The sequence below is a fragment of the Triticum urartu genome, chromosome 5A, assembly GCF_056163025.1.
Source record: "Triticum urartu cultivar PI428250 chromosome 5A, HENAU_Tu73, whole genome shotgun sequence".
Taxonomy (NCBI): Eukaryota; Viridiplantae; Streptophyta; class Magnoliopsida; order Poales; family Poaceae; genus Triticum; species Triticum urartu.
The window spans coordinates 673,107,139-673,179,227 of record NC_141877.1 but is presented as its reverse complement, the minus strand read 5'-3'; the positions used below and the strand labels follow the sequence as shown (position 1 = coordinate 673,179,227).

Genomic DNA, 72,089 nt, shown 5'->3' with positions numbered 1-72,089 from the left:
CGACTCGAGCCAAACCCATGGAACGCGGCCAGGCTCCGAAGATTCTACGCCTAGCACCGGACTCTATGTTAGTCCCCTCCCTTTGTCCATTTTTTCACAAATACATTATCTGTCTTGTTTTCCTTTCTTTCTTTTCTTATTTCTCTAGGCCTTCAAGGGTCACCTTGTGCCCTGTTTGCACATTACAGATGCGCTAGCCGCACTCTTCATACCTGGGGGCTTCTTTCACAGAAGCTTAAATTATTTATCCGGGCTTCATGCCCAACACATGTGTTCTACTTCCGCATGTACCTTTTTTCACCATTATATGCATCTATATGACTTAAGTTTTGGCCAAGCTGGGTTGCCTGGCTCTTGTATTTATGCCCTACGTTCCCGTTAATTCGGCTAGGGCACAAGGGGAGCACCTCTGCGATTGTTATTGTCGGGTCAGCCAGATGTGTACCTCATACTGGGTGAAGCCAAAAACTAGCGTTCTTAAGGGAATATTCGGTCGGTGAACAAAAGATGGTTTTTATTTATTGTCCATATCTGCCCCCAGATGCTTTTTCTGCGTTTCTTATCGCAGTCCGGACATGCACTTTAGGGCATGCTTACACAGGGAAAGGAACCCTTAACAGAACTATTCTCCCTAGAAGATGTTTCTTACTACCCATGTAATATAACATAACTAGTTGGGCACTTGTCTGATAAAGCACTAATGACCCCTACGCCTGGTCTCCACGCATACCCCGGTTTTATATAACTGAGCGGGTATTCGGATTCACTCCGGACTATCGGGCCAGGAGGTTGAAGCGAAAAGGTCCGCAACGACAAATGATCTATAATCCGACTAGAAGGCATTATACATGTCACTTTAATTACATAGTCATGCGGACTGACTAAATTCCTCCTCTATACCATCCAACAGGCGGTCCAGCTTATAGTCCTGTTGAGAATATTTTGCGGCTAATTCTACTTGCCCATAAACTAAGCTAACGGGGATCTCTCTTCCGTCGGGCCCCAGAGGTCTGACCTCGGCCATGTGATTCGGGTCTGCCTTGGTATACCGTGTCTTCACCATGGCCCAGGCTTCTCTGGCACCCTGTCGGTAGGCTGATATCTTCCATAAACGGAAGCGCCGCCGTGCTCCCTTCAGCTTCTCCGCAAGCTCTGCAACGCCTTCTGGCAGGGATACGGACGGCCACAAGGCCTGGGCAACGCCCTGCATCACCTGCCGAACTTGTTCGTGCAGATGTGACAGCTCGGACAGAAGATCACCCGCAGAACCGGGCATTTCCTCTGCGGGACGACCCGTCAGCATACCTACAGACATAACGCTGTTAGTCGACTTCTTCGTCGAACTCCTTTAGCAGGATTCGTTCAAGAACTTACTAAAAATGCCATGCTGAAGCCGCTTATTCTCCTTCTCGGGGTCCGCAAGCTGGCCCCGAACGTCTTTTAGTTCAACGCTCAGCTTAGCATTGGCATCTTGGAGACTGTTTTTCTCCAGCATAACCTTACTCAGCACGCGTTTGTCAGCTTCTAGCTGTCGCATAACATGCTGGTCCCCCGGACTTTCTCCGGACTCCTCTGCAAAATCAATTGTTAGATCTGCAGACACGCCACACACTATATGGTAACCACCATTCTTTAAAGTAAATGTTACCAGCGGGAGGCTTTTTCTGTTCCTGCAATACGGCAAGAGCGGCCCCCAGTTGGGTCTTGCATTCCTCCAACACCTGGGACAGCCTAGTATTCTTCTCTGTAAGAACCTGCACATTATAGATGATCCTTAAATCAGTTCTGCTAACTGTTTCAAGTCTCAGGGGCTACTGATAGATATAAATCGTCAGATTTACTCACCCATACATCCTTTACATACTGATCTATGGCTCTGGCTAGACCATCTTGAGCAGCACGGGGGTACGCCTCTCCAGAATTGAAGGCGTCGAATGCCTCTGGTGAGAAACAAGCGTCGCGGAGTACGGCCCGGCGGCGCCTATGATTCATGGCGCTTTCCACTTCTGAGTTTGTAGCGGACAATATATCTGCATCCCTGTCGGGGGATTATCCGGCGCCTGCCCCATATCGCCTTCCGCCTCTATGTCCGGTCCTGGCGCCCGACTGGTGGAAGCTTGATTGGCAGCATCGCCGGACATATTTCGGCGAGCGTTCTTTCTGTTAAAGAAACGCGGGCGTCATTACATTTTGAGAAAGACGACAACCACGGAGCGGGGTTTTTCCTATACCTTTGCGCCGGCGTCTCCGTCCTGACCGCCTTCCTTTTTGGCCTACCCGGCCTTGGCACCTCTTGTTAGCGAGTTGCCGCGGGTTCGGCAGGGCGTCCCCAATGCCTTCCCTGTAAAAGATGCCATGTGTATATGGTGGGTGAAGCGCCTAAAAGGGGATCCTAGTTTTGGAGTTGGGACTTTTTGATTTTTCTTACCTGCGATGCAGGGAGCAGTCCGGGATAGTTGGCCGTAATGGCCACCGGGGCATTGTCACAGCTTAACTGATAGATGCCGGTCTATCAGTTCCACGGAGATAACCGGATCTTCTTCGAGTCCGGAATCGATGGTCCGGTCAGGGTCCTCTGGTTGGGGAGACGGGCTGCTGACCTACTTTATGGCTTTTCGCAGTTCCTGTCGCAAGGTTGCAAGGTGAATACTTACGGCTAAGAATGCGGGAAAAATGGGAGCAGGGAGATATGACTTACCCATCTTGGAGGATTGTACATGGAGAATCCATCCCGTGGTTTGATGCGGGTGAACTCCTCCTCCTCCCCTTGAACAGTTCGGACAGAATCTTCGCTAGAGCGGCAGCATTGTCCGGACCCTTACGCCTGCAGTGGGTGGCGCCATCTTCCCCGTTGTAACACCACAAGGGGTGCCCACGATATTGAAGTGGCTGCACTCCCCGCATTATGCAAATCGACATAACTTCAATTATTGTCAATCCTGATTGAGCCAGTGCTTTGATCCGGTTCATCAGATAGAGGACTTCTCCGTTGTCTTCCGCCTGGGGGCTCCGTGGGTGCCAACTTCAGCGCTTCTTCAGAGGAGCATTGTTGAACTCGGGTAGACCCCACCGAACAGGGTCCGAAAGGGGGACGTCCTCCATATAAAACCATTCCGAAGGCCAGTCTTCGGACGGCTTCTTCGTGGTACCGGACAGGTATCCGGTGTCGGTGATGCGCCATATATCGGCTCCACCCACTTGATAAAGTGATTCCCTCTTTGTGCGAGGGACCAGGCAAAATAGCCTTTTCCACAGCTCGAAATGAGCCTCGTAGCCCAGGAACAACTCGCAGAGAGCAACATAGCCGGCGATGTGTAGGATGGAGGCAGGGGTGAGATTGTGTAGTTGGAGGCCGTAGAACTCCAGGAGCCCGCGGAGGAATGGATGAATTGGAAATCCGAGTCCCCTTAGTAAGTAAGGAACAAGGCAAACCCATTCCCCCATGGAGGGACAGGGAAAGTTATCCGCTTGCTCCCCGCCATTGTAGGTGGCGAGCCCGGCTCGAACGGGCACCATGTACGCCGGAGGGAGAAATCCCTTAGTCTGCAGCTCGACTAATCGACTGTGCGGGACTGAACACCTCTCCCAATCACCGGGCTTAGGGCTACGGGGGCGGGAGGAGGATCTGCGGAGGTCAGCCATGCTGGAATGGATCTTTCCGAAGCACGCTCTGATGAATTCTCGTTGGGGAGGATGATATGGATTTGATCTAAGAATCCCCATCCCTTTAATAGATATTTTATTTATCTGGCTAGGGGGAGGATGTAAAAATGCCCTGGCGCCTCGCATTCATTCGACGCGTGGGAGATAGCCCTTATTGGGCACAGAAGCCAAGAGGTTCAACATTTATGGAGCCGGACACTGCTTACGAACACTTGAAAGTTGGAGAGGAACCCGCCTTGCAATGTCGAAGACAATACTGCGCGCCGGACTCATCGTCATTGAAGCCTGGTTCGGGGGCTACTGAGGGAGTCCTAGATTAGGGGGTCTCCGAACAGCCGGACTATATCCTTTGGTCGGACTGTTGGACTATGAAGATACAAGATTGAAGACTTCATCTCGTGTCCGGATGGGACTCTACTTGGCGTGGAAGGCAAGCTAGACAATACGGATATGTATATCTCCTCCTTTGTAACCGACCTTGTGTAACCCTAGCCCTCTCTGGTGTCTATATAAACTGGAGGGTTTTAGTCCGTAGGACAATAGACAACCATACCATAGGCTAGCTTCTAGGGTTTAGCCTCTCCGATCTCGTGGTAGATCTACTCTTGTACTACCCATATCATCAATATTAATCAAGCAGGACGTAGGGTTTTACCTCCATCAAGAGGGCCCGAACCTGGATAAAACATTGTGTCCCCTGCCTCCTGTTACCATCCGCCTAAGACGCACAGTTCGGGACCCCCTACCCGAGATCCTAGGATCACAACCAAAATGCAAATAAAATATGATATGTATATGATGACCTATGTATAACATCCAAATTGAAAATTGGGATGTTACATGTGATATGGTCAAGACATGATGTGATATACTTTATTGTATGAGATGATCATGTTTTGTAAAAGTTACTAGCAACCAGCAGGAGCCTTATGGTTGTATATTTATTGTATGAAATACAAATGCCATGTAATTGCTTTACTTTATCACTATGCCTTAGCGATAGTTGTAGAAGAAATAGTTGGCGAGACGACCACGACGCTACGATGGAGATCAAGGTGTCGAGCCGGTGACGGTGGAGATCATGACGATGCTTTGGAGATGGAGATCAAAAGCACAAGATTATGATGGCCATATCATGTCACATATTTTGATTGCATGTGATGTTTTTCTTTTATGCATCTTATTTTTCTTAGTACGGTTGTAGCATTATAAGATAATCCCTTAACTAAAATTTCAAGGTATAAGTGTTCTCCCCGAGTATGCACCGTTGCGATAGTTCGTCATGTTGAGACACCACGTGATGATCGGGTGTGATAGACTCTACGTTCTCATACAACGGGTGCAAGACAGTTTTGCACATGCGGAATGCTCGGGTTAAACTTGACGAGCCTGGCATGTACAGACATGGCCTCGGAACACTGGAGACCGAAAGGACGAATGTGAATCATATAGTAGATATGATCAACATAGAGATGTTCACCATTGATGACTACTCCATCTCACGTGATGATCGGACATGGTTTAGTTGATTTGGATCACGCATCATTTAGATGACTTGAGGGATGTCTATATAAGTGGGAGTTCTTAAGTAATATGATTAATTGAACTTAATTTATCATGAACTTAGTCCTGATAGTTTTTATATATTTATGTTGTAGATCAATGGCCCGTGCTACAGTTCCCTTGAATTTTAATGCGTTCCTAGAGAAAGCTAAGTTGAAAGATGATGGTAGCAACTACACAGACTGGGTCCGTAACTTGAGGAATATCCTCATTGCTACAGAGAAGAATTATATCCTTGATGCACCGCTAGGTGAAAGGCCTACTGCAGGAGCATATGCTAATGTTATGAACGTTTGGCAAGCTTGATCTGATGACTACTCAATAGTTCAGTGTACCATGCTTTATGGCTTAGAATCGGGACTTCAAAGAAGTTTTGAACGTCATGGACCATATGAGATGTTCTAGGAGTGGAAGTTAACATTTCAAGCAAATGCCCGAGTTGAGAGATATGAAGTCTCCAACAAGTTCTATAGCTGCAAGATGGAGGAGAACAATTATGTTAGTGAACACATACTCAAAATGTCTGGGTATCATAATCACTTGACTCAGCTGGGAGTTAATCTTCTAGATGATAGTGTTATTGATAGAGTTCTTCAATCACTACCACCAAGCTATAAAGGCTTCATGATGAACTATAATATGCAAGGGATGGATAAGACAATTCCCGAGCTCTTCACAATGCTCAAAGCTGCGGAGGTCGAAATCAAGAAGGAGCATCAAGTGTTGATGGTTAACATGACCACTAGTTTCAAGAAAAAGGGCAAGGGAAAGAAAGGGAACTTCAAGAAGAATGGCAAGCAAGTTGCCACTCCCGTGAAGAAGCCCAAAGCTGGACCCAAGCCTCAAACTGAGTGCTTCTACTGCAAAAGAAATGGTCACTAGAAGTGGAACTGTCCCAAACATTTGGCGGGTAAGAAGGATGGCAAAGTGAACAAAGGTATATTTGATATACAGATTATTGATGTGTACCTTACTAGTGTTTGTAGTAGCCTCTGGATATTTGATACTAGTTCAGTTGCTAAGATTAATAACTCAAAACAGGAGTTGCAGAATGAACAGAGACTAGTTAAGGGTGAGGTGACGATGTGTGTTGGAACTGATTCCAAGGTTGATAAGATCACCATCGCACACTCCCTCTACCTTCGGGATTAATGCTGAACCTAAATAAATGTTATTTGATGTTTGCGTTTGCTACCTCTTGAGCACTGTGTTGGTTTTCCCCGAAGAGGAAGGGATGATGCAGCAAAGTAACGTAAGAATTTCCCTCAGTTTTTGAGAACCAAGGTATCAATCCAATAGGAGGCTACGCGCCAGTCCCTCGTACCTGCACAAAACAAATAAATCCTCGCAACCAACGCGATAAGGGGTTGTCAATCCCTACATGACCACTTACGAGAGTGAGATCTGATAGATATGATAAGATAATATTTTTGGTATTTTTGTGATAAAGATGCAAAGTAAAATAAAAGCAAAGGAAATAACTAAGTAGTAGGAGATTAATATGATGAAGATAGACCCAGGGGCCATAGGTTTCACTAGTGGCTTCTCTCGAGAGCATAAGTATTCTACGGTGGGTGAACAAATTACTGTTGAGCAATTGACAGAATTGAGCATAGTTATGAGAATATCTAGGTATGATCATGTATATAGGCATCACGTCTGAGACAAGTAGACCGACTCCTGCCTGCATCTACTACTATTAATCCACTCATCGACCGCTATCCAGCATGCATCTAGAGTATTAAGTTAATGAAAATAGAGTAACGCCTTAAGCAAGATGACATGATATAGAGGGATAAACTCATGAAATATGATGAAAACCCCATCTTGTTATCCTTGATGGCAACAATACAATACGTGCCTTGCTGCCCCTACTGTCACTGGGAAAGGACACCGCAAGATTGAACCCAAAGCTAAGCACTTCTCCCGTTGCAAGAAAGATCAATCTAGTAGGCCAAACCAAACTGATAATTCGAAGAGACTTGCAAAGATAACCAATCATACATAAAAGAATTCAGAGAAGATTCAAATATTGTTCATAGATAGACTTGATCATAAACCCACAATTCATCGGTCTCAACAAACAAACTGCAAAAAGAAGAATACATCGAATAGTTCTCCACAAGAGAGGGGGAGAACATTGTATTGAGATCCAAAAAGAGAGAAGCAGCCATCTAGCTACTAACTATGGACTCGTAGGTCTGAGGTGAACTACTCACACTTCATTGGAGGGGCTATGGTGTTGATGTAGAAGCCCTCCGTGATCGATGCCCCCTCCGAGGGAGCTCCGGAACAGGACCCAAGATGGGATCTCGTGGATACAGAAAGTTGCGGTGGTGAAATTAGGGTTTTGGCTCCGTTTCTGATCGTTTGGGGGTACGTAGGTATATATAGGAGGAAGGAGTACGTCGGTGGAGCAACAGGGGGCCCACGAGGGTGGAGGGCGCGCCTGGGGGGTAGGCGCGCCCCCCTACCTCATGGCCTCCTCTCTTGTGTCTTGACGTAGGGTCCAAGTCTCCTGGGTCTTGTTCGTTGAGAAAATCACGTTCCCGAAGGTTTCATTCTGTTTGTACTCCATTTGATATTCCTTTTCTTCGAAACCCTAAAATAGGCAAAAAAATAGCAATTCTGCGTTGGGCCTCCAGTTAATAGGTTAGTCCCGAAAATAATATAAAAGTGGATAATAAAGCCCAATAATGTCCATGTCAGGACCCCAATTCTAAGTCACACCAATCTAGCCTGTAACACCTCATATCACTTTGCTAACCATTAGCCATAGTAGTAGAAGTAATAGTTGGCGAGGCAACTTCATGAAGACACGATGATGGAGATCATGATGATGGAGATCATGGTGTCATGCCGGTGACGAAGGTGATCATGCCGTGCCTCGAAGATGGAGATCAAAAGGCGCAAGATGATATTGGCCATATCATGGCACTTTATGATTTGCATGTGATGTTTGTCATGTTTACATCTTATTTGCTAAGAACGACGGTAGCATAAATAAGATGATCCCTCGCTGAAATTTCAATAAAGTGTTCCCCCTAACTGTGCACCGTTGCTAAGGTCCGTTGTTCTGAAGCACCACGTGATGATCGGGTGTGATAGGTTCTAACGTTCGCATACAACGGGTGTAAGCCAGATTTACACATGCAATACACTTAGGTTAACTTGACGAGCCTAGCATGTATAGACATGGCCTCGGAACACGGAAGACCGAAAGGTCGAACATGAGTCGTATAGTGGATACGATCAACATGAAGATGTTCACCGATGATGACTAGTCCGTCTCACGTGATGATCGGACACGGCCTAGTTGACTCGGATCATGTATCACTTAGATGACTAGAGGGATGTCTATCTAAGTGGGAGTTCATTGAATAATTTGATTAGATGAACTTAATTATCATGAACATAGTCAAAAGTTCTTTGCAAATTATGTCGTAGCTCACGCTTTGGTTCTACTGTTTTAGATATGTTCCTAGAGAAAATTTAGTTGAGAGTTGACAGTAGCAATTATGCGGACTGGGTCCGTTAACTAAGGATTGTCCTCATTGCTGCACAGAAGGGCTATGTCCTTTGCACCGCTCAGTGCGTTGAACCTCGAGCGTCGTTTGTAGACGTTGGGAAACATCTGACATACACGTTTTGATGACTACGTGATAGTTCAGTGCGTAATACTAACGGTTTAGAATTGTGGCACCAAAGACATTTTTTTGAAACGTCGCAGAACATATGAGATGTTCCAAAGACTGAAATTGGGATTTCAGACTAGTGCCCGCGTCAAGAGGTATGAGACCTCTGACAAGTTTCTTAAGCCTACAAACTAAGGGAGAAAAGCTCAATCGTTGAGCATATGCTCAGATTGTCTGAGTACTACAATCGCTTGAATCAAGTGGGAGTTAATCTTCCAGATGAGATAGTGATAGTTCTCCGTAGTCACTGCAACCAAGCTATTAGAGCTTAGTGATGAACTATAACATATCAGGGATAGACATGATGATCCTTGAGCAATTCGCGATGTTTGACGCCGTGAAAGTAGAAATCAAGTAGGAGCATCAATTGTTGATGGTTAGTAAAACCACTAGTTTCAAGAAGGGCAAGGGAAAGAAGGGATACTTCATGAGATGGCAAATCAGTTGCTGCTCTAGTGAAGAAACCCAAGGTTGAACCAAACCCGAGACTAAGTGCTTCTATAATGAGGGGAACGGTCACTGAAGAAGAACTACCCTAGATACTTGGTAGATGAGAAGGCTGGCAAGGTCGACGAAAGTATTTTGAATATACATTATATTATTGTGTACTTTACTAGTACTCCTAGTAGCACCAGCGTAATAAATACCGGTTCGGTTGCTAAGTGTTAGTAACTCGAAATAAAAGGCTATAGATACTAGCTAAAGGTAAGATGACGATATGTTGGAAGTGTTTCCAAGGTTGATGTGATCAAACATCGCACGCTCCCTCTACCATCGGGATTGGTGTTAAACCGAAATAATTGTTATTTGGTGTTTGCGTGGAGCATAGACATGATTGGATTATATTTATCGCCACACGGTTATTCATTAAGGAGAATAATGGTTACATTGTTTATTTGAATAATACCTTCAATGGTCTTGCACCTAAAATGAATGGTTTATTGAATCTCGATCGTAGTGATACACATGTTCATGCCAAAAGATATAAGATAGTAATGATAGTACCACGTACTTGTGGCACTGCCATTTGAGTCATGTTGGTGTAAAACGCATGAAGAAGCTCCACGTTGATGGATCTTTGGACTCACTCATTTTCTAAAAGATTGAGACATGCGAACCATGTCTATTGGTAGATATGCATGAAGAAACTCCATACAAATGGATCGTTTGGACTCACTTGATTTTGAATCACTTGAGACATGCAAATCATACCACACGGGCAATATGACTGAAAGACCTCATTTTCAGTAAGATGGAACAAGAAAGAAACTTGTTGGAAGTAATACATTTTGATGTGTGCAGTCCAATGAGTGCTGAGGCATGCAGTGGATATCTTTATGTTCTTACTTCATAGATGATTTGAGTAGATGCTGAGTATATTTACTTGATGAAACACAAGTCTGAATTATTGAAAGGTTCAAGTAATTTCAGAGTGAACTTGAAGATCGTCGTGACAAGATGATAAAATGTCTATGATATGATCATAGAGATGAATATCTGAGTTACGAGTTTGGCACACAATTAAGACATTGTGGAAATTGTTTCAAAACTAATACCGCCTGGAACACCATAGTGTGATGGTGTGTCCGAACATCATAACTGCACCCTATTGGATATGGTGCATACCATGATGTCTCTTATCGAATTACCACTATCGTTTATGGGTTAGGCATTAGAGACAACGGCATTCACTTTAAATAGGGCACCACACAATTCCGTTGAGACGACACCATATGAACTATGGTTTAGAGAAACCTGAGCTGTCGTTTCTTAAAAGTTTGGGGTTGCGATGCTTATGTGAAAAGGTTTCAGGCTGATAAGCTCGAATCCAAAGCAGATGAATACATCTTCATAGAATAACCAAAACAGTTGGGTATACCTCCTATTTCAGATCCAGAAGCAAAATTGATTGTTTCTAGAAACGGGTCCTTTCTCGAGGAAAAGTTTCTCTCGAAAGAATTGAGTGGGAGGATGGTGGAGACTTTATGAGGTTATTGAACCGTCACTTCAACTAGTGTGTAGCAGGGTACAGAAAGTTGTTCCTGTGGCACCTACACCAATTGAAGTGGAAGCTTATGATAGTGATCATGAAACTTTGGATCAAGTCACTACCAAACCTCATAGGTCGACAAGGATGTGTACTACATCAGAGTGGTACGTAATCATGTCTTGGAAGTCATGTTGCTAGACAACAATGAACCTACGAGCTATGAAGAAGCGATGGTGGGCCCGGATACCGACGAATGGCTCGAGGCCATAAAATCCGAGAGAGGATCCATGTATAAAACAAAGTATAGACTTTGAAAAGAACTACTTGATGGTCGTAAGGCTGTTGGGTGCAGATGGATTTTAAAAGGAAGACGGACAATGATGATAAGTGTCACCATTAAGAAAGCTCGACTTGTCGTTAAGATGTTTCCCGACAAGTTCAAGGAGTTGACTACGATGAGACTTTCTCACTCGTAGCGATGCTAAGAGTCTGTTGGATTTATGTTAGCAGTTACTGCATTATTTATGAAATCTTGCAGATAGGATGTCAAAACACTGTTTCCTCGATGTTTTTTCTTGAGGAAAGGTTGTATGTGATACAACCAGAAGGTTTTGTCAATCCTGAAAGATGCTAACAAGTATGCAAAGCTCCAGCAATCCTTCTAAGGACTAGAGTAAGCATCTCAGAATTGGAATGTACGCTTTGATGAGATGATCAAAGATTTTGGGTTTATACAAAGTTTAGGAGAAACTTGTATTTCCAAAGAAGTGAGTGGGAGCAGTATAGAATTTTTGATGAGTATATGTTGTTAACATATTGTTGATCAGAAATGATGTAGAATTTCTGGAAAGCATACAGGGTTATTTTGAAAAGTGTTCTTTAATAGAAAACCTGGATTAAGCTACTTGAACATTGAGCATCAAGATCTATAAGGCTAGATCAAAATCGCTTAATAGTACTTTCAAACGAACACATACCATGACAAAATTTTGAAGGAGTTCAAAACTAGATCGGCAAAGAAAGAGTTCTTGGCTATGTTATAAGGTATGAGTATTGAGTAAAACTCAAGACCTGACCACGACAGAATAGAGAGAAAGGACGAAGGTCGTCCCCTATGCTTTAGACGTAGGCTCTAAAGTATGCTATGTTGTGTACCGCACTTGAAGTGTGCCAAGCCATGAGTCAGTCAAGGGGTACAAGTGTGATCTAGGAATGGATCACAGGACAACGGTCAAGGTTATCCTTAGTAACTAGTGGACTAAGGAATTTTCTCGATTATGGAGGTGGTAAAAGAGTTCGTCGTAAAAGGTTACGTCGATGCAAACTTTGACACTAATCCGGATGACTCTGAGGAGTAAATCGGATTCATATAGTAGAGTAGTTATTTGGAATAACCCTAAGTAGCGCGTGGTAGCTGCATATACAAGATGACATAGAGATTTGTAAAGCACACATGGATCTGAAAGGTTCAGACCCATTGACTGATAAACCTCTCTCACAAGCATGATATGAACACACCCCATGGGTGTTGGATTCTCTACAATCACATAGTGATGTGAACTAGATTATTAACTCTAGTGCAAGTGGGAGACTGTTGGAAATATGCCGTAGATGCAATAATAAATTAGTTATTATTATATTTCCTTGTTCATGATAATTGTTTATTATCCATGCTAGAATTGTATTGATAGGAAACTCAGATACATGTGTGGATACATAGACAACACCATGTCCCTAGTAAGCCTCTAGTTGACTAGCTCGTTGATCAATAGATGGTTACGGTTTCCTGACCATGGACATTGGATGTCGTTGATGACGGGATCACATCATTAGGAGAATGATGTGATGGACAAGACCCAATCCTAAGCCTAGCACAAGATCGTGCAGTTCGTATGCTAAAGCTTTTCTAATGTCAGGTATCATTTCCTTAGACCATGAGATTGTGCAACTCCCGGATATCGTAGGAATGCTTTGGGTGCACCAAACGTCACAACGTAACTGGGTGGCTATAAAGGTGCACTGCGGGTATCTCCAAAAGTGTCTGTTGGGTTGGCACGAATCGAGACTGGGATTTTTCACTCCGTGTAACGGAGAGGTATCTCTGGGCCCACTCGGTAGGACATCATCATAATGTGCACAATGTGACCAAGGAGTTGATCACGGGATGATGTGTTACGGAACGAGTAAAGAGACTTGCCGGTAACGAGATCGAACGAGGTATCGGGATACCGACGATCGAATCTCGGGCAAGTATCGTACCGATAGACAAAGGGAATTGTATACGGGATTGATTGAATCCTTGACATCGTGATTCATCTGATGAGATCATCGTGGAACATGTGGGAGCCAACATGGGTATCCAGATCCCGTTGTTGGTTATTGGCCGGAGAGTAGTCTCGGTCATGTCTACATGGTTCTCGAACCCATAGGGTCTACACACTTTAGGTTCGATGACGCTACGGTTATAGGGAAAGTATGTACGTGGTTACTAAATGTTGTTCGGAGTCCCAGATGAGATCCCGGACGTCACGAGGAATTCCGGAATGGTCCGGAGGTAAAGATTTATATATGGGAAGTCCCGTTTGGGTCACCGGAAAAGTTTCGGGTGCTATAGGTAACGTACCGGGACCACTGGGAGGGTCCCGGGGGTCCACCAGGTGGGGCCACCAGCCCCAGAAGGCTGCGTGGGCCAAGTGTGGGAGGGGACCAGTCCCAGGTAGGCTTGTGCACCCCCCCCCCCACCAAGTCCCAAGGCGCAGGGAGAGTGGGAGGGGGCAAACCCTAGGTCCAAATGGGCCTTAAGGCCCACCCTAGGGCGCCCCCCTCTCTCCCTCTCCCCTCTAGCCGCCACCCTAGATGGGATCTAGGGCTGCCGCACCCCTTGGGGAGGGAACCCTAGAGGGGGCGCAGCCCCTCCCCTCCCCTATATATACTTGAGGTATGGGGTTGCCCAACATATGTGATTTGATCTCTCTCTTGGCGCAGCCCTACCTCTCTCCCTCCTCGTCTCTCGTAGTGCTTGGTGAAGCCCTGCTGGAGTCCTGCGCTCCTCCACCATCACCATGCCGCTGTGCTGCTGCTGGACGGAGTCTTCCCCAACCTCTCCCTCTCTCCTTGCTGGATCAAGGCGTGGGAGACGTCACCGGGCTGTACGTGTGTTGAACGCGGAGGTGCCGTTGTTCGGCGCTTAGATCGGAATCGACCGCGATCTGAATCGCTGCGTGTATGACTCCACCAACTGTGTTCTTGTAACGCTTCCGCATTGCAATCTTCAAGGGTATGAAGATGCACTCCTATCTTCGTTTCTAGTCTCTCCATAGATTGATCTTGGTGACACGTAGGAAAATTTTGAATTTCTGCTACGATCCCCAACATGTACATGACGTAGTAGAGGCGCACACGTAGCATGTACACGTATGTACAGCGGCCAGGGTGCAAGAAAGAAAATACGGCCACGTATGTGTACATACGGGCGGGGTCTCGAACGCCTACTCGCGCATACGTACGGCCAGGGCTCGTGTGCATGGCTGGGTCGGAACGGAGAAACAGCGTCGTCGTCGTGTTCATGGGGAGGCAATGGAATGCGTCGTCTTCATGGGGAGGCAACGTAATGCGTCATGTTCATCGGGAGGCAACGGAACGCCTGGGAGCCAACCGGCTGGGTCAGAACGGAATGCGTGGTCGTGTTCATCGGGAGGTCTTGGACGGAATAGGCGATGGAAACGAGGCCTGGCGTACCGCAAAACGGAAGAAACGGACCTCCTACGTTCGGAACGGGGTCCTGTTGATCGGGAGGGGTGTGGCATACCGCAAAACAGAGGAAACGGACCTCCTATGATCGAAACGGGGTTCCTGTTGATCAGGAGGGGTGTGGCGTACCGCAAAACGGATGAAATGGACCTCCTACGGTCGAAACGGGGGTCATGTTGATCGGGAGGGGTGTGGCGTACCGCAAAACGGACGAAACGGACCTCCTACAGTCGAAACAGGGGTCCTGTTGATCGGGAGGGGTGTGGCGTACTACAAAAGGAGACTCCACAAGATACTGTTCATCTCCACCGTCGACCTCCTCCAGCCTCCACGGGCTACCGTCGACCTCCTCCAGCCTCCACGGGCTCCTGTTCATCCAGCCTCCACCGCGCGCTACTCCACCGGCTACTGTTCAACCACCCATCCACGGGCACCCCTCCACCGTCTACTGTTCATCCAGCCCTCCACACCATGGGGTCCTGTTCAACCACCCCTCCACGGGCACCCCTCCACCGTCTACTGTTCATCCAGCCCTCCACCACACCACGGGGTCCTATTCATCCAGAGGCAACGCCACCGCTCACTGTTCATCCAACCCCCCCCCCCAACGCTCACTGTTCATCCAATCAATCGGCTTCAGTTAGCAGAAGTAGTGAAGGAATCGCTCGATCGGGTTCAGTTAACAACCATCGATTGATCGCTCGGGTTCAGTAACGTGTAGCCTGCAGTGCAATCGCTCGGGTTCAGTTAGAGCCCAACGCCTCGCTCGGGTTCAGTTAGAGCCAATGCCTCGCACTCACGCGCATACGTGTATGAGAGAAACGTGCATCGCTCGGCCCCCGACCTCCCACCATAACCGGGAACTCCCCGAAATTTTCCTCCCCCTCGCTTCTACCATGGTTTTTTCCGTCATGGACGGCCCAAAGAATGTCATGCAGCTGCGTCTCTGGCCCGCCCAGGACGAAAAGCCCATTTTCTGTCATGATTTTTTGTCATAAAAGTAGGAGCCCACCACATCTATGATGATACCGGGTTTTGTCACAATTATCGTCATAGAAGTGTCATATGTACGACAGAAAAAAATTGTTCGGCCCAAAATGTCATGGATGTGTCTTTTTTTGTAGTGGAAGCTGGGTATTCTGATGTTCAGGTATCTAGTGACTTCCTTCAAGTGTCGTCCAAAAGGGGTGTCTTCATCCGGTTGAGCAAACTTGTTCCTTGAGTCCGCCTTCTATAGAGTGGAAAGTGGAGGAGTCAAAATGAGGCGTGTGCTCTGATACCATCTTGTAGCGATCCGACCTCAAATGGTCAAATCTCTGTGCATAAGTGTCATCCCTGGATCGGTAATGCTGACACACACAGTACTTGAAGGATTTATAACAGAGTTTCAATCACACACTTATTACATCGAATGTCTCAAAAGAGAGTACTTATTACAAAAATATGGCTGAAGGCCATCTAATGAAGATAACAGCGGAAGGCTTGGAAGATAAGCTAAGTCCATCAACTCCAACGGCATTGCTGAGTGCAAGACAACGACCTAGCGCACCTTACTCTTCGTCTGAAAAGGCTGCAACATAATACATTGCAGCCCAAAACAGGTTAGCACATGGAATATGCTGGCAAAATAACAATGTAGAGCAATGAACATGTAGCAGCTATATCTATATGCATATTTGGCTGGTGGAGGCTCTATGGTTATTTTTGCAGAAAGCTAATTTTTCCCCTACAACAAAGGAATAAATTTTATTTAACTACAAAGTTTGTTGAAAACATTGAGAAGGTTCCTCTAACTCAATCCCAAATTAATTAATAGAGTGATGAGATCAAATCAATAATTCAAATACCAGATACTCAAGATGTCCATAACCGGGGACACAGCTAACCATGATTAGTTTGTACACTCTGCAGAGGTTTGCACACTTTTCCCCATAAGACTCGATCTCCTCTGTTGGATTTCTCGCACTACATGGTGTTTGAGAAACGGATGACCGAGACACAGTCTTTCAGAAGCATTAACTCTTTACTCTGGGTAGACAGTACCACCTACATCCCCTACATGTGCTAGCCTACCACTGAAAGAGGTCACACAACTTAGTCAACTATGCCAGATCCCATAATGGCTTGTGGCTGCACACAGAAGTTTCCAGCATGAATAATCTTATGATCCCTTTGAGCCTGGGTGGCAAACCGTAGGATGATCGCACGGGTACTCCAGGATATCCCAGGACAACACTGGATTGCTCCAAGTGCCCAGACAACCACTGGGTGCTCCAGGGTGCCTCAACCAATCCACCCATATGTGTACTAACGGAGCCACCTTAAGTTTAACCATTAATTTAAAACTCTCACATCTGTCATGGATCAGTCAAACCAAACCATGTCTACGAGCATAGCATAGCGGTAGAAGCATAACATAGAAGTAACTCCCAGGGTTTGAACAATAAAGGCAATATGTACTACCTCATCACTACTTCCGAGTACCCACATGTTATCAAATCCTACTCATGCAATGTTTGAGGGTTGAAACTAATGCATAAAACTGGGTATGAAAAGTATGATCAAAGTGTTACTTGCCTTGCTGACGATCTGCAAATCCTAGAGACTCGTAGTAGCACGCTTCGCACTCCGGAAATTCTATCGCAAACAAACAATAGCATACATAAGCACTCAAGCATATATGCAAGGGTAAAACTCAGATGAGAAAGCCATACTGAAAGTTCAACTGAAGAGCTTCGATTTGCAAAAATAATCAATCAAATCAGAACTACGAAACTCAAACTACGATCAAAAGAAGTTCGAATTCAAATCTGCTTGAAACCAAATTTTAATTTGTCAAAATCATGTTCAAGTTGATTAACTGGAAAGAGGGGTTCGAGACAAAGAATTCGGCGTTGGTTTCACTGGATTTGGATGAACGGTTAAAAAGTTGCGAGCGTTTGAAGATCAGGGGCTAATCTGTGATAAAAATAATCACGGATAGGTCCCTGGACGAAAATAAAATAAAAAGAAAAAGACTAACGAACGAACATTCGTTAACAGAGACAAACGAACGAACGTGTTCGCGAACAGAAACGTTCGGGTGAACGTCCGCTAAATAGATTTGATCGGAGAAAACCAAGAAAAACAGAGAAAACCCTAATCCTAAAAAACCAATCTAGAACTAAACCAAAAAAACTGGCGGTGGTTTTTACCGGTTCGCGGGCGGCGGGTCAATGGCGGCGGCAGGCGACTCCGGCGGGATCCGGCGCGGGCGGCGGGGCTGGTGCGGGGGCGGCGGCTCGCGGCAGCGTGAGGCAGCATTGCGGTGACTCGCGGCGGCAGCGAAGCAGCGGCGGCGGCACGGCTCGGCGGCGGCTGCAGGCGGTGGTGCGACGACAGCGGGGCGGTGGGGCTGGGTGGAGGAGGAGGCGTAGTTGGCGGCGCTTATAAAGGCCTCGGGGGGCTCTCCGACTTGGAGGCGAAGCCGGGCGGCGGCGGCGGCGCACCAGACTCCTGGGAGTCCGTGCCGGCTACGGCGACGGGAGGCGGCTGGCGGCGCAGCCTGCTGGGCCGGCTAGGCTTCGGCACAGTCGGTCCAAACTTTTTTTAAAAATAAATTCCGCCAAAAAACAAAAATCCTAATAAAATATAAAAACTTCTAAAAAATGCCAAAAACAATTTTCACCGCCTAAATAAAATATTTAGAACAAAGTGAACATTTTTCTGGCCTAAAAATGCAATTTTGAAAAATGCATATTTTTCTAATTCAAATAAAATAGCAATAAAATCCCAAAAAAATACTTATTTGATTTTAAAAAATTTCCTCCAATATTCCTCTCTTTTTGAAGAATTCATATTATCCTCTCTCTTTTATTTTTAATATTGAAAATATTTGGAGAGACAAATATTAAAACCAAATTGATCCTCTTTTCAAATTTGCGAAATTTCAAATATGAAAATATACAAAATCCCCAACTCTCTCCTTGGGTCCTTGAGTTGCTTAAGATTTCTAGGATCACAACCAAAATGCAAATAAAATATTATATGCATATGATGACCTATATATAACATCCAAATTGAAAATTGGGATGTTACATGTGATATGGTCAAGACATGATGTGATATACTTTATTGTATGAGATGATCATTGAGGGAGTATTGGATTAGGGGGTCTCTGGACAGCCGGACTATTTCCTTTGGCCGGATTGTTGGACTATGAAGATACAAGATTGAAGACTTCGTCTCGTGTCCGGATGGGACTCTACTCGGCGTGGAAGGCAAGCTAGGCAATACGGATATGTATATCTCCTCCTTTGTAACCGACCTTGTGTAACCCTAGCCCTCTCCGGTGTCTATATAAACCGGAGGGTTTTAGTCCGTAGGACAACAGACAACCATACCATAGGCTAGCTTCTAGGGTTTAGCCTCTCCGATCTCGTGGTAGATCTACTCTTGTACTACCCATATCATCAATATTAATCAAGCAGGACGTAGGGTTTTACCTCCATCAAGAGGGCCCAAACCTGGGTAAAACATTGTGTCCCCTGCCTCCTGCTACCATCCGCCTTAGACGCACATTTCGGGACCCCCTACCCGAGATCCGCCGGTTTTAACACCGACATTGGTGCTTTCATTGAGAGTTCCTCTATGTCGTCGCCAGAAGGAAGGATGTCTCATCTCGTCTTTAAAGACGGTACTACTGTTTGGGGAGCTTTGGCTGTCGGCCAAACTCTCCGGCTAGGCGGGTTCATCATGACCGCCTGTTCGGCCGCCGCGCCGACGATGAATTCTCGGGTCATTGAAAACAGCCTCCACGTCAAATCGGCACTCGCCGAACAGATGGATCCAATGGAGCTCTTCTCCTTAAATGAGCTCTTGGATCGCATCGCCGCCTTGGGAGTCGCTACGGACTATGATCGGATTGGGCTTAAACCCGATCAAAGGGAGATTAACTCTCCACCGGTCACCCATCATATTGCAGTGGTGCAGGAACAATGCGGCGACCTTTCCTCTATCCTGAGGACCAAATATGTCTGGATTCCCGAGCTCTCTGAGCTGGATGCCCGTTTGCGGGAGGATAACATCCAATCCCTGAACTTAGAGTCAGGCAGCGGACAAGGATTAGCGGGTAACATCCCGGAACCGGAACTTCCAAAATTGTAAACTCCACGGCCCCTGGATCCCAAATCGGGTAGGGGTTTGGATTCAATTCCACCCACCCACCCAAACACAAGCGACCTTTCCCATATCAGGCAAGAGCCCCAGGAAACAGTACATCACAACTGGGCCAGATTCCTCCTTGCGATGAACAAGGTTAAGGACTGTCGTGAAGAAGACGCAATCTTATTTTTCCGCAATAATTGCACGGACAAGGGAATCCTTAACGCCATAAATCGCCGTGAGATAACACGCTTCGCTGACTTGGCGTCCATAGTACAAAAGTATTGTGCGATGGAAAGTGCCTGGAAAACCGAAACAAACTTTTGGGATAATCCGGCCCTGAACACAAACCTAGTCCGAAATAAAAGGGTGCATTATCACAATACACTCGGGTTAACTACCAAAAAGCAAAAACCCTCTACGGGGCAAGGAACCGTACTGGAAGGATGGCTCAACGGACCCTGCAAAATTCATAGTACAGCGGATACAATACCAACGCACAGCCTTAGAGCATGTTGGATACTCCGGTAGGTGGCCAAAAGTGGTGAGGATCTACTTCTCCCAAATACCACAGAGCACCATCCCATGGACTACAATACGGTGTTAACAGTCTTTGAGACCTTCGCGTCGAATAATAGACGCATGCGAACACTCCGCCGCATGGCCGAAATCTGCCACGTAGCAGCAATAAATCCATGGAGTGACACGGCTATTACCTTCAATGCCAGTGACGAACCTAAATTCCGAACAGCCTGAGCACCAGCCGCACTGGTCCTCAGTCCAATCGTGGACGGCTTTCGACTCACCAAGGTACTCATGGACGGCGGCAGCGGATTAAACCTCATCTATGAGGAAACTCTTCAAAAGATGGAAATAGATTGGAGCCGCATTGAGCAAAGTAGCACAACCTTTAGAGGAATCATCCCCAGTCGGGAAGCAGGCTGTGCTGGGAAAATCACACTAGATGTGGTATTCGGCATGCCGGATAATTACAGGTCCGAAGAAATTACATTCCAAGTGGCCCCGTTTAGCAGTGGTTATCACGCTCTTTTAGGACGGGAGGCATTCACAATCTTCCAAGCCGTACCCCATTACGGGTACATGAAGCTCAAAATGCCCGGGCCCACCAGAATCATCACTCTCACCAGCGATCCGGACACAGCACTCCGCACCGAAAACAAAACAGCCGCATTGGCCCTCGAAGCATTATACGAAGCCCTACCGGCCGAGGAATTAACTACGCTACACTCCACAGTGGACAGGGACGACGTGATACTCGACAAGAGATCCAAGTCCACCTCTTTTAAACCAGTGGATGAAATAGTCAAATTCCATGTCCACCCAACAGCCCTACAAAAACAGCTTCCATCAGGGCACAGCTAAGCCCCGCTGTGGACGCCGCACTACGAGAGTTCTTGTGCGAGAACTGGGACATATTCGCCTGGCATCCCTCAGACATGCCAGGAATCCCACGCAGGTTGGCCGAGCATAGCCTCAATATCCTAAAGGGATTCAAGCCGGTCAAGCAAGCTCTTCAGTGATTCTCTGAACCTAAGAGACAGGCCATGGGAGAGGAACTAGCCAAGTTATTGGAGGTCAGATTCATCAAAGAAATAAAACACCCGGACTGGCTAGCAAACCTGGTGATGGTACCAAAGAAGGACAAATCCTGGCGCCTTTGTGTCGACTTCAAAGACCTCAATAAAGCTTGCCCAAAGGATCCCTTCCCCCTCCCACGCATCGATCAAATCATTGATGCTACTGCAGGACACGAGTCATTGTGTTTCCTCGATGCATACTCCGATTACCACCAAATCAAGATGGCGGAGTCCGACCAAGCCCCAACGGCATTCATCACACCATACGGTCCCTTCTGTTTTAACACAATGCCTTTTGGGATCAAAAATGCCGGCGCAACATATCAGCGCATGATTCAGACATGTCTGGAGAAACAAATCGGCAAAACAGTAGAGGCATACATAGACGATGTGGTCGTCAAAACCAAACACGTCGACTCTTTGATAGACGACTTGAGGCTCACATTCGACAACCTCCGAACATATGACATCAAGCTCAATCCAGAAAAATGCGTTTTCGGCATACCAGCCAGAAAGCTCCTGGGATTCATTGTCTCCAGTAGAGGTATTGAAGCTAATCCGGCCAAAATCCGAGCGTTGTCACAGTTGGCTACCCCAACAGACCTCAAACAAAATAGTAGAAGCATAACCATGTAATGAGGCACGCTGCATAGTGCGGCGATCCAAGGCCTACAGGGTCCATGAGGGAGAATTGTATAAGAAAAGCACTACCGGAGTCCTTCAAAGGTGCATCTCCGAAGAGGAAGGGCGGAATCTTTTGGAAGAAATTCACGCTGGACTCGGTGGTCATCACGCCGCAGCCCGGGCTCTTGTAAGCAAGGCCTTCCGTACAGGATTCTATTGGCCAACGGCCCAGGCAGATGCACAGGACTTGGTCCAATGTTGCGCCGGTTGCCAGCTCTTCGCAAACCAAAGCCACATGCCACCCACCGCCCGCCAAAAAATCACCATTACATGGCCCTTTGCGGTCTGGGGGCTTGACATGGTTGGGCCCCTTAAAGGGGGAACCCACAAGAAAAAATACTTATTGGTCATGGTGGATAAATTCACCAAATGGATAGAGGCCAAACCGGTTAAAACAGCCGAATCCGGACCGGTGATAGATTTCATATCCGGGGTTGTACACCATTACGGCGTCCCCCACAGCATCATCACTGATAATGGCACGAACTTCATGGCCGACGAGGCAAAACTCTGGTGCAGCAAAATGGGCATCAAGCTCGATTATTCTTCAGTCTATCACCCACAAACCAACGGTCAAGTCGAATGAGCAAACGGTCTTATAATGAGCGGCATTAAACCCAGATTAGTGCGTTCCTTAACGGAGTCTGACACGCACTGGGTAGAGGAGCTCGACTCCGTACTCTGGGGGCTGCGGACCACGCCGAATCGTAGTGCCGGATATACACCGTTTTTATGGTGTATGGCGCAGAGGCCATTTTGCCCTGTGACATAATTCATGACTCACCTCGAGTGCGCATGTACGAAGAAAGAGAAGCCGAGCTCGATCGGCAGGACAGTCTGGACACCTTGTAGGAGGAGCGCGACGCAGCCAAAGCCCGTTCCGCATTTTATCAGCAACATGCTCACAGATACCAAAGCAGAGAAGTACAGGCCAAAACTTATAACGTTGGCGAACTAGTTCTACGCCTGCCGGATAAGAAAAGAACAAGCTCGAGCCCAAATGGGAAGGTCCCTTCATTATTGACCAAGTTCTGACCGGTGGAGTGTACCGACTGTGGGATGCATCGACTAGTCGACTCGAGCCAAACCCATGGAACGCGGCCAGGCTCCGAAGATTCTACGCCTAGCACCGGACTCTATGTTAGTCCCCTCCCTTTGTCCATTTTTTCACAAATACATTATCTGTCTTGTTTTCCTTTCTTTCTTTTCTTATTTCTCTAGGCCTTCAAGGGTCACCTTGTGCCCTGTTTGCACATTACAGATGCGCTAGCCGCACTCTTCATACCTGGGGGCTTCTTTCACAGAAGCTTAAATTATTTATCCGGGCTTCATGCCCAACACATGTGTTCTACTTCCGCATGTACCTTTTTTCACCATTATATGCATCTATATGACTTAAGTTTTGGCCAAGCTGGGTTGCCTGGCTCTTGTATTTATGCCCTACGTTCCCGTTAATTCGGCTAGGGCACAAGGGGAGCACCTCTGCGATTGTTATTGTCGGGTCAGCCAGATGTGTACCTCAGACTGGGTGAAGCCAAAAACTAGCGTTCTTAAGGGAATATTCGGTCGGTGAACAAAAGATGGTTTTTATTTATTGTCCATATCTGCCCCCAGATGCTTTTTCTGCGTTTCTTATCGCAGTCCGGACATGCACTTTAGGGCATGCTTACACAGGGAAAGGAACCCTTAACAGAACTATTCTCCCTAGAAGATGTTTCTTACTACCCATGTAATATAACATAACTAGTTGGGCACTTGTCTGATAAAGCACTAATGACCCCTACGCCTGGTCTCCACGCATACCCCGGTTTTATATAACTGAGCGGGTATTCGGATTCACTCCGGACTATCGGGCCAGGAGGTTGAAGCGAAAAGGTCCGCAACGACAAATGATCTATAATCCGACTAGAAGGCATTATACATGTCACTTTAATTACATAGTCATGCGGACTGACTAAATTCCTCCTCTATACCATCCAACAGGCGGTCCAGCTTATAGTCCTGTTGAGAATATTTTGCGGCTAATTCTACTTGCCCATAAACTAAGCTAACGGGGATCTCTCTTCCGTCGGGCCCCAGAGGTCTGACCTCGGCCATGTGATTCGGGTCTGCCTTGGTATACCGTGTCTTCACCATGGCCCAGGCTTCTCTGGCACCCTGTCGGTAGGCTGATATCTTCCATAAACGGAAGCGCCGCCGTGCTCCCTTCAGCTTCTCCGCAAGCTCTGCAACGCCTTCTGGCAGGGATACGGACGGCCACAAGGCCTGGGCAACGCCCTGCATCACCTGCCGAACTTGTTCGTGCAGATGTGACAGCTCGGACAGAAGATCACCCGCAGAACCGGGCATTTCCTCTGCGGGACGACCCGTCAGCATACCTACAGACATAACGCTGTTAGTCGACTTCTTCGTCGAACTCCTTTAGCAGGATTCGTTCAAGAACTTACTAAAAATGCCATGCTGAAGCCGCTTATTCTCCTTCTCGGGGTCCGCAAGCTGGCCCCGAACGTCTTTTAGTTCAACGCTCAGCTTAGCATTGGCATCTTGGAGACTGTTTTTCTCCAGCATAACCTTACTTAGCACGCGTTTGCCAGCTTCTAGCTGTCGCATAACATGCTGGTCCCCCGGACTTTCTCCGGACTCCTCTGCAAAATCAATTGTTAGATCTGCAGACACGCCACACACTATATGGTAACCACCATTCTTTAAAGTAAATGTTACCAGCGGGAGGCTTTTTCTGTTCCTGCAATACGGCAAGAGCGGCCCCCAGTTGGGTCTTGCATTCCTCCAACACCTGGGACAGCCTAGTATTCTTCTCTGTAAGAACCTGCACATTATAGATGATCCTTAAATCAGTTCTGCTAACTGTTTCAAGTCTCAGGGGCTACTGATAGATATAAATCGTCAGATTTACTCACCCATACATCCTTTACATACTGATCTATGGCTCTGGCTAGACCATCTTGAGCAGCACGGGGGTACGCCTCTCCAGAATTGAAGGCGTCGAATGCCTCTGGTGAGAAACAAGCGTCGCGGAGTACGGCCCGGCGGCGCCTATGATTCATGGCGCTTTCCACTTCTGAGTTTGTAGCGGACAATATATCTGCATCCCTGTCGGGGGATTATCCGGCGCCTGCCCCATATCGCCTTCCGCCTCTATGTCCGGTCCTGGCGCCCGACTGGTGGAAGCTTGATTGGCAGCATCGCCGGACATATTTCGGCGAGCGTTCTTTCTGTTAAAGAAACGCGGGCGTCATTACATTTTGAGAAAGACGACAACCACGGAGCGGGGTTTTTCCTATACCTTTGCGCCGGCGTCTCCTTCCTGACCGCCTTCCTTTTTGGCCTACCCGGCCTTGGCACCTCTTGTTAGCGAGTTGCCGCGGGTTCGGCAGGGCGTCCCCAATGCCTTCCCTGTAAAAGATGCCATGTGTATATGGTGGGTGAAGCGCCTAAAAGGGGATCCTAGTTTTGGAGTTGGGACTTTTTGATTTTTCTTACCTGCGATGCAGGGAGCAGTCCGGGATAGTTGGCCGTAATGGCCACCGGGGCATTGTCACAGCTTAACTGATAGATGCCGGTCTATCAGTTCCACGGAGATAACCGGATCTTCTTCGAGTCCGGAATCGATGGTCCGGTCAGGGTCCTCTGGTTGGGGAGACGGGCTGCTGACCTACTTTATGGCTTTTCGCAGTTCCTGTCGCAAGGTTGCAAGGTGAATACTTACGGCTAAGAATGCGGGAAAAATGGGAGCAGGGAGATATGACTTACCCATCTTGGAGGATTGTACATGGAGAATCCATCCCGTGGTTTGATGCGGGTGAACTCCTCCTCCTCCCCTTGAACAGTTCGGACAGAATCTTCGCTAGAGCGGCAGCATTGTCCGGACCCTTACGCCCGCAGTGGGTGGCGCCATCTTCCCCGTTATAACACCACAAGGGGTGCCCACGATATTGAAGTGGCTGCACTCCCCGCATTATGCAAATCGACATAACTTCAATTATTGTCAATCCTGATTGAGCCAGTGCTTTGATCCGGTTCATCAGATAGAGGACTTCTCCGTTGTCTTCCGCCTGGGGGCTCCGTGGGTGCCAACTTCAGCGCTTCTTCAGAGGAGCATTGTTGAACTCGGGTAGACCCCACCGAACAGGGTCCGAAAGGGGGACGTCCTCCATATAAAACCATTCCGAAGGCCAGTCTTCGGACGGCTTCTTCGTGGTACCGGACAGGTATCCGGTGTCGGTGATGCGCCATATATCGGCTCCACCCACTTGATAAAGTGATTCCCTCTTTGTGCGAGGGACCAGGCAAAATAGCCTTTTCCACAGCTCGAAATGAGCCTCGTAGCCCAGGAACAACTCGCAGAGAGCAACATAGCCGGCGATGTGTAGGATGGAGGCAGGGGTGAGATTGTGTAGTTGGAGGCCGTAGAACTCCAGGAGCCCGCGGAGGAATGGATGAATTGGAAATCCGAGTCCCCTTAGTAAGTAAGGAACAAGGCAAACCCATTCCCCCATGGAGGGACAGGGAAAGTTATCCGCTTGCTCCCCGCCATTGTAGGTGGCGAGCCCGGCTCGAACGGGCACCATGTACGCCGGAGGGAGAAATCCCTTAGTCTGCAGCTCGACTAATCGACTGTGCGGGACTGAACACCTCTCCCAATCACCGGGCTTAGGGCTACGGGGGCGGGAGGAGGATCTGCGGAGGTCAGCCATGCTGGAATGGATCTTTCCGAAGCACGCTCTGATGAATTCTCGTTGGGGAGGATGATATGGATTTGATCTAAGAATCCCCATCCCTTTAATAGATATTTTATTTATCTGGCTAGGGGGAGGATGTAAAAATGCCCTGGCGCCTCGCATTCATTCGACGCGTGGGAGATAGCCCTTATTGGGCACAGAAGCCAAGAGGTTCAACATTTATGGAGCCGGACACTGCTTACGAACACTTGAAAGTTGGAGAGGAACCCGCCTTGCAATGTCGAAGACAATACTGCGCGCCGGACTCATCGTCATTGAAGCCTGGTTCGGGGGCTACTGAGGGAGTCCTAGATTAGGGGGTCTCCGAACAGCCGGACTATATCCTTTGGTCGGACTGTTGGACTATGAAGATACAAGATTGAAGACTTCATCTCGTGTCCGGATGGGACTCTACTTGGCGTGGAAGGCAAGCTAGACAATACGGATATGTATATCTCCTCCTTTGTAACCGACCTTGTGTAACCCTAGCCCTCTCTGGTGTCTATATAAACTGGAGGGTTTTAGTCCGTAGGACAATAGACAACCATACCATAGGCTAGCTTCTAGGGTTTAGCCTCTCCGATCTCGTGGTAGATCTACTCTTGTACTACCCATATCATCAATATTAATCAAGCAGGACGTAGGGTTTTACCTCCATCAAGAGGGCCCGAACCTGGATAAAACATTGTGTCCCCTGCCTCCTGTTACCATCCGCCTAAGACGCACAGTTCGGGACCCCCTACCCGAGATCCTAGGATCACAACCAAAATGCAAATAAAATATGATATGTATATGATGACCTATGTATAACATCCAAATTGAAAATTGGGATGTTACATGTGATATGGTCAAGACATGATGTGATATACTTTATTGTATGAGATGATCATGTTTTGTAAAAGTTACTAGCAACCAGCAGGAGCCTTATGGTTGTATATTTATTGTATGAAATACAAATGCCATGTAATTGCTTTACTTTATCACTATGCCTTAGCGATAGTTGTAGAAGAAATAGTTGGCGAGACGACCACGACGCTACGATGGAGATCAAGGTGTCGAGCCGGTGACGGTGGAGATCATGACGATGCTTTGGAGATGGAGATCAAAAGCACAAGATTATGATGGCCATATCATGTCACATATTTTGATTGCATGTGATGTTTTTCTTTTATGCATCTTATTTTTCTTAGTACGGTTGTAGCATTATAAGATAATCCCTTAACTAAAATTTCAAGGTATAAGTGTTCTCCCCGAGTATGCACCGTTGCGATAGTTCGTCATGTTGAGACACCACGTGATGATCGGGTGTGATAGACTCTACGTTCTCATACAACGGGTGCAAGACAGTTTTGCACATGCGGAATGCTCGGGTTAAACTTGACGAGCCTGGCATGTACAGACATGGCCTCGGAACACTGGAGACCGAAAGGACGAATGTGAATCATATAGTAGATATGATCAACATAGAGATGTTCACCATTGATGACTACTCCATCTCACGTGATGATCGGACATGGTTTAGTTGATTTGGATCACGTATCATTTAGATGACTTGAGGGATGTCTATATAAGTGGGAGTTCTTAAGTAATATGATTAATTGAACTTAATTTATCATGAACTTAGTCCTGATAGTTTTTATATATTTATGTTGTAGATCAATGGCCCGTGCTACAGTTCCCTTGAATTTTAATGCGTTCCTAGAGAAAGCTAAGTTGAAAGATGATGGTAGCAACTACACAGACTGGGTCCGTAACTTGAGGAATATCCTCATTGCTACAGAGAAGAATTATATCCTTGATGCACCGCTAGGTGAAAGGCCTACTGCAGGAGCATATGCTAATGTTATGAACGTTTGGCAAGCTTGATCTGATGACTACTCAATAGTTCAGTGTACCATGCTTTATGGCTTAGAATCGGGACTTCAAAGAAGTTTTGAACGTCATGGACCATATGAGATGTTCTAGGAGTGGAAGTTAACATTTCAAGCAAATGCCCGAGTTGAGAGATATGAAGTCTCCAACAAGTTCTATAGCTGCAAGATGGAGGAGAACAATTATGTTAGTGAACACATACTCAAAATGTCTGGGTATCATAATCACTTGACTCAGCTGGGAGTTAATCTTCTAGATGATAGTGTTATTGATAGAGTTCTTCAATCACTACCACCAAGCTATAAAGGCTTCATGATGAACTATAATATGCAAGGGATGGATAAGACAATTCCCGAGCTCTTCACAATGCTCAAAGCTGCGGAGGTCGAAATCAAGAAGGAGCATCAAGTGTTGATGGTTAACATGACCACTAGTTTCAAGAAAAAGGGCAAGGGAAAGAAAGGGAACTTCAAGAAGAATGGCAAGCAAGTTGCCACTCCCGTGAAGAAGCCCAAAGCTGGACCCAAGCCTCAAACTGAGTGCTTCTACTGCAAAAGAAATGGTCACTAGAAGTGGAACTGTCCCAAACATTTGGCGGGTAAGAAGGATGGCAAAGTGAACAAAGGTATATTTGATATACAGATTATTGATGTGTACCTTACTAGTGTTTGTAGTAGCCTCTGGATATTTGATACTAGTTCAGTTGCTAAGATTAATAACTCAAAACAGGAGTTGCAGAATGAACAGAGACTAGTTAAGGGTGAGGTGACGATGTGTGTTGGAACTGATTCCAAGGTTGATAAGATCACCATCGCACACTCCCTCTACCTTCGGGATTAATGCTGAACCTAAATAAATGTTATTTGATGTTTGCGTTTGCTACCTCTTGAGCACTGTGTTGGTTTTCCTCGAAGAGGAAGGGATGATGCAGCAAAGTAACGTAAGAATTTCCCTCAGTTTTTGAGAACCAAGGTATCAATCCAATAGGAGGCTACGCGCCAGTCCCTCGTACCTGCACAAAACAAATAAATCCTCGCAACCAACGCGATAAGGGGTTGTTAATCCCTACATGACCACTTACGAGAGTGAGATCTGATAGATATGATAAGATAATATTTTTGGTATTTTTGTGATAAAGATGCAAAGTAAAATAAAAGCAAAGGAAATAACTAAGTAGTAGGAGATTAATATGATGAAGATAGACCCAGGGGCCATAGGTTTCACTAGTGGCTTCTCTCGAGAGCATAAGTATTCTACGGTGGGTGAACAAATTACTGTTGAGCAATTGACAGAATTGAGCATAGTTATGAGAATATCTAGGTATGATCATGTATATAGGCATCACGTCTGAGACAAGTAGACCGACTCCTTCCTACATCTACTACTATTAATCCACTCATCGACCACTATCCAGCATGCATCTAGAGTGTTAAGTTAATGAAAATATAGTAACGCCTTAAGCAAGATGACATGATATAGAGGGATAAACTCATGAAATATGATGAAAACCCCATCTTGTTATCCTTGATGGCAACAATACAATACGTGCCTTGCTGCCCCTACTGTCACTGGGAAAGGACACCGCAAGATTGAACCCAAAGCTAAGCACTTCTCCCATTGCAAGAAAGATCAATCTAGTAGGCCAAACCAAACTGATAATTCGAAGAGACTTGCAAAGATAACCAATCATACATAAAAGAATTCAGAGAAGATTCAAATATTGTTCATAGATAGACTTGATCATAAACCCACAATTCATCGGTCTCAACAAACAAACTGCAAAAAGAAGAATACATCGAATAGTTCTCCACAAGAGAGGGGGAGAACATTGTATTGAGATCCAAAAAGAGAGAAGCAGCCATCTAGCTACTAACTATGGACCCGTAGGTCTGAGGTGAACTACTCACACTTCATTGGAGGGGCTATGGTGTTGATGTAGAAGCCCTCCGTGATCGATGCCCCCTCCGACGGAGCTCCGGAACAGGACCCAAGATGGGATCTCGTGGATACAGAAAGTTGCGGTGGTGAAATTAGGGTTTTGGCTCCGTTTCTGATCGTTTGGGGGTACGTAGGTATATATAGGAGGAAGGAGTACGTCGGTGGAGCAACAGGGGGCCCACGAGGGTGGAGGGTGCGCCTGGGGGGTAGGCGCGCCCCCCTACCTCATGGCCTCCTCTCTTGTGTCTTGACGTAGGGTCCAAGTCTCCTGGGTCTTGTTCGTTGAGAAAATCACGTTCCCGAAGGTTTCATTCCGTTTTTACTCCATTTGATATTCCTTTTCTTTGAAACCCTAAAATAGGCAAAAAAAAAAGCAATTCTGCGCTGGGCCTCCAGTTAATAGGTTAGTCCCGAAAATAATATAAAAGTGGATAATAAAGCCCAATAATGTCCATGTCAGGACCCCAATTCTAAGTCACACCGATCTAGCCTGTAACACCTCATATCAATTTGCGGCCTCACGCACGGTATTCCCACGGGTGTCGCCTTACCATGGCCCGGGACCGTTTGCGCCTTTTGGCTCACGTATATGATAGTGTCGCTAGCCTCCATATGACAGAGAACCCGGGCCGACATGACTAGTCGTGAACCCAAAGTGGCACCAACTTACGGGGACAGGCATACATGAATCAACTTCGAGCATGTCGGTCAGCAGCATGCGAATCTGGGCTGTAGCACTGGGCTAACAGGACTCCGGTGAACCGGGCTGTAGCAGGCTAGGCAGGACTCCGGATGTCACCGCGTGACATTTCCCCGAAGGGACAGACACAGGAATGAAGTGAATCACATGCCGGCCAGTCAAGTGTTCCGGAGCAGTAGTGCTGGGCTAGCAGGACTCCGGTGAACCAGGCTATAGCGGACTACTATGGCTCATGGAAGCACAAGGCTACATTTCCCCATAAGAGAGGCTACCAAAGATAAACAACTAGGTTGTCGGATCCCACACATACCAAGCATTTCAATCATACACACAATATGCTCAATATGTGCAATACAACATGGCATCACAACAAGACTCTACGACTCAAAGTATTTATTCATTAGGCTCCGAGGAGCGAGATATTACAAACATGGGTCTCATGACCCAACATACAGAGCATACAAGCAACAAGCACATGCGGAAGGAAAACCTGTCTGAGTACAGACAACTACAAATGAAAAAGGCTGAGAAGCCTGACTATCTACAAGACCCTCCCAAGGTACAAGATCGTAGCTGAGGTAACAAGCTAAATGTCGAAGTCCACGCGGAACTACTAGCGAGACTGGCGTCTCTCTGCAAAAACATAAAATAGGCAAACGTGAGTACAAATGTACCCAGCAAGACTTACATCAGAACTATCTACATATGTGTCGATATCAACAAAGGGGGTGCTGGAGTTTAACTGCAGCAAGCCAGCTTTGAATCAGTGGCTAACCTGAACTACGACTGCAAGTAACTCTTTTGAGGTGGCGCACACGAGTCCACAAATTCACCATACCAATACACCACTATGGATCCGCTCCCGTTCCCCTACGAGAACGCCATCCCTAGCACTCACGCTTATCTTGCGCGTTTTAGAGTATCCACTTTCACTTATCTATGAACCATGCAAGGGGTCCAAGTTTCCATATCCGAGGAATTCGGCTATTCGAATAGATAATGATAACCCTGCAGGGGTGTAATTCTTCACACACGCTCTCGCCACTTATCGCCATGTACACGTCATGTACCTCGGCAACCTTCAAGAGGAAGCCGGGCGAGGGAGTCGGCCACGACCTGACTAACCAACAAGTCTCTAGTCCTGGTTTATCGCCTATTCGGGTTCCATCCGCAAGGAGATCCAGTCGGGGTGTCGCTCACGGCCCCAAACGATGTGAGCAGGGTTCCCAAGCCCACCATCCGGGTGCCACTTGGTACACCATGCCACTGTGCCTAGTCTGTCCCAAGCCCACCTGTACCGGGTACCACTTTGTAGACTACTAACACTACCTACAAACACTAGAAACTAATTGCAACTCCTGGACAGAGATCAGGTTGATTAATAAGTCGAGAGGGGCACTTAAGCATTCCAATGTGTGGTAGTAACTGTTCATGGATCACAAACACAGAACTCGGTTCCTGAGGACGGCTACAATGAGACAACCCACCATGTACTCCTACATGGCCTCTCATCGCTACCTTTACCAAATCATGTTCACACACTTAGCTCACACACAGTAGGACATGTTCAACACCATTCCAATTCATCCCCGATGAATCAGACCTGACTCAACTCTAAGCAGTAGCAGGCATGACAAACAAGCATGAATGAGTAGGCACATCAGGGCTCAAACAACTCCTACTCATGCTAGTGGATTTCATCTATTTACTGTGGCAATGACAGGTCATGCAGAGGAAAAGGGGTTCAGCTACCGTAGCATGTAACAGTTGAAACGTTATTGTCCTAATGCAGTAAAAGAGAGCAGGAGCGAGAGAGTGGGATTGTATCGGAATGAACAAGGGGGTTTTGCTTGTCTGGCTCTTTTGAAGATAGTATAGCTCTTCATCGGTGTCATCGAACTCATCATCGGAACATACATCTACCGAAGGGGAACAACCATCGGCAAAGAGAGAAAGGACACAATCAATGCAATGCACAATATGATGCGTGATCATGACATGACAATATGCTATGATTTGAGCTAATGCAGCTACCAACAAAAGGGTTTGAGTTGATTTGAACCAAAGGTTCAAATTCAAACTCAAATTATGAATTCATAAAGTGCATTATCATGTTTTGATCTAAACAGCAAGGTTAAGTTGTTTAGTCATGCATGAAACCAGTACAGATGGATAGATTGGATTTTTCTGATCATTTTTCATTTGGAGTTATAGATAATTTTCTATGATTTTTAGAAGTTTTGGGCATTTTCTGGAATTTCCTGAATAAACTTAAATCCAGAAAATGATTTATAGCGTCAGCTGTTGGGGAACGTAGCATAAATTCAAAATTTTCCTATGTGTCACCAAGATCTATCTATGGAGTCATCTAGCAACGAGGGAGGAGTGGATCTACATACCCTTGTAGATCGCGCGCGGAAGCGTTCAAGAGAACGGGGTTGATGGAGTCGTACTCGTCGTGATCCAAATCACCGATGATCCTAGCGCCGAACGGACGGCACCTCCGCGTTCAACACACGTATGGAGCAGCGACGTCTCCTCCTTCTTGATCCAGCAAGGGGGAAGGAGAGGTTGATGGAGATCCAGCAGCACGACGGCGTGGTGGTGGAAGTAGCGGGATTCCAACAGGGCTTCGCCAAGCGCTGCGGGAGGAGGGAGATGTGTCATGGGAGGGAGAGGGAGGCGCCAGGGCTTAGGTTTGGTTGCCCTCCCTTCCCCCCACTATATATAGGGCCAAGGGAGAGGGGGGCGCAGCCTTTGGCCCTTCCTCCAAGGAAGGGTGCGGCCAGGGAGGAGTCCCTCCTCCCCAAGGCACCTCGGAGGTGCCTTCCCCTTTTAGGACTCTTCCTTTCCCCCTTCTCTTGGCGCATGGGCTTCTTGGGGCTGGTTCCCTTGGCCCATATAGGCCAAGGCGCACCCCCTACAGCCCATGTGGCCCCCGGGGCAGGTGGCCCCACCCGGTGGACCCCCGGGACCCTTCCGGTGGTCCCGGTACAATACCGGTGACCCCGAAACTTGTCCCGATGGCCGAAATAGCACTTCCTATATATAATTCTTTACCTCCGGACCATTCCGGAACTCCTCGTGACGTCCGGGATCTCATCCGGGACTCCGAACAACATTCGGGTTACCGCATACTAATATCTCTATAACCCTAGCGTCACCGAACCTTAAGTGTGTAGACCCTACGGGTTCGGGAACCATGTAGACATGACCGAGACGTTCTCCGATCAATAACCAACAGCGGGATCTGGATACCCATGTTGGCTCCCACATGTTCCACGATGATGTCATCAGATGAACCACGATGTCAAGGACTTAATCAATCCCGTATACAATTCCCTTTGTCTAGCGGTACGATACTTGCCCGAGATTCGATCGTCGGTATCCCGATACCTTGTTCAATCTCGTTACCGGCAAGTCTCTTTACTCGTTCCATAACACATCATCCCGTGATCAACTCCTTGATCACATTGTGCACATTATGATGATGTCCTACCGAGTGGGCCCAGAGATACCTCTCCGTTTACACGGAGTGACAAATCCCAGTCTCGATTCGTGCCAACCCAAAAGACACTTTCGGAGATACCTGTAGTGTACCTTTATAGCCACCCAGTTACGTTGTGACGTTTGGCACACCCAAAGCACACCTACGGTATCCGGGAGTTGCACAATCTCATGGTCTAAGGAAATGATACTTGACATTAGAAAAGCTTCAGCATACGAACTACATGATCTTGTGCTAGGCTTAGGATTGGGTCTTGTCCATCACATCATTCTCCTAATGATGTGATCCCGTTATCAACGACATCCAATGTCCATGGTCAGGAAACCGTGACCATCTATTGATCAACGAGCTAGTCAACTAGAGGCTTACTAGGGACATGGTGTTGTCTATGTATCCACACATGTATTTGAGTTTCCTATCAATACAATTCTAGCATGGATAATAAACGATTATCATGAACAAGGAAATATAATAATAATAATAATAACTAATTTATTATTGCCTCTAGGGCATATTTCCAACAGTCTCCCACTTGCACTAGAGTCAATAATCTAGTTCACATCGTCATGTGATTAACACTCACAGGTCACATCGCCATGTGACCAACATCCAAAGAGTTTACTAGAGTCAATAATCTAGTTCACATTACCATGTGATTAACACTCGATGACTTCTGGGTTTGATCATGTTATGCTTCTGAGAGATGTTATAGTCAACGGGTCTGAATCTTTCAGATCCGTATGTACTTCGCAAATCTCTATGTCATCTTGTAGATGCAGCTACTACGCTATATTTGGAGCCATTTCAAATAACTGTTCTACTTGGAGCTATTCTAAATTGTTGCTCCATTATACGTATCTGGTATCTCTACTCAGAGCTATCCGGATAGGTGTTAAGCTTGCATCGACGTAACTCTTTACGTCGAACTCTTTATCACCTCCATAATCGAGAAAATTCCTTAGTCCACTAGTTACTAAGGATAACTTTGACCGCTGTCCTGTGATCCATTCTTAGATCACTCTTGTACCCCTTGACTGACTCATGGCAAGGCACATTTCAGGTGCGGTACACAGCATAGCATACTGTAGAGCCTATGTCTTAAGCATAGGGGACGACCTTCGTCCTTTCTCTCTATTCTGCCGTGGTCGAGCTTTAAGTCTTAACTTCATACCTTACAACTCAAGCAAGAACTCCTTCTTTGACTGATCCATCTTGAACACCTTCAAGATCATGTCAAGGTATGTGCTCATTTGAAAGTACCATTTAGCGTTTTTGATCTATCTTCATAGATCTTGATGCTCAATGTTCAAGTAGCCTAATCCAGGCTTTCCATTGAAAAACACTTTCCAAATAACCCTATATGCTTTCCAGAAATTCTACATCATTTCTGATCAACAATATGTTAACAACATATATATCAGAAATTCTATAGTGCTCCCACTCACTTCTTTGGAAATACAAGTTTCTCATAAACTTTGTATAAACCCAAAATTCTTTGATCATCATCAAAGCATACATTCCAACTCTGAGATGCTTACTCCAGTCCCTAGAAGGATTGCTGGAGCTTTGCATGCTTACTAGCATCTTTTAGGATTGACAAAACCTTCCAGTTGTATCACATACAACCTTTCCTCAATCGAGGAAACAATGTTTTGACATCCTATCTGCAAGATTTCATAAATAATGCAGTAATTGCTAATATAATTCCAACAGACTCTTAGCATCGCTACGAGTGAGAAAGTCTCATCGCAGTCAACTCCTTGAACTTGTCGGAAAACATCTTAACGACAAGTCGAGCTTTCTTAATGGTGATACTTACCATCATTGTCCGTCTTCCTTTTAAAATCCATATGTACCTAATAGCCTTACGACCATCAAGTAGTTCTTCCAAAGTCTACACTTTGTTTTCATACATGGATCCTATCTCGGATTTTATGGCCTCAAGCCATTTATCGGAATCTGGGCCCACCATCGCTTCTCCATAGCTTGTAGGTTCATTGTTGTCTAGCAACATGACTTCCAAGACAGGATTACGTACCACTCTGAAGTAGTATGCATCCTTGTCATCCCATGAGGTTTGGTAGTGACTTGATCTGAAGTTTCATGATCACTATCATAAGCTTCCACTTCAATTGGTTTAGGTGCCACAGGAACAACTCCCTGTGCTCTGCCACACACTAGTTGAAGAGACGGTTCAATAACCTCATCAAGTCTCCACCATCCTCCCACTCAATTCTTTCAAGAGAAACTTTTCCTCGAGAAAGGACCCGATTCTAGAAACAATCCCTTATTGCTTTCGGATCTGAGACAGGAGGTATACCCAACTGTTTTGGGTGTCCTATGAAGATGCATTTAAACGCTTTGGGTTCGAGCTTATCAGCCTGAAACTTTTTCACATAAGCGTCGCAGCCCCAAACTTCTAAGAAATGACAGCTTAGGTTTCTCTAAACCATAGTTCATACGGTGTCATCTCATCGGAATTACGTGGTGCCCTATTTAAAGTGAATGCGGTTGTCTCTAATGCCTAACCCATAAACTATCGTGGTAATTCGATAAGAGACGTCATGGTATGCATCATATCCAATAGGGTGCAGTTATGATGTTCGGACACACCATCACACTATGGTGTTCCAGGCTGTATTAGTTGTGAAACAATTTCCACAATGTCTTAATTCTGTGCCAAACTCGTAATTCAGATATTCATCTCTATGATCATATCATAGATATTTTATCCTCTTGTCACGACGATCTTTCAACTTCACCCTGAAATTACTTGAACCTTTCAATAATTCAGACTCGTGATTCATCAAGTAAATATACTCAACATCTACTCAAATCATCTGTGAAGTAAGAATATAACGATATCCACTACACGCCTCAGCACTCATTGGACTGCACACATCAAAATGTATTTCTTCCAACAAGTTCCTTTCTAGTTCCATTTTACTGAAAACGAGGCTTTCAGTCATCTTGCCCATGTGGTATGATTTGCATGTCCCAAGTGATTCAAAGTCAAGTGAGTCAAAACGGTCCATTTTCATGGAGTTTCTTCATGCATATACACCAATAGACATGGTTCGCATGTCTCAAACTTTTCAAAAACGAGTGAGCCCAAAGATCCATCAACATAGAGCTTCTTCATGCGTTTTACACCGATATGACTTAAGTGGCAGTGCCACAAGTAGGTGGTACTATCATTACTATCTTATATCTTTTGGCATGAACATGTGTATCACTACGATCGAGATTCAATAAACCATTCATTTCAGGTGTAAGACCATTTGAAGGTATTATTCAAATAAACAGAGTAACCATTATTCTCTTTAAATGAATAACCGTATTGCGATAGACATAATCCAATCATGTCTATGCTCAACGCAAACACCAAATAACAATTATTTAGGTTTTAATACCAATCTCGATGGTAGAGGGAGCGTGCGATGCTTGATCATATCAACCTTGGAAACACTTCCAACACATATCGTCAGCTCACCTTTAGCTAGTCTCCGTTTATTCCGTAGCCTTTTGTTTCGATTTACTAACACTTAGCAACCGAACCGGTACCTAATACCCTGGTGCTACTAGGAGTACTAGTAAAGTACACATCAACACAATGTATATCCAATATACTTCTATCGACCTTGCCAGCCTTCTCATCTACCAAGTATCTAGGGTAATTCTGCTCCAGTGGCTGTTCCCCTTATTACAGAATCACTCAGTCTCGGGTTTGGGTTCAACCTTGGGTTTCTTCACTAGAGCAGCAGCTGAATTGCCGTTTCATGAAGTATCCCTTCTTGCCCTTGCCCTTCTTGAAACTAGTGGTTTTACCAACCATCAACAATTGATGCTCCTTCTTGATTTCTACTTTTGTGGTGTCAAACATCGCGAATATCGCAAGGATCATCATATATGTCCCTGATATATTATAGTTCATCACGAAGCTCAAGCAGCTTAGTGGTAATGACTTCGGAGAACCATCACTATTTCATCTGGAAGATCAACTCCCACTCGATTCAAGCGATTGTTGTACTCAGACAATCTGAGCACAAGTTCAACAATTGAGCTTTTCTCCCTTAGTTTGCAGGCTAAGAAAATCGTCGGAGGTCTTATACCTCTTGACGTGGGCACGAGCCTGAAATCCCAATTTCAGCCCTCGAAACATCTCATATGTTTCGCGACGTTTCAAAAACCGTCTTCGGTGCCTCAATTCTAAACCGTTTAACTGAACTATCACGTAGTTATCAAAATGTGTATGTCAGATGTTCGCAACATCCACAGACGACGTTCGAGGTTCAGCACACTGAGCGGTGCATTAAGGACATAAGCCTTCTATGAAGCAATGAGGACAATCCTCAGTTTACGGACCTAGTCCGCATAATTGCTACTATCAACTTTCAACTAAATTTTTCTCTAGGAACATATCTAAATAGTAGAACTGAAGCGCAAGCTACGACATAATTTGCGAAGACCTTCTGACTATGTTCAAGATAATTAAGTTCATCTTATGAACTCCCACTCAGATAGACATCCCTCTAGTCATCTAAGTGATTACATGATCCGAGTCAACTAGGCCGTGTCCGATCATCACGTGAGATGGACTAGTCAACATCGGTGAACATCTTCATGTTGATCATATCTACCATACGACTCATGCTCAACCTTTCGGTCTTCTGTGTTCCGAGGCCATGTCTGTACACATGCTAGGCTCGTCAAGTCAACCTAAGTGTTTTGCGTGTGTAAATCTGTCTTACACCCGTTGTATGTGAACGTTAGAATCTATCACACCCGATCATCACGTGGTGCTTCGAAACAACGAACTGTCGCAACGGTGCACAGTTAGGGGGAACACTTTCTTGAAATTATTATGAGGGATCATCTTATTTACTACCGTCGTTCTAAGTAAACAAGATGCAAAAACATGATAAACATCACATGCAATCAAATAGTGACATGATATGGCCAATATCATATTGCTCCTTTTGATCTCCATCTTCGGGGCTCCATGATCATCATCGTCACCGGCATGACACCATGATCTCCATCATCATGATCTCTATCATCGTGTCTTCATGAAGTTGTCTCGTCAACTATTACTTCTACTACTATAGCTAACGGTTAGCAATAAAGTGAAGTAATTACATGACGTTTATGTTGACACGCAGGTCATAAATAAATTAAGACAACTCCTATGGCTCCTGCCGGTTGTCATACTCATCGACATGCAAGTCGTGATTCCTATTACAAGAACATGATCAATCTCATACATCACATATATCATTCATCACATCCTTTTGGCCATATCACATCACATAGCATACCCTGCAAAAACAAGTTAGACGTCCTCTAATTGTTGTTTGCATGTTTTACGTGGCTGCTATGGGTTTCTAGCAAGAACATTTCTTACCTACGCAAAAACCACAACATGATATGCCAATTGCTATTTACCCTTCATAAGGACCCTTTTCATCGAATCCGATCCGACTAAAGTGGGAGAGACAGACACCCGCTAGCCACCTTATGCAACTAGTGCATGTCAGTCGGTGGAACCAGTCTCACGTAAGAGTACGTGTAAGGTCAGTCCGGGCCGCTTCATCCCACAATGCCACCGAATCAAGATTGGACTAGTAACGGTAAGAATATTGAACAAAATCAACGCCCACAACTACTTTGTGTTCTACTCGTGCATAGAAACTACGCATAGACCTAGCTCATGATGCCACTGCTGGGGAACGTAGCATAAATTCAAAATTTTCCTATGTGTCACCAAGATCTATCTATGGAGTCATCTAGCAACGAGGGAGGAGTGGATCTACATACCCTTGTAGATCGTGCGCGGAAGCGTTCAAGAGAACGGGGTTGATGGAGTGGTACTCGTCGTGATCCAAATCACCGATGATCCTAGCGCCGAACGGACGGCACCTCCGCGTTCAACACATGTACGGAGCAGCGACGTCTCCTCCTTCTTGATCCAGCAAGGGGGAAGGAGAGGTTGATGGAGATCCAGCAGCACGACGGCGTGGTGGTGGAAGTAGCGGGATTCTAACAGGGCTTCGCCAAGCGCTGCGGGAGGAGGGAGATGTGTCATGGGAGGGAGAGGGAGGCGCCAGGGCTTAGGTTTGGTTGCCCTCCCTTCCCCCCACTATATATAGGGCCAAGGGAGAGGGGGGGCGCAGCCTTTGGCCCTTCCTCCAAGGAAGGGTGCGGCCAGGGAGGAGTCCCTCCTCCCCAAGGCACCTCGGAGGTGCCTTCCCCTTTTAGGACTCTTCCTTTCCCCCTTCTCTTGGCGCATGGGCCTCTTGGGGCTGGTGCCCTTGGCCCATATAGGCCAAGGCGCACCCCCTACAGCCCATGTGGCCCCCGGGGCAGGTGGACCCACCCGGTGGACCCCCGGGACCCTTCCGGTGGTCCCGGTACAATACCGGTGACCCCGAAACTTGTCCCGATGGCCGAAATAGCACTTCCTATATATAATTCTTTACCTCCGGACCATTCCGGAACTCCTCGTGACGTCCGGGATCTCATCCGGGACTCCGAACAACATTCGGGTTACCGCATACTAATATCTCTATAACCCTAGCGTCACCGAACCTTAAGTGTGTAGACCCTACGGGTTCGGGAACCATGTAGACATGACCGAGACGTTCTCCGGTCAATAACCAACAGCAGGATCTGGATACCCATGTTGGCTCCCACATGTTCCACGATGATGTCATCGGATGAACCACGATGTCAAGGACTTAATCAATCCCGTATACAATTCCCTTTGTCTAGCGGTACGATACTTGCCCGAGATTCGATCATCGGTATCCCGATACCTTGTTCAATCTCGTTACCGGCAAGTCTCTTTACTCGTTCCGTAACACATCATCCCGTGATCAACTCCTTGATCACATTGTGCACATTATGATGATGTCCTACCGAGTGGGCCCAGAGATACCTCTCCGTTTACACGGAGTGACAAATCCCAGTCTCGATTCGTGCCAACCCAACAGACACTTTCGGAGATACCTGTAGTGTACCTTTATAGCCACCCAGTTACGTTGTGACGTTTGGCACACCCAAAGCACTCCTACGGTATCCGGGAGTTGCACAATCTCATGGTCTAAGGAAATGATACTTGACATTAGAAAAGCTTCAGCATACAAACTACATGATCTTGTGCTAGGCTTAGGATTGGGTCTTGTCCATCACATCATTCTCCTAATGATGTGATCCTGTTATCAACGACATCCAATGTCCATGGTCAGGAAACCGTGACCATCTATTGATCAACGAGCTAGTCAACTAGAGGCTTACTAGGGACATGGTGTTGTCTATGTATCCACACATGTATTTGAGTTTCCTATCAATACAATTCTAGCATGGATAATAAACGATTATCATGAACAAGGAAATATAATAATAATAATAACTAATTTATTATTGCCTCTAGGGCATATTTCCAACATCAGCATTGTGCAAGCATGACGTCGGCGAGTCAACTGACGCTGACCAGGTCAAACCTGACGACCGGGTCCCACATGTCATTGGTTCACTGTTAACTGGGAGTTAATCCCGTGTTGACTGGGATTTGACCCGCTGCGGGGCCCGCCTGTCAGTGTCTGTTAGAGAGGGATTAGTGGTGATTAGCGCCTAACTAAGCGACCACGTCAGCCCGCCGGAGTTCGGCCGGCGGCGACCTCAACTGCGGCGGAAACTCGCCGGAAAACAGCTACGGGGCTCGGTTTTGCGCGTGGTTTGCGTCTACAGGTAGCTGAAGGTGCGCCACATCCAACTGGGCAAGCGACAGTGGCTGGGGTGGCCTATACTCACCGGAGACGAGCTCGCGGCGGCGGCCGGAGTACGGGCTCGACGGCTAAGACGCTACGGTGCATGCGAGGTCGAACGGACGGCAGCTCTGGGCTCCTGGGAGTGTGCTGAGGATGATAGCGTCCTCGGATGCGACGTGCGTGGGCTCTCGCCACGGCAGCGACATGGATGGCGGCGAGCAAGCTTTCGGTCATGGCGGGGCTACGGCCTAGAGGGCGAGCGCGACCAGGGGAGAAGGGGGAGACGACGCGGGTGCTCACAGCGCGTCCGATGGCGTCGTCGGCGAGGTCGGGCGCGGTCGGTTTGCTGCGAATCGAAGACGGCGACTGCTGGTGCAGAGGACGAAGATGAGCTCGATGGCGACGATGGGCTGCTCCCGCGCTCGGGGTCTTCGACTTGGAGAAGCTCTGGTCCAGGGCGGTGCTGCTGGACGTGGCGGTGGAGCTAGGGGTGGCCGAAGAGGGCGGTGGCAGCAAGCGGCGGCGGCGGGCGCGCTCGGGCAAACGAGAGAGGGAGCACCAGGGGAGAGGAGAGAGCTCGAGGGAGAGTGAGAGTGAGAGGGGTCGAGCGGTTCGGGACGACGCCGGGGTGTTCACCCATGCGTCCAGGGGCTCGGTGACAAGCAGGAGGAGGCGTGGCGCCTCGCGCGCGCGTGCGCTGTCCTGCCTCTGCCTACTGGCAGAGGTTAGGGATGACTGGCAGGGGCCAGCTGGGCTGGGTCGGCTTGCTGGGCCGCAGGTAAGGCTAGGTAAGTGCTCTGCCTTTTCTATTTTTTGTTTGTTTTGTTTTCTATTTTTTGAAGTTTGTTTTGAGTTTGGTTTTCAAACAAACCAATTTTTATGCTTCTGAAAATTATTATGTGGACTTAGGAAACTAGTTCAGAGCCACATGCGAATTTCCAAAATTATTGGGCTTATATCTATTTTATAGTAAATATAAACCTAAATCAAATAGCTAGTGATTTAATTCAAATGCCCAAGAATAATTATTTCTGTGATTCCAAAAATATTGGTTTGAGTTATAGCTCTTGCCAGTATTTTTAGAGGTTAGCAGGAACATTTTGTTGGGCTCATTTGAAACAACTTTTAATGTTGATCATTTTTGTAAAAGACTTCTGAGGCTTTCCACTTTCCCCAATTCAACTTTCAATAAAATTTAAACATGATGCAACAAGATCAAGCAGGGACAACAGGGGCTGAGCTAGGGCTGTGACAGTCCAAAACAGTAGATAATATAGCATGGAGCAATCAAAAATTATAGATACATTGGAGACGTATCAAGCATCCCCAAGCTTAATTCCTGCTCATCCTCGAGTAGGTAAATGTTAAAAACAGAATTTTTGATGCGGAGTGCTACTTGGCATAATTTTAATGTAATTCTTCTTAATTGTGGTATGAATATTCAGATCCGAAAGATTCAAGACAAAAGTTCATATTGACATAGAAATAATAATACTTCAAGCATACTAACAAAGCAATTATGTCTTCTCAAAATAACATGGCCAAAGAAAGTTCATCCCTACAGAATCATATAGTTTAGTCATGCTCCATTTTCGTCACACAAGAATGCTCTCATCATGCACAACCCCGATGACAAGCCAAGCAATTGTTTCATACTTTAGTAATCTCAAACCTATAAACTTTCACGCAATATATGAGCGCGAGCCATGGAATTAGCACTATGGGTGGAATAGAATATAATGAGGGGGGCTATGTGGAGAAGACAAAAAAGGAGAAAGTCTCACATCAACGAGGCTAATCAATGGGCTATGGAGATGCCCACCAATTGATGTTAATGAAAGGAGTAGGGATTGCCATGCAAAGGATGCACTAGAGCTATAAATGTATGAAAGCTCAACAAAAGAAACTAAGTGGGTGTGCATCCAACTTGCTTGCTCACGAAGACCTAGGGCACTTGAGGAGGCCCATTATTGGAATATCCAAGCCAAGTTCTATAATGAAAATTCACACTAGTATATGAAAGTGACAAAACAAGAGACTCTCTATCATGAAGATTACGGTGCTACTTTGAAGCACAAGTGTGGCAAAGGATAGTAACATTGTCCCTTCTCTCTTTTTCTCTCATTTTTTTATTTGGCCTTTCTCTCTTCTTTTTTTTATATATGGCCTTTCTCTTTTTTATATAATTCCTCACTTGGGACAATGCTCTAGAAAATGATAATCATCACACTTCTATTTATTTATAACTCAATGATTACAACTCGATACTAGAACAAAAGATGACTCTATATGAATGCCTCCGGCGGTGTATCGGGATATGCAATGAACCAAGAGTGACATGTATGAAAGAATTGTGAACGGTGGCTTTCCCACAAATACTATGTCAACTACATGATCATGCTAAGCAATATGACAATAATGAATGTGTCATGATAAACGGAATGGTGGAAAGTTGCATGGCAATATATCTCGGAATGGCTATGGAAATGCCATAATAGGTAGGTATGGTGGCTGTTTTGAGGAAGATATAAGGAGTTTTATGTGTGAAAGAGCGTATCATATCACAGGGTTTGGATGCACCGGCGAAGTTTGTGCCAACTCTCAATGTGAGAAAGGGCAATGCACGGTACCGAAGAGGCTAGAAAGGATGGAAGGGTGAGAGTGTGTATAATCCATGGACTCAACATTAGTCATAAAGAACTCACATACTTATTGCAAAAATCTACAAGTCATCAAAAACCTCGGCATTACGCTGATACGTCTCCAACGTATCTATAATTTTTGATTGCTCCATGCTATATTATCTACTGTTTTGAATGTTTATGTGCTTTATTATACACTTTTATATCATTTTTGGGACTAAACTATTAGCCCAGAGCCCAGTGCCAGTTTTTGTTTTTACCTTGTTTTAGGGTTTCGAAGAAAAGGAAAATCAAACGGAGTCCAATTGACCTGAAACTTCACGGAACTCATTTTTGGAAGGAAAGAAGCCGAGAAGACTTGAAGTGCACGTAAGGGAAGCTTCGAGGAGGCCACGAGGTAGGGGAGCGCGCCCACCCCCCTAGGGCGCGCCCTCCACCCTCGTGGGCCCCTCGTGGCCCCCCTGGCGTACTTCTTCCGCCTATATATCTCCATATACCCTAAAACTTCCAGAGAGCACAATAGATCGGGAGTTCCGCCGCTAGAAGCCTCCGTAGCCACCAAAAACCAATCTAGACCCGTTCTGGCACCCTGTCGGAGGGGGAAATCCCTCTCCGGTGGCCATCTTCATCATCCCGGTGCTCTCCATGACGAGGAGGGAGTAGTTCTCCCTCGGGGCTGAGGGTATGTACCAGTAGCTATGTGTTTGATCTCTCTCTCTCTCTCGTGTTCTTGAGGTGATACAATCTTGATGTATCGTGAGCTTTGCTATTATATTTGGATCCTATGATGTTTCTTCTCCCCCTCTACTCTCTTGTAATGGATTGAGTTTCCCCTTTGAAGTTATCTTATCGGATTGAGTATTTAAAGATTTGAGAACACTTGATGTATGTCTTGCCGTGCGTATCTGTGGTGACAATGGGATATCACGTGATTCACTTGATGTATGTTTTGGTGATCAACTTGCGGGTTTCGCCCATGAACCTATGCATAGGGGTTGGCACACGTTTTCGTCATGATTCTCCGGTAGAAACTTTGGGGCACTCTTTGAGGTTCTATGTGTTGGTTGAATAGATGAATCTGAGATTGTGTGATGCATATCGTATAATCATACCCACGGATACTTGAAGTGACATTGGAGTATCTAGGTGACATTAGGGTTTTGGTTGATGTGTGTCTTAAGGTGTTATTCTAGTACGAACTCTAGGGCTGTTTGTGACACTTATAGGAATAGCCCAACGGATTGATTGGAAAGAATAACTTTGAGGTGGTTTCGTACCCTACCATAATCTCTTCGTTCGTTCTCCGCTATTAGTGACTTTGGAGTGACTCTTTGTTGCATGTTGAGGGATAGTTATGTGATCCAATTATGTTATCATTGTTGAGGGAACTTACACTAGCGAAAGTATGAACCCTAGGCCTTGTTTCCTATCATTGCAATACCTTTTATGCTCACTTTTACCATTAGTTACCTTGCTGTTTTTATATTTTCAGATTACAAAAACTATTATCTACTATCCATATACCACTTGTATCACCATCTCTTCGCCGAACTAGTGCACCTATACAATTTACCATTGTATTGGGTGTGTTGGGGACACAAGAGACTCTTTGTTATTTGGTTGCAAGGTTGCTTGAGAGAGACCATCTTCATCCTACGCCTCCTACGGATTGATAAACCTTAGGTCATCCACTTGAGGGAAATTTTCTACTGTCCTACAAACCTCTGCACTGGGAGGCCCAACAACGTCTACAAGAAGAAGGTTGTGTAGTAGACATCATACACGCATGCTCCTAGGGGGTAGATTGGTAGGAAAAGACCATCGCTCGTCCCCGACCGCCACTCATAAGGAGGACAATCAAATAACACCTCATGTTTCAAATTTGTTACATAACGTTTACCATACGTGCATGCTGTGGGACTTGCAAACTTCAACACAAGCATTTCTCAATTTCACAACTACTCAACTAGCACGACTTTGATATTATTACCTCCATATCTCAAAACAATCATCAAGCATCAAACTTCTCTTAGTATTCAAAACACTCATAAGAAAATTTTACTAATCTTGAATACCTAGCATAATAGGATTTTAAGCAAATTACCATGATATTTAAGACTCTCAAAATAATCTAAGTGAAGCATGAGAGATCAATAGTTTCTATAAAACAAATCCATCACCGTGCTCTAAAAGATATAAGTGAAGTACTAGAGCAAAACTATATAACTCAAAAGATATAAGCGAAGCACATAGAGTATTCTAACAAATTCCAAATCATGTATGGCTCTCTCAAAAGGTGTGTACAGCAAGGATGATTGTGGTAAACTAAAAAGTAAAGACTCAAATCATACAAGACGCTCCAAGCAAAACACATATCATGTGGCGAATAAAAATATAGCTCCAAGTTAAGTTACCGATAGAAGTAGACGAAAGAGGGGATGCCTTCCGGGGCATCCCCAAGCTTTGGCTTTTAGGTGTCCTTAGATTATCTTGGGGGTTCCATGGGCATCCCCAAGCTTAGGCTCTTGCCACTCCTTGTTCAATAATCCATCAAATCTTTACCCAAAACTTGAAAACTTCACAACACAAAACTCAAAGTAGAAAATCTCGTGAGCTCCGTTAGCGAAAGAAAACAAAAGACCACTTCAAGGTACTGTAATTAACTCATTCTTTATTTATATTGGTGTTAAACCTAATGTATTCCAACTACTCTATGGTTTATAAACTATTTTACTAGCCATAGATTCATCAAAATAAGCAAACAACACACGAAAAACAGAATCTGTCAAAAACAGAACAGTCTGTAGTAATCTGTAGCTAGCGCTAGATATGGAACCCCAAAAATTCTAAAATAAATTTCTGGACGTGAGTAATTTATCTATTAATCATCTTCAAAAATAATTAACTAAATAGCACTTTCCAAATAAAAATGGCAGCAGTTCTCGTGAGCGCTAAAGTTTCTGTTTTTTACAGCAAGTGTAACAAGACTTTCCCCAAGTCTTCCCAACGGTTCTACTTGGCACAAACACTAATTAAACACAAAAAACACAACCTAAACAGAGGCTAGATAAATTATTTATTACTAAACAGGAGCAAAAAGCAAGGAATAAAAATAAAATTGGGTTTCCTCCCAACAAGCGCTATTGTTTAACGCCCCTAGCTAGGCATAACAAGCAAGGATAGATCTAGGTATTGCCATCTTTGGTAGGCAATTATTCAATGAGGCATCTACCATCTTTAGGAATTTATTTTTTTATTTATTATCAAACTTTTAGGCACAAGATCGAAAAAATCATTTGTAACAAATGGTTCCTTAATGATAGCAAAAAGATTGGGATGAATACTTATAGATTTGAAATCCGCAGTTTCCTTACTAGAGGATTCACCCTTATTTTTAGGAACATACATAAAATTGGCAATTTTAGTGGGAGGACTTGGAGTATTCTTTACGGAAGAAAAAACGGTTCCCAAGTTGGTAATGATATCCTCAATTTTATCGATTCTAGTGGAATCGTGATTTATTTTGTCATTAACTATGGGTTCCTTCTCTTTAATATTTTTCAAAGTGACTCCTACTTTAGATCCATATTGAGAGATTCGGTTCTGGATCTTTTTATCCAAATTTTCAATTATCTCTATGGTAGCAACCTTATTTCAATAATTTCAAGTCTTTGCATTACATGCTCCAAAGTTAATACAGTTCTATTAACCAAAAGAGGGGGTGAGCCAAACAAATCTATCATAGAATTATAAGAATCAAAAGTATGGCTACCCAAGAAGTTCCCTCCAGTAATAGTATCAAGGATATATCTATGACAAGGAGTAACGCCTACATAAAAATTGCGAAGAAGAACAGAAGTAGATTGCTTCCTGGTAGATCTATTTTGAGCATTGCAAATTCTATACCAAGCGTCTTTTAGATTTTCCCCCTCCCTTTGCTTAAAATTTAGAATTTCATTCTCAGGAGACAACGGAGAAGATAAGGGACTAGCCATAACGACAAGCAAATGAACTAACACACAAGCAAACAAAAAGCAAGCGGGCAAAAAGAGGCAAATAGAGAAAGAGAGGGAGGATAGAGAGAGAGGACGAATAAAACGGCAAGGGTGAAGTGGGGGAGAGGAAAACGAGAGGCAAATGGGAAATAATGTAATGCGGGAGATAAGGGTATGTGATGGGTACTTGGTATATTGACTTTTCCGTAGACCTCCCCGGCAACGGCGCCAGAAATCCTTCTTGCTACCTCTTGAGCACTGCGTTGGTTTTCCCCGAAGAGGAAGGGATGATGCAGCAAAGTAACGTAAGTATTTCCCTCAGTTTTTGAGAACCAAGGTATCAGTCCAATAGGAGGCTACGCGCCAGTCCCTCGTACCTGCACAAAACAAATAAATCCTCACAACAAACGCGATAAGGGGTTGTCAATCCCTACACGACCACTTACGAGAGTGAGATCTGATAGATATGATAAGATAATATTTTTGGTATTTTTGTGATAAATATGAAAAGTAAAATAAAAGCAAAGGAAAAAAGCAAAGGAAATAACTAAGTAGTAGGAGATTAATATGATGAAGATAGACCCGGGGGCCATAGGTTTCACTAGTGGCTTCTCTCGAGAGCATAAGTATTCTACGGTGGGTGAACAAATTACTATTGAGCAATTGACAGAATTGAGCATAGTTATGAGAATATCTAGGTATGGTCATGTATATAGGCATCACGTCCGAGACAAGTACACCAACTCCTGCCTGCATCTACTACTATTACTCCACTCATCGACCGCTATCCAGCATGCATCTAGAGTATTAAGTTAATGAAAATAGAGTAACGTCTTAAGCAAGATGACATGATGTAGAGGGATAAACTCATGCAATATGATGAAAACCCCATCTTGTTATCCTTGATGGCAACAATACAATACGTGCCTTGCTGCCCCTACTATCACAGGGAAAGGACACCGCAAGATTGAACCCAAAGCTAAGCACTTCTCCCATTGCAAGAAAGATCAATCTAGTAGGCCAAACCAAACTGATAATTCAAAGAGACTTGCAAAGATAACTAATCATACATAAAAGAATTCAGAGAAGATTCAAATATTGTTCATAGATAGACTTGATCATAAACCCACAATTCATCGGTCTCAACAAACACACCGCAAAAAGACGTGTTTACACCGACCACCAGAGTCTCAAGTATATCTTCACCCAACCAGATTTGAACCTTAGGCAAAGACGTTGGTTGGAGTTGATCTCAGATTACGACTTAGGGATTACCTACACCCCAGGCAAGGGGAATGTCATGGCTGATGCGCTAAGTCGTAAGTCCTATTGCAACAATCTCATGTTGCAGCAGGGCCAACCACTTCTCCATGAGGAATTATGTAAGCTTAACCTTCACATTGCTCCTCACGGGTTCCTTTCTACCTTGGTGGCGAAACCTACTCTTGTGGATCATTTCATAGAAGCCCAGAAGCATGATACGGGGATTACGCGGATCAAGAGAAACATTGCCAAGGGCATTGCTGGTAGTTTCTCTATAGATGATCGGGGTGTTGTTTTCTTCGGGAATCGCCTGGTGGTCCCCAAGAAGCAGCATCTTCGGAAATTAATCCTTAAGGAGGCGCATGAATCTCCTCTCACGATTCATCCCGGTAGTACTAAGATGTATCAGGACCTACGCCAGAGGTTCTGGTGGACTAGGATGAAGAGAGAAATCGCTTAGTTTATTGCTAACTGTGACGTTTGTCGTCGCGTGAAGGCAGAGCATCAGAGACCTGCTGGCACCCTTCAGCCTTTAGCTATTCCTGAATGGAAATGGGATAAAGTTGGTATGGACTTCATCACCGGTTTTCCCAGGACCAAGAAAGGGAATAATTCTATCTTCGTAGTCATTGATCGTCTTTCCAAAGTGGCTCACTTCCTACCTGTTCGAGAGAGTATCACTGCTAGTCAGCTTGCTGACTTATATATTTCTCGAATAGTGTCACTTCATGGTGTTCCACTAGAGATCAATTCAGACCGTGGTAGTCTTTTCACTTCTCATTTCTGGGAGAGTTTCCAAACTGCCATGGGCACCCATCTTTCCTTCAGTACCGCTTTCCACCCTCAATCAAGTGGTCAGGTGGAAAGGGTCAACCAAATTCTCGAGGACATGCTTAGAGCTTGTGTTATCTCATTCGGTATGGGTTGGGAGAAGTGTCTTCCCTTCGCCGAGTTTGCTTATAACAATAGCTACCAATCCAGCCTCAAGAAAGCTCCTTTTGAGGTTCTGCATGGACGAAGATGTCGAACACCTTTGAACTGGTCAGAAACCGTTGAAAGACAATTCTTTGGACCGGATATGATCCAGGAGGCAGAAGAGCAAGTTCGCATCATTCGTGAGAATTTGAAAACAGCCCAATCTCGTCAAAAGAGCCAGTATGACCGTAGTGATAAGGAAGTGGCTTATGAAGTTGGCGACAAAGCTTACCTTCGGGTTACCCCTTTGAAGGGTACCCATCGATTCGGTATCAAGGGCAAGTTGGCTCCTCATTACATTGGTCCCTTTCTCATTCTCGCTAAACGAGGAGAGGTTGCCTACCAGTTGGAACTACCCCCACATCTTTCTCGAGTTCATGATGTTTTCCACGTCTCTCAACTCAGGCATTGCTTCTCGGATCTCATCCGCGGAGTGGACCACGAAATGCTTGATCTCCAAGATAACCTCACTTATCGAGAGTACCCCGTCCGCATTCTGGATCAAGCAGAGCATGTCACTCGACGTCATAACATCAAGTTTCTCAAGGTTCAGTGGTCTCATCATTCCGAGAGAGAAGCTACTTGGGAGCGAGAAGATCGTCTTCGACTTGAGTACCCCACTTTCTTTCCGCCAACTCCTGAATCTCGGGACGAGATCCTTCCGAGTGGGGGCGAGTTGTCACATCCATAGTTCTGGTATGACCTTGGCTAGCCTTCATGTTTGCATCATGTTTAAATTCCATTTAAATTTGAAATGGGAATTTGTGAAACCCTCAGAATCATTTCTGAAAATGATCCAAGTAAAAATTGCTCCAAAAGGGTCCAAGAAAATGCTCATGTTGCTCTCTGAAAATATTGGACAGAGATAAAAATCAAACCAATATTTTTAGGAACTCATAAATTTTTATTTTGGACTTTTGGAGTTAATCCAGTAATTATTTGCGTTGGATAAATATTTATATATATATGAAATATTGTCCAATAATTCTGAATTTTGGTGAGGGGTTTTGGAATAATCCCTAAGGCCCCTGAAAAAATTGTCAGAATTAAATAAAATGATTTGGTATTTTTATCAAATCAAAACAAATGTCAGAAAAATAGAAAAGAAAACAAATAAAGGAAAAAGCCTACCTGGACCTTACCTGCAGCCTGGCAGCCCAGTGGCCCAACAGGCCGACCCAGTTGACTGGTGCTGCCAGTCGTCGTCTCCACTGCGCCAGAAGGACGCCGAGCGCGTGCTCGCCGCGCGCGAGCACACGCCGGCCACCTCCTGCTTCCCCGCTCGCCGCTGGAGGCACCCAACGACGCCACGCACTCGCCCGAACCCGTGCTCCGTGCCGCCAGCCATGCCGCCGCCGTGGCCAGAGGCCGAGCCAGCCGCTCCCGCGCGCGTCACCTTGCTCCTGGTGACGCCAGGAGGCCGTAGAGGCCCTCCGCAGCCCCTGCCGTGCCCCGTAGCTCGACTCCGCCGTGAGCCTCGCTCCGGCGAGCTCCGGCCACCCCTCCTCCTCCTACCTACCCCACTAGATGCGCGAGAGCACGGGCTACGCCCCGGTGCTCCTAGCCGCCGCCCCCGTGCCCTGCAGCGTGGACGCCGCCGCGTCCAGAGGTCGCCGGCGACGACCTCACTGGCCTGACGTGCGGGCCCGACCTGCCAGGTGATTAGCTTAAGGCTAATCACCATTTTTGCTAACCCCCTGACACTGACAGTGGGCCCCAGAGCCACTAATCTAAATTAGATTAGGAATAACTCCTCTGTTAACTAACTAAGTCACTGACGTGTGGACCCCACACGTCAGGTTTGACCTGGTCAGCTCCGTTGACCTGCTGACGCAGGCATGACGCAATGCTAACGCAATATTTCATTTCCTGGTTTAAATTAATCAGGAAATTCCAGAATATATTCAAAACTTCAAAAATTCATAGAAATTCAACCGTAGCTCAGATTGAAATAATTTATATATGAAAAATTATCAGAAAAATTCAATCTATCCATCTGTACCACTTTCATGCATGTTCAACCAACTTATACCACTGTATAAGTGAAAACATGATAATGGCATTTTAAATGCTAAATATGGAGTGCATATGAACCCTTGGTCCATATGGATTTCATTTAAATGGTTGCTAGATGCATTATTGCAATCATAACATCATTACCATGTTCATGCATCATAATGTTGCATATGCTTGTGTTTTGATTTCCGACACCGTTCCTTCTCGATAGGTCCTGCTCCGGAGAGTGTTCGAGAGTACCTGTCTGAGGAGCAGTGCCCCCTGTTGATCTACCAGGCAAGCAACCCCCCTTGTTCATTCTGATACAATCCTACTCTCTCGCTCATGTTCTCATTTATTGCATTAGGACAACAACGATTCAACTGCTACTTTATGCTGCGGTAGTTGAACTCATTCCTCTGCATGACCTGACATTGCCACAGTAAATAGTTAAAACCCACTAGCATGTGTAGGAGTTGCTTGAGCCATGTTGTGTTCTTGCCATGCCATGCCTGCTATTGCTTAGAGTATGTCAGGTCTGATTCATTGGGAATGAATTAGAGTACAGTGATATGTTCTGATGTTGAGAGTTAAGCGTGTGAACACGATTTGGTAAAGGTAGCGGTGAGAGGCCATGTAGGAGTACATGGTGGGTTGTCTCACTGGTACCGTCCCTAAGAACTGAGTTCTGTGTATGTTGTCCAAGGACTAGCTACTACCACACGTTGGGTTCCGGTAACTCGACCCCTCTCGACTTATTAGCCAACTTGATCTCTGTCCAGGAGTTGCAAATAGTTTCTGGTGTTGTAGGTAGTGCTATTTTTCTACCGAGTGGCACCCGGCAGGGTGGGCTCGGAATAGACTAGGCACAGGTGGCACGGTGTACCAAGTGGCACCCAGATGGTGGGCTTGGGAACCCTGCTCACATCGTTTGGGGCCGTGAGCGACACCCCGGCCGGATCTCCTTGCGTATGGAACCCAAATAGGCGATAAACCTGGATTAGAGTCTTGCGTGGTTACTCAGGTCGTGGCCGACACCCTCGCCAGGCTTCCGCTTGAAGGTTGCCGAGATACATGACGTGTACATGGTGATAAGTGGTGAGAGCGTGTGTGAAGAAGTACACCCCTGCAGGGTTAACATGATCTATTCGAATAGCCGTGTCCTCGGTTATGGACTTCTTGGATGCTTACGTGGTACATAGACAACTTAAAGTGGATACTCTAAAATGCTCAAGACAAGTGTGAGTGCTATGGATGGCCTTCTCGTAAGGAGACGAGGATGAATCCATAGTAGTGTATTGACGTGGTGATTAGTGGACTCGTGTGCGCTGCCTCATCTCAAAGAAGTTTCTCGTTGTCGTAGAACAGGATAGCCACTGAGTCAAAGTTGGCTTGCTGCAACTAAACCCCACATTACCTTCTTGATACAAATGCATGTATGATAGGATCTGATGTAAGTCTTGCTGAGTACCTTTGTACTCACGTTTGCTTTATTTATGTTTTGCAGGTGAGACATCTGTCTCACTAGTAGTACCGCTTGGACTTCGATGAGTAGCTTGTTACCTCAGCTACGATCTTGTACCTTGGAGGGACTTGTAGATAGTCAGGCTTCTCGGCCTTTTTCTTTTGTAGTTGTCTGTACTCAGACATGTAATGCTTCCGTTGCTTGTATGCTCTGAATGATGGGTCATGTGACCCCTGTTTGTATTTATGCAATGTGGCTCTTCTGAGCCTTTATCTATATGAGTTGCGTTATGTTGTGATGCCATGTTGTACAGCACATACTTGCATGTTATGCGTACGTGTGACGTGTATTGCTATGTGTGGGATCCGACAATCTAATTGTTTATCCTTGGCAGCCTCTCTTATGGGGAAATGTAGTCTAGTGCTTCCTTGAGCCATAGTAGTCCGCTACAGCCCGGTTCACCGGAGTCCTGCTAGCCCAGCACTACTGCTTAGAACACTTGACTGGCCGGCATGTGTTCCACTTCGTTCCTATGTCTGTCCCTTCGGGGAAATGTCACGCGGTGACTTCCGGAGTCCTGTTAGCCCAGTGCTACAGCCCGGATTCATACGCTGTTGACCGACATGCTCGATGTGATTCATGTATGCCTGTCTCCATAGGTCTGTGCCGCTTTGAGTTCACGACTAGCCATGTCGGCCCGGGTTCTTTCATATGGATGCTAGCGACACTATCATATACGTGAGCCAAAAGGCGCAAACGGTTCCGGGCCATGGTAAGGCGACACCCGTGGGGATACCGTACGTGAGGCCGCAAAGTGATATGAGGTGTTACATGCTAGATCGGTGTGACTTAGAATCGGGGTCCCGACATCTCAGATGTTATTCAACTTTGATTTCGCTCCAAATTTAATTGTTTTGGGCATATCCAAACTACAAGCTTAATACTCAGATTTTGATTTAAATTTCACAGGGTTAAAAACAATGTCAATGCTTGGTGTTTTAAGCAACAACTCAAGCCTGGCGGCTAGTAATCTTCTTTGGCCAACATTATAAAACACATATTTTAGTTTAGGGAAAGCACCATTGTTTTCAACCCTTCTTTGTGTCTGATGAGTAGTAATTTTATTTTGTCATCTATCTTGATGGATAGATCAAGTGTCCTGCATTATGTGGTGAAATACTTTTGTTTCATAATCAATGGTAATGGAATCGGCCAGAGGGTCGTTTGGGAAAAAAGATGAAAGTGAGGATTAGAGCAAAGAAGATGAATCTGTTGTCGAATTTAATTATGTAAGAGTAAAGTCACCCTTCTGAATAATCAAATTCAGAGCAAGGAAGCATGATGTTGGCATCGCTTGGTTGACCGGATTTCCGATCCAATTTATTTCCTGTGCATACATCGTTCTTTCATCTACTCCAAATATTTCTGCAACTAGAGATATTCAGATAAAACGTTTAGTTGTGAATGGCAATCATCGAAAGTTGTTTTATGCTGGAAAATTATTTTCAGTTACAGTTCTTGCATTTTTCAGAAATCAGTTCATGACTAGCTTATTTGGCATCAATAGTAATATATGTAGCTCGATTTGACATAAGTGAGTCATGAGTTTTTACAATGCCTTGTTTGTTATTATTAGTAGAAGATCAATTTTAATGGAAAAATATTTATTTGCAGGTATTGAAAGCTAGGCCGGTTAATGGTGCTTTCCCTGAAATAAAAGATATGTTTTATAAGGTTACACAACCTTGGACTTTTGAGTTGTTCTGATTTATATCAGATGTCCTATCTTTTGGTATTTTCAGGTTGTGTTACTGTTTCTTAAGTTCAGGTTGGCAGAGTATGAATATTGATAATTGTCGTGATTCTGGTGGAGTAATTTATCGCACAGTTTCTTTCAGGCTTGCGCCATATCACAAATGGACCATATGGAACCGATGTTTTCACCATGTTTTAGTTCCATGTGCTTACAAGTAACAGCTGAGAGCATGGTGCAATTTGTCTAACCATTTCCTGATCCACACTACTTTCAGAATGGTAACACAAGTACTTAGACAAGCACATATGTGCGCCCACCAATTGCTCTATGTTAGATGTCTGCCTGTGACATGAACATTAACTTCACTGTACATCTCACTATCTCAGTCAGGATCAAAGGAAGAATGAAGTTCTTTTATGCCATTAGCTGATGGATATTAGTTTACCACTGGACAGGAAACGGCAGGCATCTTATGTGCACGGTCCTATGTAGAATCAATTTGGAGCGAGAATGGTAAAATTACGACACTCACTATTTTTCAAAACAAACGTAACTTGCTGGAATTTAGAATAGCAAATAAACAGTATTTCTAGTTCTCTACTGCTTATTCATGCCAATCTTCATTCTTTAGGTGAAAGCAACCTGCTATTCTATCTTCAGCCGACTGTATGAGTAACATTAATTATTTAGCTGACCGCACAAGTAATTTAATTTTTCTCGTCTTATGATGTTCGGAGTAATGCTAGGTTAGTGCTAGCCTCCAGTTTGATTTATTTCCATTTCAAAGAGCTGGATTGATACTGACCCTCTTCTTGGCATCAATCGTTGCTGGCTTTTTAAATTATTTATCCTTTTGTTTCATTACAGTGAGATGAAGCTTACTGGCGCAACCTATTCACATATGTACTGTAGTTGTTCAAGCAAAAGTTATCTGCACAAGTGAGGAGAGGACCTTCACTACGTAGTAGTAATATGTGCTTTCCTTCATGACTGTTACTAGTACATAAATGAAATAAACATGTAGAAGTACTTATCGATAAATATGCCCCTCTGGCCTGCCTATAAGAATATATGCTCCCAGCACTTCTGTTTTGTGGTCTTCGGAAGTTGCTTCCTTTGAACATAGCATTCCTATTGCTTTTTATATTGCATTATTATATATTATCTTTATTTTGTTGTGGATGACAGTACTCCCTGATTATCAGAAGCTGAATCTCATCTTCTGCGTCCATCTGAATTTTATTATTGAACATTCACATTGTCCCTGAATGTCCCAACTATGCCGAGGGAAAAAGTAATAGCGCCTTCTTCCGCGTATAACTTTTCTTTTTTATTTCATCATAAATTTTACTTTTATATCATATAGTTGATTCTCTCAGTTTTATTATCACACGGTCCCTAAATGTCCCAACTATGCCGAGGGAAAAAGTAAAAACTATAGCGTCTTCCGTGTATAACTTGTTTTCTTTTTTATTTCATCTTAAATTTTACTTTGTAAATATCATATAGCTGATTCTCTCAGTATATTGACAACATGATGTCGTGTTGAACACAAGGGTTTAGAATGGAAACTAAGGTTCTTCAAGTAAGAGCATGGGTATCATGTAAGCAACTGGTCTTCCTTGTTCCTTTCTGTAAATCATGAAAGGTGACTTCAACATTTTTGGCACATAGCAGCGTCTCCAATCAAAATCTACTAGCAGTGACCAAAGCGAGGTGTAGAACAGACTAAGCGTGTTGGGTCGAGCATGTGCTGCCATCGTTGAAAATAAAGAGCTCTGGGTTAATATAATCCATTTTTATAAAACATCACATGTCCATCTTGATTATGTATGAGATTATTCTGAGATATTGCCTCCAATAATTAATGTTTTAGGAAGGAATTTATCTCTTCTGATAAACAGAGGAGGGTGAAGGCTATGGTTGTCCCTGCAATTGTGAGATGAATGTTTGTACGGTACTTATCATGGTGAAAGGCCTTATTGACTATCCCCCCTAAAATGCATTTGGGTATGAAGAAACAAAGGAGCATATGGCCACCGTTCATCCTAACTCAACTATTTACTTGTCCTTGATCCTCTGTAAGGTAGAATCTTGAGATCAGAGTGAGTCAGCCACCACGGAGGCTGACCAGATGGCCTCCGGGATCGTTTAATGGAAATAATGTGACAAAATAGTTCGAAACATGCCTTGTAATGTAATACATCTGCCTATCATTCCACAACTTAATTCCTACGCTGGCATTACATTCAATTGGTGGACCATGCGTTCCTCATAATCTTGTTTACGCCTGCTCCCAAATTTCTTGCGTCGGCTGCCAAATTCCTACTGCTCTCAACTGAATTAGTAAAATGTGTTTCTCGATTGCGTTGGATTTAAATTTCTCACAGGCCTGGGAATTAACTGGAGGTTCTTTTCTTTTTAAAATAATGATCAATTATGAAGAGACATATCCAGTAAAGCCCGTTCAGAAAATTGTTCAACGCATCATAGAAAAAGTTGATCAATGTTCCCACAAGTATTAAGAAAGACATGCAGTAGAGCCCCTGTAGTACATGGTGGTAATTTAATTACCAAGTCTCTCGGCCATAAAGTTACGGGACATGCAGCGTGGGTTCGTGCATGCCTTAGTGCCCGTCATTCCCACGTTGTAAGATTACACCGCATGCAAAGATTCTTACATCGGTCAGGCTACTCCACGGACGGAAGTGTGCGGACTGGTTTCAGGCAGGTGCACTGGCCGGCTAGGGTGTTATTCTTCACCCTAGGTAATAGCGCGATCCGCGTCACGCTATTCGTCACCCTGGGTGAGGAATAGTTATTCTTCACTCCCTCTCTATTTTGACATCAATGCACCGTATTTTTACGTTTCGTAAATTTTATCTTATTTCATACTAAAAAAGAATGTAAGAAAATATATATACTCATCATAAAAAATATTTTATGTTACGTAAAATTAAGAATGTAAAAACATAGTGTAAAACATACATAAAATATAATTTTTTGGTCTTATAACCCATATTTTTGTTTTTTATACCAAATTTTACATATTAAATCAATATACATGTAATTATTTATATTTTAAACATAATTTATTTAAGAAGCAATCATAAGATTATCTCAGGTGAAGAATGCCTGAGGGTCAGATGGTTAGCCTTGTGCTGCTGCTTTTCATTTATTTGTGGGAAGCTGACAAGTGGACCCTTGCGGCCGTGGCATAGTATTTTTTGTGACAAACAAAATTCAAGATTTTTTCTTTTGCAAAATAACTGCCAGACATCCACTTTGCCGTCCAGTCACTGACAGCGGCCCCATGCCATGTTGGCGTGCCTAATCAGCACTCTATTTATAGAAATGTGGTTTGCACCGTATATGCACGTCAAAGCCAAGTTGTGGCACCAGTTTAATGTATGCCAGAAGTTTTAGCACTAAACTAACTTTTCGCGCCAAGTTGTGACACCAGTGGAGTAATTGACTCCATCAAAAAACATCATGCTTGCTCCAAGACATTGGTCCATCAGACCACAACTTGATAAAATAGCAGCTCCACAGCCCTTGATGCTTCCAGGATATATCATATCAATAAAAGTTATAATTTTAGAGCTCATCATCAAGCCAAGTTGGCAGTGAAGATTCAGAATGCATCTTTTAGCTACAGGTGTTTAAATTCAGGCATAGGTACATGCCTAAATGCAGATATAGCTGCAGTTTCATGCATCATGCAATGCAAGATTGTATATGTACGTTGTTGTTAAATGAATGAAAACTTCTGTGTTCAAAAAAAAGGGCACAACTAGACTCTATGTGCGAGTTAAACTCAAATTTAAACTATTTTAATTGAAAACTTAGTTGGATTGTAGTATAGTGGTAGCCAATGTATGTTTGTTTGATAACCAGCATGACGAAGGACTGAGGGTCCCGGCATCAACGCTGGGTTGTGCCAAACTGTCTACAGCTCTACCCACACCCACAAACTTGTACAAGAACGGTGGGTCATGTTGACAGGACCTGGTGAGTGATATAATGTAATCTAAGAGAAGGTAGAAAAGGGATCCCGATCCGATATTCGAAACTAAACTGTTTACGCAACATCTAATCTGTCCAAACGCTGGCTTCATGAGTCCAGGCAGTCTACAATGCAGCTCGTCCTTGGCCCTTGGGCAGCTTCTTTGAACCAGCTGTGCGGACAAATAAAAGGGGAAACGTTTCGTAAGCTACAGCTCTTCGCTTCAACCAAGAAATAACATCAAGTTCCACGCTTACCGTCATCCACATCTTTTAGTTGGTAGTAGTGCGGAGCAATTTCCACCAGCCATTCGGGCTTCAGTTCCGTCACCTGCATGCACGCATTGGCCATAGCATTTCAGACGACAATCAATTCTTTCTTTTGCAGCTTGCTTAATTCTGGAGAAACTGTGCAAACCTGGCGCATGTACTCTTTTGTCGTGAGAACTAGTTCGTGGTATATTACCCAACGAGGAAGTAGCTGCATATACGAGGCAAATATAAAAAATGTCAGAAAAAGAACTTGGACAAGACTACTACTATGGATGATGGAATGTCAAGGATGTAAAAATAAATACGACAACTCAACATGCCTGTGCTAATCCTGAACTAGGGTGGATAAAGACCGTCTGAGGGTTCTTGACAGTTCTATATGAACCATTCTTCTGCAACCGTGCAGAATGGTGGAAGAAACCTGCAACCCACAAGTACCCACTTATCAGATTTATCCATCTCAGGCAACTTGCACAAATAAAGCAACTGAATCATCAGTATACGTACCGGATGTTATAGCCTTTTTAATAGCATCCAAGTCACTGGCATTTGAACAGACCTCAATCTCAACTCTCTCCATAAGTCCCTCCAGTTGATCTCGAATGTCTCTTGCTCTCTTCATGCTGCGGACCTGATTTATGCACCGACAGTTTTATCACATAAACTTTGCAGAAACAGTGATCACAGATTACAGTAACTGCATATATAATAGTCCCTCTGTTCACTATTATAAGATGTTTTGGATATTTCAATATGGACCACATACAGACTGAAAGGAGTTAACAAACACACTAAAATGCATCTATGTACATCCGATTCAGAAAAAATTAGAACATCTTATGATAGTGAACAGAGTACATAAGTAGGCTAATCATGGTCGGCGTTGGTTGGTTATTTTCTAACGACCCTGATTCAAAACCCAACATGAAATTTTAACGTCTCTATTTCTATAGTGTAAATAAAAAGATGCACCGGGCATGTACAAAAATAGAGTATTAATTAAAAATGTCATGTTCATTAACCCTTTATGCTATGTGCCCCCTATGCTAGAAGCTACAGCACCGACTGGATGAAATAGCATATGTTAGTATCTTCAACAGTCCATTAAAAGCGTCATGATGCTCATGCACATCAATGTTCTATACAACATGTAATATTGTCTCTGCAATTCCAATGCAATTTCTTGCATTTCCTCTACGCATGAGATTCATCGTCAATACTTGAGGCCATAAATTAGATTGGCACAGGCATTCTCATTCAGCCCTACAATAGATACTAAAAAAGCTAATGGCCGGAGCAAGTGCTACGCACACAATCAGTAACATAGGAAGTTACAAAACCTGACAAAATCTAGAGGAACGCAATATATCTTTAAAATAAGAGAATATAATATCTTACGCTGGATCATCAGGATGCATGTTACAAATTATAGACCAATAACATACCTGGATATAATTTTCATAACACCATTGAGTCGAGAAGTCTGTTTCTCTCCATGAGTTATAGACCTGAAATGATCTTGAAGAAATTAGCCCTTTACAGTTCAAATCTAATAAACATTATGAATTCTGATAAATTACAGGGACAAAAAATAATACATTGAGTAATGCTATGTGGTCCCCAACATTCCCAGTGTGGAAGTTCAACCTTGCATTATCTGCATGAACCTGTTTGTCCTTCGGACGGTAGAATATAGAATTGCCGATCGACAGCATTGACGCAATGGACATGACCTCATCAGAACACTTATATTTCTCTGAAGCTACTATCATCTTTGACAGCATAGGATCTAGTGGAAACTCTGCCATTCGTCTTCCAGTCTTGGTCAACTCTCCACGACTGTTGAGTGCACTAAGAGCAAAAAGTTGTTCCAGGGCCTTCAACAAGGCCTCTGAAGGAGGTGGGTCCATAAAATCAAAATTAACCAAGTCATGAATACCAAGACTCTTAAGTGTAAGAACAACATTTGCAAGGTTGGTTCTTTGTATCTCTGGAACAGTATTATCCTCAAGATCATGCATGTAGTTATAACTTGTGTACAGACGGAAACATTTTCCTGGTCCTGTCCGTCCAGATCTTCCTGCCCTCTGGTTTGCTGATGCCTTTGAGATGGGATTGATAAGCAGGGATTCCATCCCTGTACGAGGGTTATATGACTTGATCTTGCAAAAACCTGGGTCAATAACATATTTTATACCATCAATGGTTAATGAAGTCTCTGCTATATTAGTGGCCAGGACCACTTTCCGAGAACCCTCAGGGGTTGTCTCAAAGATCTTTGCTTGAAGTTCAGTAGGCAGATTTGCATAAATAGGGCATATATTTAGCTCTGGAATCTTTGTGCCTAAACCCCTTGTTTTGTGTTTCAGGATCTCATCAACAGTTTCAATTTCTTCCTGTCCTGTAAGGAACACTAGGATATCACCAGGGGGCTGTGTCACATGTATCTGTAAAATAGTGACAATGGCAGCATCAATGTAATCTGCTTCTGGAGCTTTTGTATAATGTACTTCAACAGGGTATCGCCTCCCAGGAATCTTGAAAATAGGAGCTGAATCAAAGTAGTCGCTAAATTTTTCTGCGTCAAGGGTTGCACTTGAAATGAGCAACTTCAGGTCTGGACGAAACCTAGCAATGTCCTGCAGGAAGAGTATTACGTATATGAGGAATTGAGTGGGTGTCTACAAGTCTGGTGAAGAGCATACCAAAATGATACAAGCCAGCTGACCTTAACCAAACCAAACAAGATATCAGTAGATAGCGTGCGCTCATGAGCCTCATCAACCATGACAACACTGAACCAAAAATAAACAGATATAAGCGGTGCGTTCAGGGGGATTGGATCTTTTGCCCCACTTTACATGGGGTTTGATAATGTGCCCCATCATTGTCTCAATGGCAAGTGGCCCCGGCCCCACCCGGCAGCCTCTAGGGGGGGGCAAATTATCAAATGGAGAAGTAAAGTGTGGCAAAAGATCCAATTTCTCAGTGCGTTCAATAGTATACTACAACTCATTCAAGGAAAATGATTTGCCAACAATTACCTATAGCCAGCCAAATCTGGTTCTCCAAGAAACTCCCTCAAAAGCATTCCATCAGTCATGTATTTAATCATTGTTTTCTCTGAGGTACAATCCTCAAACCTTATGGAGTAACCAACCTGTAGGGTCGCACTAAACATGGTTATAATCATACAATTTCATATAATGTTATGGAAGATCACATAAGCACATTCCAGAATTTGATATTATTATAAAGTTATTGTTATGAAAAGAACTAACCTCGTGTCCCAATTTAACACCCATCTCTTGAGACACCCTAGCTGCAACGCTCATGGCTGCCACTCGACGAGGTTGTGTACAAGCAACCTGCAAATTTAAAAAATTACCATGAATTTTGATAGAACTCATAAATTCATTGTAACTACATCATTAAGGCCAAACATAATCACACTTCATAGAGCAAAACCATTAATGTGTAACAAAAAAAGAAATTGCAGATTTTTTCATGACGCATTAGACCAAAAAAACCAACTATTCCTATAAGCCATGTATATGCATTAACAGACAGTAATAGTAATAGTAATAGTAATAGCAATAGCAATACTAATAGTAGAAAGATAAATGCTGCATGTCGTACCTTTCCTCTTGCTGTATATCCAGCTTCATGAAGATATTGAGGTATTTGCGTCGTTTTACCAGAGCCGGTTTCTCCCACTATGACAATAACCTACAAGCACCAAATGCCCACAAAATCAACACAACAACAAATGGACATAATTAGATCATGTCCTAGCACATAAGTTATAAAGAGAAGCGGGTATTTCTTTTAGTAAATATAAGTTCAAATTTGGGGAATTGTGAAAGGGCACTGAGCAAAACATGACTAGTGTTTGCTGAATCCTAGCACATAAGTGTTCCACAGTGAACACTAACATCACAAACCTGATATTCATCAACAGCCTTGAGCAGTTCATCTCTGAATTTGTAGATTGGAAGGGTTTTCCGCTCATCCTAGTTGAAAAAGGAAGTCAGTTCAAAGGCAAAAGTCACTGTTAGGGACTATAATTGTGATTCAACTATTATGAAGAGCATGAGCAGGTACATGTGTTTGCAACAAATAGGTTGATAATCTACTCACACACCTGGAGCTCCCTTTTTAGAATATCTTTTGCATCGATGGTCTCTTGGTCTGAATCATCTTCAAACTATAAAATGAGAAAGTTCAGTAAAAGAGTATCTTAAAGCATTTAAATTAGGAGAGTAAATAAAGTATTTAATCGATTACCTGTGTTCCTTCTATGACCGATGATTTAACAAAATCAATTTGATCATCAAATACAAACCTATGAAGTTGAAAAAGTAATATGAGTACAAAACAACTGTTCAACAACGGTGTGGTCAAGGTTATACAAAATTCAACTTTCCAACAAAGGTGCAATCAAAGGCTATAGAGAATTCATTAGTGTATGCAATCAGAACAATCCAGTTATTATACCTTATTAAGTTTCAGTATTACAGCATGTTTGAACGAGGGGTACTTTTGTGTGAGCTTCAGTATTTAGTTCAAGTTTGAACTAACTACCAAAGCTCCCTAAAGAAATACATCCACCTTACAGGGATCTTTTTATACGAAACAAATTTCTGGCTAGACAATCCTCAGCAAGTGACATGCAGTTGACTGCTGATTAATTACATGGCTTGTCACAACTCTAACTAGAAAAATGGACTCTTAGAAACAGCAGAGTAAACTTTGCTGATGAACAATTCATAGAAATAATAATGAAAACTACTGGTAATCATTACAAGACAGCAGAGAAGTAAACTTTGCTGATGAACCATTCATAAGAAGAACAAAGAAGTTACTGGTATTCATTAGAAGACCGATTTCTGTCTTTCGATCCGAATTCCAGTTTAGACTTTCCTGAAACAAGTCAATCAATTGTTAAATATACAACAAAGAGCAGAAATATGGTATCATAAAGACAGTCGCAATACCAATTTCCAGTGGATAATCCAAGTAAATGGCATTACCTATTTGATGTTCTTCCCATGCTTCCTGTTCAGCAAAAGGATTCATTTTATCTTTGCCCTCAGGATCTCTGCTTGTCAAGCAAATGCAAAAATCAACATATTAAAACAAGTTCAGAGGAAGTTACATAGTCTCATACTGCCATACAGGACTCATAGATACATACTTGTATCGCTGCATTGCTACCGAGAATCTCTTTTCTTGATTAACACCTTCACCCATGTCATAAGCTTCAGGCATTTTGTACTGAAAATCACGTGATTGATGAACTGAAGACATTGGCATCAAGAGATAACAGTGTCATCATTACTCTGCAATATTCTCAAGGGGGGGAACATACCTCAGCAACATCATCTGCACTCTCAACATGATCCTTAACAAGATCATAAATCTTCTTCTTGTATCTGCACACACAAACTGTTAAATGCCCAGGTTTATTTGAAATGCACTGCATAAAAGCCTATGTGTACATGCATCTAGCTAAAAGAGAAAATCTGTAGCATAACTATATCTACATGTCCTCACTCCTCGGTACAAAGTTATCAGTAGAGAAGCACTTTATGGGACTCAGTTACAATAAGCACCTGAAGTCATTTTCTTCAGCTGGGGTCAGTTTCACACCCTGAAAAATGTATTCATGATCGAGAATTTCGTCCCTGCAGTTACCCCAAAACAGTAACAAGTTAATGTACTATGTACCAGCTCAACATATAGACAACATCATGAACAGCAATATACTTGTATAGAAGTTCTGTTGTACTGACCGAATCTCATCAATTTTTTTATCCCTTCGCTTTAGCAAGTATGCTTGCCTTGAAAAATTTCTGCACATTATTGGAAGGTAAGTTAATAGTCCAGAACTCCAGACAGATCTTTCCAATAAAACAGCTTGATTTTTCCTACATTCAACAAGATAACTCAAAGTAACAAACCACTAAATGCAAGCAAAAGACTTCTGTTGACATTTAATTGAATTTTATCGTTATATTCTATGTTCCCTTTTCCGTATGTCATCAGCTTGTGTGCAAGATAAAAGCTTAGACTATGCAAGAGAAAAATGTGGGCAGCTACAAACAACCTTTCTCAACAGGGTATAATGATCCAAAATAAGCAGCACCGTTGTCATTTGCATATATTAGCACCAAAAATATTACATGTAAATGCAATTCAATTTTCAAGGAAAAGCACGGTCCGCCTTCTATGTACACCATCAATGTATTCCAAATTTCTTTCTACAAATAACAAAAGAAATGTGTCCGACTCTCTATAAACTTCACCTATACATCACAAGGGTATTTATCCAATTTCTGCTCTACTACTCTAGTCATAGCAGAAAACATTACTGTAATCAAGAATAAAATTGTTTCCATATACAACTTCTTCAAATGTTCAGATGTGAGTAAAGAATTTAGCACAAACCTACAGTATAACAATGAAAAACCAACAGTCCAGGGTGCTCAGTTTGACAAGCTAGCCAACAAGTTCACCCAAAGCTGAAGCTATTAGCCTCTTGAATAATAATGGTTGCTTTCTTGCTATATATACATGATGGCTGAATACGGTTGTTTTCTTGCTACTCTACTACTCTATATATACATCACGGTTGCTTTCTTCCTACTTTGTTTTCCTCAGTTTTCCTCTTGAATAATGACTTAATATGGTACTATTTAAAGTGGCCGGGTTTTTCACCAGTATCTTGGGCAAAGGGTTTTTCATCGGTATCATTGGACAAATAAAACTAATTTCTTACATACATCAACAGAAGTAAAAGAAAATTATAATGAAAAAATACAACAACCAACTGCAACAGGAATAACCTCAGATCTGATGTGTCATTCTTATCCAGTGCTTGTGATCTTCTGATAAGCTCCTCTGTCAACAATCTCCAACGAATAAATTACAATGATCATATTGAACAAAATTAGTAGAGTATACATGTTCAGGTAGGTATACCTTGTTCTTCCTTAGATAACTGCCGCTCCATCAACTGTAGACGGAAATCATTCAATAACATCAGCTCAAATAACTAACAAGATTTAAAAACATAGTACAACTGGAAGACATGATTTGCTGGAGTTTAGAAACATGCTCTGTGCTAGATTTACAAAGTACTCCCTCTGTCCCAAAATTCTTGTCTTAGACTTGTCTAGATACGGATGTATCTAACACTAAAACTTAACTAGATACATCCGTATTTAGACAAATCTAAGACAAGAATTTTGGGACGGAGGGAGTAGGTAGGTGATGCAAGCAAATACAACCAAAGAGGCGCTAATCCACGTATACTGGCAAGCAGATCAACTCACATATCCAAAAAAAAAAACATACTTCTTAGGACGTGAGTCATGGCTCACCGATCAATGACACAATTCCTTTGTAACCACTCCAAAAGATAAAATCAGCAACAAATTTCACTAGTGTAATTAACCAGCGGGCCACAATTTTAAGTTCATAGAAGTGTGGTTTTCTGAATCGATAATATGGAGAGGTGTGACTTTGTGAAAGTGTGAAAGTACTCCTTTGAAATGCAGTTACTTGACTGATAGTTTGAGAAGAAAATTCGTAGTTCCGAGAAAGTAACTAACATGTCACTACAAGCAGGTTTTCTCTCGTAGTGAATATATATAACAAGCCACAAATCATCTAAGATTCCTTTAGAACGAAATAACTGGTTTATAAAACAAAAGGTGACATCGAACACCCAAAAGGACAAGCCATTCACCAACTATATTTTTGTTTCAGCACTCCACTTCATATGAAAAACACGTGCCAGCCAGCAGAATACTTCAAAACCAACCAGGAACAGTAGGACTTGGCTATAACTTGATGTATTATTTAGTTGTTAGAGAAAAAGAGGTTCCATAAATAGGAATAAATTAAGTGATAGCAAGCACAGAAAAGAAAGGAATGTCAGCTTGCAAGACAATCACCTTTCGAGTTTTCACTGCATCTCTTTCTTTCATGTTCTTCTCTAGCTGAGCCTTTTCCTGCTGATCTCTTATAATTTCTTGTTCTTCCTACAAGGCATCACATACTATAATGGATTCAAAAGCACATTTTAATTGACCATTCCATAACTATGCATTTTTATGTACAAGAAAATGAGATTCCTAGAAAGAAGGGCATACGTCCAGAGTGTCGTCGCCGTCTTCATCATCCACCTCTTCTGTTCTCCTTCGGACACTCCTCTCAGAAACATGTGCTGTTGTTTCCTGCAACACAACATTATCAGGTTGAGTCACAGCATGTGAAAGCGACACGATTAATGGGTGGCTACCACACTGTCTCACATCATCATCCTTCCCATCGTCTTGGTCTTGAGCCTTCCTCCTAAAATGCTTCCTGCTCTTAGAGGACGCACTCGCCGAGCTCGTCGTGTGGTTGTCAACCTCATCATCATCCTCATCCGCCAGCAACTTGTAAGTGCTTTGTTTCTTCACAAGCTTTGCTGCCTCCCTTTCCTGCTTCTGGTAATTCTGTGACAAGAAAGGGAAAGCATATATAGCATTAAAATCACCGAAGACAAAGCCACGGCACTGTTGTTAACACAATGGGATTTGCTCGACAGAGGAGGTGGATCAAAACTTACACTGATGCCCCTGCCCTTGCGGGGGACCTTGGCGTAGATGTCGGCGGCGAAGCTGCTTGTCTCGGCGGACGAGGAGAAGCCGTACTCCACGAGCTTCCCCACCAGATCGCCAGCAGAAGAGGAGTCCTTGGCTGAGCCAAATTAGAATTAGGATCAGAGAAGAAGAAACTGAAGGAACCCCATGAGAAAGCGGAGTGAAATCGGTTGTACCTAGGCCGATGACGTAGTGCACGAGGACGCTGGTCGAGAAACCCTGGATAGACATGAGCTTGTCGGAGACCCAGTCCCTGAGCTGCTTGTCGCTCGCCATCACGGGCGGATTCAAATTCCAATACCAAAAACTGGGGACGGAGTTGAGGGGGCCGGGACGGTGGGGGAAGCGGCGACGCGCGTGAGAGGCGGAGGGGTTGGGGGTTGAGGTGGGGGCGGACGAAGTGAGGCGGAGGGGGAGGGGGAGGCGGGGCGGCGGATTCCGGCGTGATACTGTGGGCGACCGGGTAGGTGGGTGAACCGGCGGCCGGAGGGGGGAGCGGCGGCCGGCGGCGCGTCCGGGAACCCTAGCTTAGCGAGAGGAGTCGTGCGCCGCGCGGGAGAGAGAGAAGGAGCGGGCCGGAGCCAGACCGTTCTCCGGCTCGGTTCATTCGTCGGCTGGTTTTTCTCCCGTGACTTGGCTTGCTCCCTTTTCATGTATTTTGCTTTTTTGCTTCTTATTTTTCTTTTCTCTTTCTTTCTTTCTCCTCTATTTTCATATATGAAAAATATGGCCATCATGTATTTAAAATTGTTCTTATTTAGCGAATCAACCTGTGGTTGAGTTGGTTAGGTGGACAGTGGTAGCCGGCTCAGTCTTTCGGAGGTGCTCATAGGGGTAGGGTGTGCGTGTGTGCGTTCATAGGGGTGAGTGTATGCGCATGTGTATGAGCGCTTGTGTCTGTACTGATGCTCAAAAAAATGTTCTTATTTCGTATCTCATTTTCCTTTCGCATTTTCTATATTTGTAGTTTTTCTTCTCTGGTCCTTTTTTTTCATCTCGTAAAAAATAAAGTTAGAAAATCATTTGACCATATCTTCGCGCGCCTCTACATGTTACTCTTAGCGAGCTACATGTAGAGTGTCTACAACATGAGCCTCCACTTCCTCTCTCTATATGTCCGGGCTGACAGTCCAAACTAGCCTCGGACAGGGGAGGGAATAAAAATGGCATCCAACAAGCATTTTCCCCCAAACTCAACTCATATGTCCGGACTATCTGGCACTGCTCGAGGAAGTGTTGGTGGGCTAGGCGGAGGCGGGGCGGCATCCGACTCAAAGGGAGTGCAGCGACGTCCGGCCTGGATGATCTGGACGACAGGGAGGTGGGGCGGGTGGATTCCGGCGTTATACTGTGGACGATGTGGGAGGCGGAGGAAGCGGCTGCTACTTGTGAGCTGCGTTGAGATTTCCCCCGGAGAGGAGGGAGATGCAGTACAGTAGAGATGAGTATTTTCCTCAGGGAGAGCTAAGATTTATCGAATCAATAGGAGAATCATGCAAAGTCCCGTGAACATCATCTGCACACACAAAAGCAAATACTTGCACCCAACACAGGTAAAAGGGTTGTCAGACCCCTTGAACTCGTTACTTGCAATGATCAAATCTTGTATAGGTAGATGGATAAATTACAAAACAAAGTAAAAGAAGTAAAATTGCAGCAAAGGTATTTTGTCTTTTTATAATATGATTAAAGTAGACCTGGGGGTCATAGTTTTCACTAGAGGCTTCTCTCTCGAACAAATAGCATACGGTGGGTGAGAAAATTATTGTTGGGCAATTGATAGAAAAGTGCATAGTTATGACGACATCTAATGCAATGAACATGTATATAGGCATCACGTCCGGGGACAAGTAGACCGACTCCTGTCTGCATCTACTACTATTATTCCACACATCGACCACTATCCAACATGCATCTATCGTATTAAGTTAATGAAAACGGAGTAATGCCTTAAAAAAGATGACATGATGTAGATAAAGTAATCCTAATCAATATGAATAAACCCCATTGTTTTATCCTTAATGAAAACAATACAAATATGTGCCTTGTTCTCTTTTGTCACTGGCATATAGAGCACCACGAGATTAAACCCATCAAAAAGCACATATCCTACTGAAGATAAATCAATTAGTTGGCCAACGGACAGATTGGAGAGAAATATAAAGTTACGATAATCATGCATAATAAAGTTCAGAAAAGATTCAATTGATTCTCATGAATATTCAGATCATAAACACAAAATTCATCGGATCCCAACAAACACATCGCAAAAAGAGATTATACCGGACAAAACTCCAAGAACAACGAAAAGAACACTACTAGGGAAAAGTAGTAGCGCGGGTTTTGATGCCATCAACAGCGCGGGTAGCCGTGCTACTACTACGACGCTACAACTAACGGTTAGTAGTAGCGCGGAAGGAACCCGCGCTACTACTATTGACTATATCAGTAGTGC

At 44.3% G+C, this 72,089-nt stretch overlaps 1 protein-coding gene across 2 annotated transcripts; it reads right to left on the bottom strand.

Annotated features, from left to right (window-relative positions):
- Nucleotides 1-60,513: 60,513 nt before the first annotated feature.
- LOC125511558 (pre-mRNA-splicing factor ATP-dependent RNA helicase DEAH1) lies at nt 60,514-70,240 on the bottom strand. Of its 2 annotated transcripts, XM_048676962.2 has the most exons (27): nt 69,811-70,240; nt 69,601-69,731; nt 69,302-69,487; nt 69,140-69,223; nt 68,942-69,028; nt 67,965-67,998; nt 67,829-67,883; nt 66,776-66,835; nt 66,596-66,667; nt 66,352-66,415; nt 66,178-66,257; nt 66,014-66,081; nt 65,846-65,903; nt 65,268-65,325; nt 65,125-65,187; nt 64,925-64,993; nt 64,620-64,709; nt 64,262-64,348; nt 64,025-64,140; nt 63,709-63,775; nt 62,579-63,619; nt 62,426-62,488; nt 61,488-61,611; nt 61,301-61,401; nt 61,126-61,188; nt 60,966-61,038; nt 60,514-60,880 (listed from the first exon to the last, which is right to left on the bottom strand). In XM_048676962.2, exons 1-27 carry the CDS (start codon nt 69,908-69,910, stop codon nt 60,834-60,836), a joined length of 3,141 nt encoding a protein of 1,046 aa, XP_048532919.1. In that variant the 5' UTR covers nt 69,911-70,240; the 3' UTR covers nt 60,514-60,833. The 2 variants fall into 2 exon arrangements, with proteins under 2 accessions (XP_048532919.1, XP_048532920.1); XM_048676963.2 differs by lacking the exons at nt 69,302-69,487; nt 69,601-69,731; nt 69,811-70,240 and having other exon boundaries at nt 68,942-69,045.
- Nucleotides 70,241-72,089: the final 1,849 nt, after the last annotated feature.

Coding starts and splice junctions, on each gene's coding strand:
- LOC125511558 (XM_048676962.2), bottom strand. CDS start 69,910: ATGGCGAGCGACAAGCAGCTCAGGGACTGGGTCTCCGACAAGCTCATG. Junction 65,188..65,267: donor CGGTCATAGAAGGAACACAG/GTAATCGATTAA, acceptor CTCATTTTATAG/TTTGAAGATGATTCAGACCA. Junction 61,189..61,300: donor CTAGTTCAGGATTAGCACAG/GCATGTTGAGTT, acceptor TCGTATATGCAG/CTACTTCCTCGTTGGGTAAT.